Genomic DNA, 72089 nt, shown 5'->3' on the forward strand with positions numbered 1-72089 from the left:
AATAGCTTAATCAGAGGTTTAGTAATTTCAGCATAGTTGTCAATAAATTTCCTAGAGTAATTTGTTATACCTAGGAAGGATCTTAGTTCTTTAATACTTGTTGGACGCTTTGTTTTCAAACCATTGAGCTTTTTGAATTGAGAGTTTTACACCTGCCCTTTTCAATTGATTAAGTACATGCCTGACTTCTTCCAAGTGTTCATCAAAAGTAGAACTTTTGATTAATACATCATCCACATAGCATAATGTCCCCCTCTCAGCAGCATCAGACATAGCCTTATGCATAAAAATACCAAACTCCTGTCCCAAATTAATATATCCAAAAGGCATCCTGACCCAGGTAAACTGTTCTCCACCAAATGAAAATGCAAGTTTAGGTTGGTCATCCACACACACCTTGACAGTCCAGTAACCTTGCGCACAGTCTAAGGTTGTAAAAATGTTAGAACCTTGGGCGCGATCCGATATCGATCGCAGTTTGCGGCGCAAGCGAGGGAACCGGCGTCGCCCGCAGTTTCAGCTCGCAACTCGAGCCATCCCATATAAGTCGCCGTCAGATGCTAACGTGCCGTAAGTCTCACAAACAGCGATGTCCAGAAATCTGCGTAAGTACAAATTTCTGGCGTCGCCAGTGACTTGCGGCACGTTAGAAACTGCCGGCGCCTATAAAACCTGACTAAAGTTTAAAACACCCGCACTGTCTAACACGCCTCCCTAACATAGCCCGACAAGTCTAACACGCCTCCCTAACATAGCCCGCACTGTCTAACCCTCTATCCGCTATCCCCCCTCACTAGCCTAACAATAAAAAGGTTATTAACCCCTAAACCGCCGCTCCTTTACCCCGCCGCAACCTAATAAAGTTATTAACCCCTAAACCGCCGCTCCCGTACCCCGCCGCCAGCTATATTATATCTATAACCCCCTAAAGTGAGCCCCTAACACCGCCGCCATCTATATTAAAATTATTAACCCCTAATGTAAGCCCCTTACACCGCCGCCATCTCTATTAAAATGATTAACCCCTAATTTAATCTACCTACCCCCGCCGCCAGCTATATTATCTATATTAACCCTAAGTATATTATAGTTAATATAGGTATTACATTATATATATTAACTATATTAACTCTAATTATATTAGGGTTAATATAGTTAATATAGTTACTATAGTATTTATATTAACTATATTAACTCTATCTAACCCTAACTAAATTTATATTAAATTAATCTAATTCATTTATAAACTAAAATATTCCTATTTAAATCTAAATACTTACCTATAAAATAAACCCTAAGATAGCTACAATATAATTAATAATTACATTGTAGCTATGTTAGGGTTAATATTTATTTTACAGGTAAATTGTTAATTATTTTAACTAGGTATAATAGCTATTAAATAGTTATTAACTATTTAGTATCTACCTAGTTAAAATAATTACCCAATTACCTGTAAAATAAATCCTAACCTAAGTTACAAATACACCTACACTATCAATAAATTAAAGAAACTACAAACATCTATCTAAAAATACAATTAAATTAACTAAACTAAATTACAAAAAAAAAACAAACACTAAATTACAAAAAATAAAAAAGATTACAAGATTTTTAAGCTAATTACACCTATTCTAAGCCCCCTAATAAAATAATAAACCCCCAAAATAAAAAAAATTCCCTGCCCTATTCTAAATTCAACAAATTTCAAAGCTCTTTACCTTACCAGCCCTTAAAAGGGCCTTTTGTGGGGCATGCCCCAAATAATTCAGCTCTTTTGCATACAACAAATACAATACCCCCCCCCCATTACAACCCACCACCCACATACCCCTATTCTAAACCCACCCAAACCCCCCTTAAAAAAGCCTAACACTACCCCCCTGAAGATCTCCCTACCTTGTCTTCACTACACCGGGCCGAACTCCTGATCCGATCCGGGCGATGTCTTCCTCCAAGCGGCAAAGAAGAATTCTTCCTCCGGCGATGTCATCCTCCAAGCGGCAAAGAAGAATTCTTCCTCCGGCGACGTCTTCCTCCAAGCGGCAGCAAAGTCTTCATTCTTCCGGCGGCATCTTCAATCTTCTTTCTTCGCTCCGCCGCTGCGGAGCATCCATCCCGGCCGACTGCTGAACTTGGAATGAGGTACCTTTAAATGACGTCATCCAAGATGGCGTCCGCCGAATTCCGATTGGCTGATAGGATTCTATCAGCCAATCGGAATTAAGTTAAAAAAATCTGATTGGCTGATTGAATCAGCCAATCAGATTCAAGTTCAATCCGATTGGCTGATCCAATCAGCCAATCAGATTGAGCTCGCATTCTATTGGCTGTTCCGATCAGCCAATAGAATGCGAGCTCAATCTGATTGGCTGATTCAATCAGCCAATCAGATTTTTTTAACTTAATTCCGATTGGCTGATAGAATCCTATCAGCCAATCGGAATTCGGCGGACGCCATCTTGGATGACGTCATTTAAAGGTACCTCATTCCAAGTTCAGCAGTCGGCCGGGATGGATGCTCCGCGGCGGCGGAGCGAAGAAAGAAGATTGAAGATGCCGTCGGAAGAATGAAGACTTTGCTGCCGCTTGGAGGAAGACGTCGCCGGAGGAAGAATTCTTCTTTGCCGCTTGGAGGAAGACATCGCCCGGATCGGATCAGGAGTTCGGCCCGGTGTGGTGAAGACAAGGTAGGGAGATCTTCAGGGGGGTAGTGTTAGGCTTTTTTAAGGGGGGTTTGGGTGGGTTTAGAATAGGGGTATGTGGGTGGTGGGTTGTAATGGGGGGGGGGGGGGGTATTGTATTTGTTGTATGCAAAGAGCTGAATTATTTGGGGCATGCCCCACAAAAGGCCCTTTTAAGGGCTGGTAAGGTAAAGAGCTTTGAAATTTGTTGAATTTAGAATAGGGCAGGGAATTTTTTTTATTTTGGGGGTTAATTATTTTATTAGGGGGCTTAGAATAGGTGTAATTAGCTTAAATATCTTGTAATCTTTTTTTTTATTTTTTGTAATTTAGTGTTTGTTTTTTTTTGTAATTTAGTTTAGTTAATTTAATTGTATTTTTAGATAGATGTTTGTAGTTTATTAAATTTATTGATAGTGTAGGTGTATTTGTAACTTAGGTTAGGATTTATTTTACAGGTAATTGGGTAATTATTTTAACTAGGTAGATATTAAATAGTTAATAACTATTTAATATCTATTATACCTAGTTAAAATAATTAACAATTTACCTGTAAAATAAATATTAACCCTAACATAGCTACAATGTAATTATTAATTATATTGTAGCTATCTTAGGGTTTGTTTTATAGGTAAGTATTTAGATTTAAATAGGAATATTTTAGTTTATAAATGAATTAGATTAATTTAATATAAATTTAGTTAGGGGTGTTAGGGTTAGATAGAGTTAATATAGTTAATATAAATACTATAGTAACTATATTAACTATATTAACCCTAATATAATTAGGGTTAATATAGTTAATATATATAATGTAATAACTATATTAACTATAATATACTTAGGGTTAATATAGATAATATAGCTGGCGGCGGGGTAGGTAGATTAAATTAGGGGTTAATCATTTTAATAGAGATGGCGGCGGTGTAAGGGGCTTACATTAGGGGTTAATAATTTTTATATAGGTGGCGGCGGTGTAAGGGGTCAGATTAGGGAATAGATAAGGTAGATGGCGGCGGTTTTAGAGGCTCACAGTAGGGGGTTAGTTTATGTAGATGGCGGCGGGGTCCGGGAGCGGCGGTTTAGGGGGTAATAACTTTATTAGGGATTTCGGGGGGGGGGGATCGCGGTTGACAGCGAGATAGACATTGCGCATGCGTTAGGTGTTAGGTTTATTTTAGCAGATCGCGGTTGACAGGGAGATAGACATTGCGCATGCGTTAGGTGTTAGGTTTATTTTCTAGTTAGTTTAGGGAGTTACGGGGCTCCAATAGTCAGCGTAAGGCTTCTTACGGCTGCTTTTTGTGGCGAGGTGAAAATGGAGTAAGTTTTCTCCATTTTCGCCATGTAAGTCCTTACGCTGCATATTGGATACCAAACTGCGCGGGTTTGGTATACCTGCCTATGGCCCAAAAAACTGCGGGCGACGGCAGAAATATACGGGCGTAACTTCTAGGTTACGCCGTATATGTGATACCAAACCCGCGCAAATATTGGCGTCGCCGGCTTTTGCGGGCGACGATTTATATCGGATCGACCCCCTGGTATCTGCGCAAGATATTGATCTATGTATGGGACTGGCCATCCTGATATAGGCATACGCTTATTAAGCTGTCTCAAGTCAGCACACAACCTCCATTGCCCTTTTAGTTTCAATACTCCCAGAATAGGAGTATTAAAGGGACTATGTATTGGTTTAATAATACCTCTTGATTCCAAGTTCTTAATAATATCTGCTAAAGATTCATAGGAGGCCAATGACAGACAATACTGTCTCACATATACTGGAGGTGCTTTAGGATCAGTTGGAATTCTAAGAATATGTAGATCTGTTGAACCACAGTCATAAGAATCTTTGGCAAATATCTCCTGAAATTTAATTAAGATTTCTCTTAATTGTTGGCATTCCCTTTCATTAGAACACCCATCTGCCAAAGAAATCTGTTCCTCCACCATTTCATTAAATTAAAAAAATTTCAGGTTTACCTATCTCATATGTCTCTTCAAGCTGTACAGATAGGTCCTTTGTAATCATATTTACCCTCTTCCTTTGCATATCCTTCTGATTAATCATCAGAGAGTTTTTGATCAAAGATAATCTCAGATTCTGTAATCTTACATATGCCTTCCTTTTCCTTGAAAGGGTATACAGATTGCACTGTGAACAATCCATCAGGTTGGGAATGGAAACATTGCTCCACTATCTGCTCTTCTGTTAAATATCCCTCAAGGATAAGACCTATAACAGAATTAGTGGGATCAGAGGTGAAATACTCAGAATCTATTGAAAACCCCACTATAGTACTCCTCTCCAAGCATATACTATTGGGCATCACATTATTTACCAAAATGGTAAATGGCATCTGGTGAATATTGACCAATGGCATATGAGTAACAGTTATGCCCAATTGTTGGATCTTCTGACATATATTTATCAGAGCATCAGAGCCTTGAATTTCTTGCCCCCTTTTAACCTCTAGAGAAAGAGAAAATTGATTTCCACTCCCTGGAATAGTTACATTATTTTGAACTTGTACAATCATTGCATATGGCAATTGTTGAGCAGATCTCAAAACCTTTATGTCATCCATATAGTTTAGAGGGTTACTCTTTAATCTTGACCATAAAATATGATTGGTAAAATCAATTTGAACAGCAAAGCGATGTAACAAATCATTTTCAATATACATTTGATATTTTGGCTCATCCAAAACCAAAAATAAATGTCTGGCAGTCTTATTTCCAAGAGAGACAGACAACAAGCATTTATCTATAACAGCTAAGTCTGTAACATCACCATAAATATCATGCACCCACTGATCATAAGGTGGAAGATTCCTTATTATCATTGGATTCTCTAATTGTCTTAATAAGCAACTACTAATGTAACTATGCTCTCTATTAAGGGCAAGTTTTGCATGTTTTATCCTTCCAATATCATTCATTTGAAGAGGAATACACAATTCATGATCTATTTCTTTTAAATCAGTTAAAACCTGAGTATGATTCTTTAAATCAGATGACTTACCATTCTTCTGAAGAAAAGAAATAGTTAGTACACTACCTTCCACCAAAGTACCTGCAATTTCTTTTGGATTAACTTGAATTACATTGTCACACATATATAACTGCATGCCAACATACTTATTTTGTAGGATTGTCATCTCAGGTACTTGACTGTTCCGAAAATGAATTTCAACAGTATCCTGTCTATGCTCAATTATATGACAACACTTTGGGTTAGTATAATATTTAACCCGTTGATAATTGATTGGCGTATTCACCTGTGACCATACAACACCATTTATGCAATCAATTATAGGATTAAGATGTCTAAGCAAATCATTCCCAATAAGAAATTGTTCTTCAGCTGCTTTAACCACAACAACTGGATGTTGCAGGGACATTTTCCCAATTTTGATTTTAAGCCATACATAACCTATAACTTCAATAGGTTTTGCATCAAAATTTTGCAAAATACCAGTGTAAGTTTTTAACTTTAACTCCTCTGGAGCTATGTCCATGATTTGCCTAAAAATATTTTCTGACATGACAGTAATTTGAGAACCAGTATCAATCAGGCTCATGACCTGTCCCATAATGTTCTGGATGTTGAGGGGTATATAATACCTCTGATTTCTTTCTTGCATTTCACAGAGAAAATGAGAATGCTCCAACATGTTAGCATTCTTCCATTGTTTACATTTGGTAATATTGTCCCCCTCTAAGTCTGAATAACCTAACCATTGTATTATGAAAATTTTAGGTGAATTATTAATGGTATGGGTATCCAATATCAACCCATTACCACCACCTTCAGGTAAAGCTTGCAGGACTGCCGTAGTCTCATGGGATTTAATAACATCCTGCATATGACTACAGTTTTCAAGTAACATGTTATCTCTTAACCCCATATGAACAGGATCAGGAGTGATACATGACACACTCTCAGTCTGTCCTGTTAAAGGGAGAGAAGCATTTTTGCATTCATTAGAGCTTACATGCTCACTTAAAATAATATTTTGATTAGATTGAAGCTTTACCACATTTTCACCTGAGGAAACATTAGTACCATGAGCAATAACATTCTCTAAATTACTATTTACATCAGATAACACATGTACATTAGATTCATTGATCACATCAAATCTTGGAGTTTGCTTTGGAGTATCAATTAATCAATTTACTTGACTAGTACTAGGCTGGCAGGCAGAAAAAGGGTTCTTTCCTGATTTTACGTTTTGCTGGGACAACATTGACATCAACTGGCTCATCTGCAAGCTTAACTCCTTAACCTGTTTTTCCAGCCTACCATAGTCTTCAGACTTTTGAGGAGCTTTCATAAAAGTTCCCCCCTTTGGACTGGAAGGGGCAGGTTGTGTTACAGCTGTTGCTGTAGGATTAGTATTTGCAGATCCTCTGCTAGGAAACCTATTATTATAATAGCTCCTGTTAAACCAGTTTCTTTTCCCTCGACCAAAGCCCTTAGTATTTGCCAATTCTAACAATTTTTCCATATAACCATCAGGGTTATCACACAAAATATATTTTGGGTCACGGATCATTGACTTTAAACCCATATACCAATTATCAAAAGAATCCTTTGATTTAACTTTATGAAAGAGTTGATGTAAAACTAAATTTCGCACAACTTCTGCTGTATCGGCATCAGATATAGAATGAGAATTACCGAAAAGGGACCTACTATCATGACCAGAAACATCCCCAAACACAGACATTTTAATCAAATACTCAAATAAACCGCTGTAGCTTTAACTGCATAATACAACTTTTCCTATCCGGGACAACAGCCAAAATGTTATCTCTTCTCAAAACAACACAAGGACAGCAAAAACAACTCAAGTCTGCTTTTCACTTAAAGGAGAAATACAATTGCAAGACAATATGTAACAAATATTAATTATTTCCACAAGAAAACAACAAAATCGGCAATCAATAAACTATTTCAACTCTCAGCTAGTGCCTCCAACATGTTATGAATATTACCTTTATCTTTAAAAGTATATTATGTGAAATGGTGCAATTTTTAATGACACATTTTTTTATAACTTGTTAAAGATAATAAACAAAATCTGAATCCTTTTAGTTGCTATCAGTCTATTAATGATACCGACATCAGATGAATAACAAAAATTACCTTTATTAAATGATTTTGATTGGAAAAATAATTAGCATTTAATAGTAACTTAAGCAATCTAGATATTACAGAGATATAAACTACAGTTCTGTAATAATCAACTAAAGCGATAACATAACTCCAACTAGCAAGGAAAACAGAATAATGCCGAGATAAAACTATAAAGATAATTAAATCATATTTTCAAAATAACACAAACATTGGCATGATGATAGGAACTAAATATTTGGTTATAAACCCTCTAAGGTAATTGCAGAGAATAAGGTAAATTAATAATTATGACAAACCGTCAGATAATAATTTTATCATAATTCCTGATTCACCCAGTGTTATTGTTGACAAATAAGACCAGGTGGTAGGAATTTTAAAAAGGAAAACACAAAGCTATAAAACAATTAATTAATTTACCTGATCAAATAGACAAAAGTATTTTACATAAAGGTAAAGTGTAAATCTTAATGATATTAACATTTAAGGTGACTTAATTTCATACATCACCAAAGTAAATAAATTCCCCCTTTGCAGACAGGAATCAAACTGTCAGGTCGTAGGTCTGTCCGAGTAGGCTAAACTAGCCTCAGCAGTTATAATCCAATAATCTAGGACCACTGTTGTTGATTAGCAAATTACCAACTCCATATATTATGTGACCAGTTCCAAAACACAGGAAAATGACCACCCCCCCATAGGGCCAGACCCTATATATTCCCATTCTCTCATTTAGGAGGAGTCATTAATTATAATATTTTAATCACTAATTAACATAAAATTAATTAGATGAAATATTACCGTTCTACCAGTAGATGGCTCCTGCATATAGGGTAAAAATTCAAGGAAAATACTTATTTTATTTTAGTCTACCCCAACATTCCTAAACTACAGTCAAGGTTATAAATTGCACTTATTTACAGAAATAAGCGACTAGCTGGGGCCTAAGCAAGTAAACTACCTTGAATCACGGAAAACATATTGATATAAAACTTCTCAGTCAGCAAGACTGAGGAAAACAAAGTTCAATGTTATAATAGATGAGCCCTGGTTAGGCTTAAATAAAAAAAAAAGAAACAACATGGAGTCTGTTGTGTCATGAAAAATTCATGACAGGAGCTAAGTCACTGATCCCTAAAGGATTGAAGACAGAAAAGGTCCCCACCCTTCTGGACTGGGAAAACCAGGTCTCCACACAACTACAACTTGAGAGGTACCACTACTTTAAAATAGGGAAACTTGAACTTCATGAACTCATGACACTTGCATGGAAAGACACCCCTCTTTAACTATACATCCTAGCATCCAGCCCACCCAGTGCACTCCATCTCCTACCCCTTCCGAGACCACAGACCTATTGGTCTATACCCCCCCCCCTTACACGTTTTGGGTCTCATCATCCTCTCCAATTTTCCCCCTTTCTTCCCCTCCTCCCTCCCCATTCCCCTTCATCAGTAATGGAACATTTCCCCTCTCCCCCCTCCCTCCTTTTCCCCTTCCTCCTCCTTTCCCTCCCCCCCCCCATCTAATAAAACCAGACTGTGAAAAATACAAGTTTATCTTCTATTGTATTGTTAAAAAATTATCAGTTCAGAAACATTTGTTAAATACCAAAAAGAAAGAAATGTTCAAAACCACTGCAAAACAGATGCAAAATACATTTGCCTTGATTAAGGGGTGAGAGACTACTCTTGTTACCGATTATATGAGACAATACTATGCCCCGGATGGCTTCTGCAGCAATAGGGACTTTGGAAGCCTTATTTAATATTAGATACTCAGTGGGGTTATTCTCTTTAAGACTTACACTGTACTTGTCCACATATCTAATTGACTCATGGCATTTGTAACCTTTATTTTTACATTTCAATAAAGATTTGCATTATAAAAAAAAGGGGCAGTCTTTACTATACTATACTAACATATATGGTTTCTATAAAAACAACAGATGTCTGTATAAATAGAACGGACCGTTTAATACATACATCAAAGTGTAACCATCATATTGTTAGAGTACAATCAAGTTGATGTTCTTCTGTACCTGCAAATCTTGTTAATATATTTTGAATGTGTATTTGAAATATGATGCTATGAATTTATAATACATATGAATTTGCGATATTTATGAAGTTGATAAGCTTATAAATATCTGATGAATTTTGATACCATTATGGACTTATTATATATCTGCATGACAGTACAGTTAAGAGGTGCACCTCAATATATAGTTTTTAATTTATGACGGTTGTTTTTTCATTGTTTTAAAAATATATATACATATATATTTATGAGAAATATTTAGCAAGAGTATTGCCATTACTAAACCTAAGAGGAATATTAATTATGTGGCCGTAAAAAATGATTCATAGTACACACCATAGTGGCTTTATATAATTTGTAGTTGGCTTTGTAGCGCACTCTTTCTTTGTATAGTTAATTCTGACTTGCAAGTGTATTTTTAACCACTTAAAGACATAGACGTACCCTGGGGTTTTGGGCCCTGTAATAGCAGTGAGAGGCACTATTACACCTCGCCTCACTCCAAGATACATTAGCACAGTCTTGGCGAGTACTGTGCTATTTAATCCCTTCAAGTAAAAATAACACCTGACATACAGGGACCCACTTAGCAATAGCGCTCTTTCTAGTTCTCGGCAATTAAAGGGATATGAAACCCAAAATTTTTCTTTTATGCTTCAGATAGAGCATGCGATTTTCAACAACTTTTGAATTTACTTCTATTATCAATGTTCTTCATTCTCTTGGCATCTTTTGTTGAAAAGCAAATATGTATGCTTAGTTGCCAGCCCATTTCTGGAGAACTAAATGGATGCAGTTTTGCAAGCATGTTATACATTTCCAAGAGCACTAGATGTCAGCACTATTTCCTGCCATGTAAAGCTCCAGATGCCTAGCATCTCTTCAACACAGAATACCATGGGAGGAAAGCAAATTTAATAATAGAAGTAAAATTGAAACTTTTTTTAAAATGATATTCTCTGTTTGAATCACAAAATAATTTTTTTGGGTTTCATATCCCTTTAAGAGAGGTTAAGCTGGCATTTATATAGGAGCAAAAGCTTCTCTTTGTCTGTGAGTCATCCTTCCGCCTTGGCTAGTCTGCACCAAAGCAGCCTCTTGTACAAATAAGGGACCAGGATTTTCTGTCCAACAACAATGTGACGGCCATCTTTGAAACACTGCCTTTACATTTAAAGCTGTAAATCCATAAACTATTAGCCCTGTTTTACAGAAGGGGAGGAGCACGGGGGACGGGCTAAACAATGCAGGTGGGGCCTAAGCCCCCCCTCAAATAGCAACACCACTACTGACTGCAGGGCCTCTAGAAGTATGGGCCCAGTCTAAAATGAGATCTCTGAGACCCTGTAGCTACAATCCTGCTAAACAAATAAATAATAGAGCTAAAATATAACAAATTTCATACACCCAGCATTTCTTTCTGTTATGGTGATGTTATAGAGCTTCTGGGCACTGGCCCACTGGCATTTTGAAGGCTTGTAGAGGATGGGGTTACAGACGAGCAGGACCAGGACTGTGGCAAGGCTGTAGGTATGCCTAGGTGGTTTGGGTGTGGCTAAGGCAGTGCCTTCAATACAGGATGCACAAGGCTGTGACCAGGAAGCTGACCAGACCTTCCATCATGTAACAATCTCATAAGATGGTTCAGAGGTATGAAATTAGTTAAGACATCTATTATATAAACATTATAAATGAATGCTAATAATATTCATAATAATGAGCCAACATTTTACACAGTGCTAACTGCAAAGTACAAAGGTTTTCTTATACTCTGGAAAACACATGAAAACTAAAGAACAACCCGACTACTGAACTGTTGCTGCTACTTGGGTCAGGTCCAACAGTTCTCTGTGGCTCCAAATTGGTACTTTAATTTTGTGTTTAACTCCTTTACTGGTGTTACACACAAAGGGTCTGATGATCTTAAAGGGCCACTAAACTCAAAATCTTTCTTTCATGATTCAGATAGAGAATATAAATTTAAAAAACATTACAATTTACTTCCATTATTTATTTTGCTTCATTTTCTAGCTATCCTTAGTTGAAGAAAAAGCAATGCACAGGACGAGCCAATCACACAAGGCTTCTATGTGCAGCAACCAATAAGCAGCTATTGAGTATATCTAGATATGCTTTTATCAAAGAATATCAAGAGAATAAAACAAATTAGATAATATAAGTAAATTAGAAAGATGTTTAAAATTGCATTCTCTTTCAAAATCATAAAAGAAAAATGTGGGTGGCATGTCCCTTTAAGTTCTCCACTCTGACCATATGATTTCATCGGTACTGTGAGGTCCCTCAAAATTTTTAAAAAGGCAAATTTTACCTTGAGAGCTATTTAGCTATGAAGGGTACTGAATTTGAAAGAGAGACACCTACTTTACAATCTAATATATATATTTTATTATTTAATCTATGGAGAGAGGCAGTGAGCGGGCCTGCCTCTCTCCATTGTGTCACATGACCAGTATGCACAAAGGAGCTGCGACCACCAGCGCCATCCACTGACCTTTTGAAAAACAGCATGGCCAATAAGCCCCATTGAGGCAGCTCTCATAGCTGCCTCTTGGTGGGGGGGCAATCAGCCAGTCCCTTTCCTGGTTCACAACAGTGATTGACAGCACTAGGAAAGTGACCGGAGTGGTCACTGAGAAGAAGAAGAGGCAGTGCAGCTGAGATTAAATGCTCAGAGTGGCGGAAAAAAGAACTGACCAGCAGGAGGAAAGAGTAGTAGTCACATGACAACAGTGCACTCGATCGGATCCATCCAAAATTGATTTGAATAAATCAAGTAAAGTTCAACTGGACTGTCAGTGGGAAACAGCCGTGCAGTGCGTGCACACACACCCCACACAGGCAGCCACAGGGCAGGAGCTGCTCAGCCGAGGGAAGAGGACAGGCACAGACTTTTCTTCACTTCAGGTTTAATGCAGGGCAGCAGGCAACCTCAGGCAGGCTTCACTTGTGATTTCTGAATCTAAAGTTAGTAAAAAGAAACATATTTTATTATTATATCTGAGAATGAATGAGTGAGTGATGATGAGCCTGCTGCCTTTATGAATGTCACACAGGCAGCAAGCTCATCATCACTCAAACTGAGTCTCAGATATAATAATAAAAGATTTTTCTTTTTAATAACTAATGATAAATTATCCTCTCCTCTTTTTTAATGGCTGTTATGTCAATATCTTCAGCTTTCTGTTGGGTGTGTGTCAAATATTGGTTATTAGTGTTTGCCAGGCACTTACTGCAACAAGTTTCAGCTTAACCCACAAAAGTGCCAGTTGCCCTCACAGATTAATCTCTAGCCATGCAATGATATCGCCCATCCAGACCAGTCTACAGTATAGCTAGTGTTTGTGTATTCAGCCTGTGCCATGCAACTACTGCTATTAGCCCCAACACAAGCTAGTTTAGTTTGCACTCAAGCAAACGCGTTTACTTTCAACTTGTAATACTTGGACAATTTAGCATGAACGCGATATTGATTATTGCTACTCACTTGTAATCTAGCTCTATATTTTTTCTATTTTGTCATTTTCTGCCATCTTGAATTATTTGTAAGAATAAATTTAACTAAGGGGCAAATTCCAAACTTTTTACAATTTGTTATTCATATTTGTCAAGTGGATTTATTTTTGGCGGTCTTACCAGCTGTAAGTATTTGCATTTAAATATGTTATGCTGTATAAGATATATATGGGCTCCATTCACAAAGCTGCAGATGCAGCTATGGATCTCTTGAGGTGCAGGCTCACATGAACAGTAGATAAAGGGACAATGTACTATAAAATGTGTTTCCTCTTAAAGTGTTCCAAATTATTTTTTACAACTTTACATTATTAAATGTATGGGAAATTATTTCTTTGTATTTAGTTTCATATTTCAAATAGCTGTTTTTCCTCATGAAAACCATCACTTGTTCTTCTCAAGGATATGCCCATAAAAATGGACTGAGCCTGCAGGTAAAGCAGACCGCTAATGTTCTCTGTGTCTAAACATAGTTAAGTTTTGAAATGCTAATTATAGCTGGGGACAGCCAGCTATTTCACATTCAAAAATCTCTCACTCCTGCCCCCCTGCTCTGAGATTAATTAATGCTATAGGGGCCGATTTATCAAGTGTCTGGCAGACATGATCTGTTGTATGGAATCATGTCCGCCAGACATTGATAAATGCCGACAGCATATGCTGTCGGCATTTATCATTGCACAAGCAGTTCTGGTGAACTGCTTGTGCAATGCTGCCCCCTACAGATTGGCCGCTAGCAGGGGGTGTCAATCAACCTGATCATATGAGATCGGGCGGATTGATGTCCGCCACCTTAGAGGAGGTGTACGAGTTAAGGACCAGCGGTCCTAAAGGCTCGCGCGTAAAGAGGGGTATACAGCCCCATTCGGCCCGTGATAAATCAGCCCCATAGTCTCCCATTTACATAGATTTTGTACACAGAATACATTTAACCCTTTGAGTGCTAATGACGGCTCTGAGCCATCACAGAGTTTCCCACTCTGGTGCTACTGAGCCGTCACTAGCACTCTCCCACCTTGAGGGATATCTGGGGGTTCCCACCCGCTCCTACCCCAGCGATCATGCCTGTAGAGTGACAGGCATCACCGGGGCTTCCCATTTTGTGTGGTGACATCACGCGCAATAACGTGATGAACGTCACCGCGCAACTTATTTATACTTAACAATGTTAAGTATAGGAGCAGGGGGCATGCTGCTTAGAAGCCTGTATCTCAGGCATCTAAGCAGCTACAGACCCCCAAGACCAACCATTGGAAAGGTAATCGTCTAACCTTTCCAACAGTGTAAGTCTTTGGGGTCTGGGAAAAAAATAAAAAACGTTTTAAAAAAATTGTTAAAAAAAAAATAAAAAATAAAAATAACATTAAAAAATTTTTAGCACCCAGGTGGGAAAGTGCTTAGCACTCAAAGGGTTTAATATTCATATTTTCACTGTAGGGAGTGGTTTCTAACAGGCTTAAGCAGCTATTTCAATAAACCAAATAAAGGTAAAATGAACTGTTTGCACACAAATACGCTCCAGCAGGTATAATGGAATTGGGAACACACATTAAACTGGAGACAATTTTAGATTCCCTATAAGATGCAGCAATCTTAAAACTTCACTGCCAGCCCCTGCTGAGTGATTGACAGTTAATAGGGTTGACACTAAGCGCCTAATGCTAAAGGGACCCTTAGCTTTAATAAATTGACCCCTAGCGGTCAGATAAGTGGATAATCAGAAAGAGGGTTATTAAAGCGCCAAGGACAAAGGCCGGGTCTAGGTTAAGAGTAATATATCATTTATTCAATACATTAAAAATATATAAAAATATACTTTAAACACAATAAAATATAATCGAGGATCCAAGATTTTACAATAAGTTAAAACCAAATATAAAAATGAATATATAATGCTTGACTTGAACAGTCTTGTGGACTGTCTAGCAGTGTGGTACGTAGTATTCCAATAAAGAGTAATTAGGTACAATCAATGTGTCTGCTGATGGGTATTAAAGTTTAATTTGGCTAGGGTGGCTGTCTTCAATTTAAATATAAGTGACGGTGCCAAGAGGAGAATAAATTGTCTAAAGTGTGTCTGCAAACTGAGTGTTCAAATCAAATGTGGAAAGAAATACATCCAAACAAATGATGGTGAAAGAACAGTGTAAACAAACGTTGAAAAAAGAACAGTGTAAAACTCACAATTTTTTACACAATATGCAATCTTTAAAAGATGTGTGATGTTAATCAAACATAAAGGTGAAATCAGGTGTTATAACATGATGGCAAACTCCAAGAAAAACAGCAAAAAATAAAAATAAAAATAAAAATAATTGAATTAAAAAATGGAATAAGTATCCTGAAAAAATGTGAACAGTCATACAGCCATGGAAAGTGTCAGAATGAAAAAATTGTACTTGTATGTCCCAAATGAGATGCAGTGGTTTTTCTCCCAATGTTATTTCTCCCAATGTGAGGTGCAATAGGACTCTTAAGTGATGACCCAATCGGTCAGTTCAGTTTTCTGCAATATTGATCCTTTCTGTTAAAAAACAAGAACAATAATAGTGCAGACGTTTTTCACAATAGATCCCTATCAGAGTATCACTTACCAGTCGACGCGTTTCGGTCATGCATTGACCTTTATCAAGACTCAGTCTTGATAAAGGTCAATGCATGACCGAAACGCGTCGACTGGTAAGTGATACTCTGATAGGGATCTATTGTGAAAAACGTCTGCACTATTATTGTTCTTGTTTTTTAACAGAAAGGATCAAAAAAAAGAATGTACAATACAATACAATAACCCTTTCACACCTCTTAAGGTGTAACATTCTTTTGAATTAACCCCTTAGCTCCCTGTGCAATCCGAATCCATCTTCATCCCTGTAAAACCATCTGAATGGCAATTGTATGTAGGAATGCTGGGCATGTTTGCTCAATGACTACATTGTCACTTTTAATATGTTAAAAGTTTTTTGTTTTTTTTTAGAATATTCACATTTATTGATTGTAAAAGCACCGTTGGGCATGATCTACATCTGAAAACAAGAAAAAAGACTAAGAGGCCGATTTATCAAGCCCCATATTGGCCCCAATGCAGCTATTTCCACGCAAGGCTTCAGGCTCGCCGGAAACAGGAGTTAAGAAGCAACGGTCTTAAGACTGCTGCTCCTTAACTCGTCCGCCACCTCTGAGGCAGCGGACAGCAATCAGCCCAATCGGATACAATCGGGTTGATTGACACCCCCTGCTAGTGGCCAATTGACCGCAAATCTGCAGGGGGCAGCATTGTATAAGCATTTCACTAGAAATGCTTGTGCAATGATAAAATACCGAGAGCGTATGCTACCGACATTTATCGATGTGCGGCGGACATGATCCGTCTGCATATTAATAAATCGGCCCCTATAGGTTTCATTTAGAAGGAATTATGATAAAGCGTGAAACCGCTCCATTGCAATATCTGACGATGTTTATACAAGATTGTACCTTTGTGGGCGTGAACTTGTCTGGACTTTGTACTCACAAAGGAAGGATCTTGTTTGAACATCTTCTTTGCAGATACAATACTGCAATGTAGCGGTGTCACACTTTACAGTCTAGTTTCTTAACCTGTGGTACGTGTACCCCGGGGGTACTTGGGGCATTTGCAAGGGGTACTCCAGGGATTGGCCTTCATTATTTTTTTTCCTGATATAGCAATTATAAACATGAGATATCAAAGAAAGCTTTGTTTGTCATTTCTACCCTTGAGCACTCATAACAGGGTAGAATGTGAATATTTCCCTGCCTAGGTTTGCTCAATCACTGATTTACCTAAAAATTGATAAAACCTTAGATTCTGGCTTGTTAGTGGCATTTGAGGGCTGGAGTTGAGCTTCAATGATACGATCAGGGAAAGTACCATGTAAAGTGTATTACTGTGAGCAAGTGTCACAGAGACAAGTGCCAGATAAGTGTGCCACTGTGAAATAGGTAAAGTGCATCATACAGTAGTGTGCTTCAGTAAAACAAGACAGATAAACTGTGTATGAAATGGTTATTAAAAATAAAAGATGGTACCATAAATATTACTTCCATCATGAAGCTAAAAACAGTTTATTTTCCTCTTTTTTTATTTAAAGAAGCACATTAATTGCATTTAATTATTTATATCAATATATACCTGTGTTTTATGTGTTTATTATTCTCTGTTGTAATATTCAATTCTGGAAAACATAAAACAAATATCTGATTCCTATTTATTTACTTAAATCTGATATAAGCATGTGAAATGAAGTGATACACATGATTTCCTTTTTTTTGTCATGTAAAAGATCAATAATATGTGTGCTACAATTGGGGTACATAGTAAATTACAAGAAGTTTGAGAAACACTGCTTTACAGGATATCATATGCTCATCTCATATGAACCTATACAATAGCGTTTAAAGGGACAGAGTCAAAATTAAACATTTATGCTTCAGATAGGGCATGCTATTTTAAACAACTTTCCAATTGACTTTTATCATTAATTTTGCTTTGTTCCCTTGGTGGTATTTTTGAAAAGCTAAACCTAGGTGGGCTCAAACTGATTTCTAAAACCGTTGAAAACCGCCTCTTAGCTCAGAGCATTTTGAAAGTTTTTTACAGTTAGACAGTAATAGTTCATGTGTGTCATATAGATAACATTGTGCTCACTCCTATGGAGTTATTTAGGAGTCTGCACTGATTGGTTAAACTGTATGTCTGTCAAAAACACTGGGATAAGGGGGCAGTCTGCAGAGGCTTAGATACAAGGTAATCACAGAGGTTAAAAGTGTATTAATATAACTGTGTTGGTTATGCAAAACTAGGGAACGGGTAATAAAGGGATTAGCTATCTTTTTAAACAATAAACATTCTGGTGTAGACTGTCCCTTTAATGAAATAAAAATGTCTCCTGTGTCCATTTCAGAGAGTTGCACACATGTGCAGAATAGAAGAATTTTCTCAATAGTCTTGGAATGTACAGAGATGTCCAAACTTCCATTTTGCGGCTTTATCAAGTGCCGTTGTTTTGTTGAATTTAAAAAGGTAAAACTGGTCTTGAAAAGGTGTTGAAAATACCTTGTGATTGCTGAGAACGTTTTGGCCCTATATTAAAAAGGGAGCTGAAAAATTGGGTGCAGAAAATCTTTGCAAACGTGCTATTGTGATAATGTTGATCACCATAAAAAATAGACAAAAAGGCCCCTGTCCATCAATTGTTATCAACCGCATAATTTGCAATAAATATAGATATGATGACATTATAATTAGTTGTCAGTTTAAAACAATGTAAAATGTCAGTTTAAAAACAATGTTAAATATAAAATGTCAGTTTAAAAACAATGTAAAAAGTAAAATGCCAGTTTAAAAACAATGTAAAATATAAAATGTCAGTTTTAAAACAATGTAAAAAGTAAAATGTCCCTTTAAAACAATGTAAAAAGTAAAATGCCAGTTTGAAAACAATGTTAAATATAAAATGTCAGTTTTAAAACAATGTAAAATATAAAATGTCAGTTTTAAAACAATGTAAAAAGTAAAATGCCAGTTTAAAAACAATGTTAAATATAAAATGTCAGTTTTAAAACAATGTAAAATATAAAATGTCAGATTAAAAACAATGTAAAATATAAAATGTCAGTTTAAAACAATGTAAAATGAACACAGAAACGTTATGAAAAAAATATTTATTTTTTTATTTTCACACAGTGTTTTTTACTAAAGGAAAATGTAGAGTCATTTTATAATATATAGACTATGTAATTCTACAGACAGTATATTCAGGGTAATAGCAGCTGACTTAGTCACCACCAATAGTTTCTTGTATCCACTTCAGATAGTTTTTGGTTAGTCTTGTATAAACACCTGGTATTTTGTTGCATTTATTTCCAAAGGAGACAATTCCTTTATACATTCCGCCGCAAATCAATGGACCACCAGAATCACCCTGTAAGCAAATTAATAATTTCATTTTATATTATTATTTATGCACAGTATAAATCATTGTACATTGCAAAATCTACATATACTAAATATTTTAAAAGCAATTAAAACTGTACATACCCTTTGAATATCATTATGTATTGTTTATCTCCTTTTCTGCAGTTAAATAATAGGGCAGATATAAGTTCCTGTACTAATCAAGCAATCACTGTGTAGAATGTATAATTAATGAAGCACTTCAACCTGCATGAACTAAAAAACTAGCCTGTTACAGGCAAAGGAGGCAAAATATTTTTTCTACTCATAATTGAAAGTTTTGAAGGGGAACTCAATTTAAAGGGATATGAAACCCAAATTTTTTCTTTTATGATTCAGCTAGGACATGTAATTTTAAGCAACTTTCTAATTTACTTTTATTATAAATTTTTCTTCATTCTCTTGGTATCTTTTTTTTAAAAGCAGGAATGTAAGCTTAGGAGCGCTTGCTAATTGGTGGCCCTTAAGGACCACTTAATACAGTAGAATTAACTAGCTAGCTCCCAGTATTGCATGCTACACTGAGGCATACCTACGTATGCTTGTTGGCAAAGGATACTAGAAGAACAAAGTCAATTTGAAACAAGAAGTAAAATAAATAGGTCTCTAAAATCTGGATCATTAAAGATTAGTTTTGACTTGTACTCAAGCTCCGTTTGAACATATTTTGACTACTGAAATGTTATATTTTTAAAACCAAAAATAAATAATTGTATAAAATGAATAATATATGTGCAGTAACATATGCCTTAATATGGCTGGTGTTTTCGATGCAATCTATTTGGAAATGCATGATGATGTTAAATCAGTATTAATCTTTCTAGATCTCAGATGATTTTAGTTTCTATTACAAAACTGATTATGTCATTTCTCTTCACCATATTGTCTCCCTACTTTGACACAATTTTTCAAGTTGGAAGTTACTTACATTCAGGGTTGCACACAAAAAGAAAAATTGCAGAGAATGGGAGATTTGTAGGTGTGAACAACTTCTAAAATGTAACTTGAATACAATTTAACTCAAATAACCGAATACATCTCCTTTGTGTGCAAAAAAGGATATATATTATATATATATATATATATATATATATTATATATATATATAGTAATACTTTTTGAGTGAAAGGTTTTTTTAAAGTCACAAAGAGTAACTTATTTTGCATGTGCGTTAAGCCACGTAATGCAAACAGCCAAATTGTGTGCATGTTCACGTATTCCCCATAGAAATCAATGGAGCAGACAAATAGAAAAAAAAATCACAAAAACCCTAATATGTTAAAAACTGTACATGAAAATGCGAATACTTCATATTGTGAAAATGTTTTCGCAACGGAATATGTTCTATTTATTTCTAAATAAATATTTCTCTATATATGTGATGACTTTTTTGACTGATATATCTATGTATAACAAGATATATATATTAATATATATACTAGTCCTAAAGCCCGTGTACACGGGCCAATTTTTAGGTACCGCGGTTCCAACCCTTGCTCCCTCTCTCTCCCCCCTCTCTTTTACGCTCTCTCTCTCTCCCCCCTCTCTTTGAGTTCTCTCTCTCCCCCTTATTTTGCACTCTCCCCCCTCTTTTGCTCCCTCTCTCTCCCCTTTTTTGCTCTCTCTCTCCCCTCTTGTGCTCTCTCTCTCCCTCTTTTGCGCTCTCTCTCCCACCTCTCTTTTAAGCTCTCTCTCCCCCCTCTCTTTTGAGCTCGCTCTCTCCCCCCTCTCTTTTGAGCTCTCTCTCCCCCTCTTTCTCTCCCACTCTCTTGCGCTCTCTCTCCCTCTTTTGCTCTTCCCCCCTCTTCTGCTCGCTTTCTTTCCTTCCAAATTGTGTGCATGTTCACGTATTCCCCATAGAAATCAATGGAGCAGACAAATAGAAAAAAAATCACAAAAACCCTAATATGTTAAAAAACTGTACATGAAAATGCGAATACTTCATATTGTGAAAATGTTTTTCGCAACGGAATATGTTCTATTTATTTCTAAATAAATATTTCTCTATATATGTGATGACTTTTTGACTGATATATCTATGTATAACAAGATATATATATTAATATATATACTAGTCCTAAAGCCCGTGTACACGGGCCAATTTTTAGGTACCGCGGTTCCAACCCTTGCTCCCTCTCTCTCCCCCCTCTCTTTTACGCTCTCTCTCTCTCCCCCCTCTCTTTTGAGTTCTCTCTCTCCCCCTTATTTTGCACTCTCCCCCCTCTTTTGCTCTCTCTCTCTCCCCTTTTTTGCTCTCTCTCTCCCCTCTTGTGCTCTCTCTCCCCCCTCTTTTGCTCTCTCTCTCCCACCTCTTTTGCTCTCTCTCCCCTCTTTTGCTCGCTCTCTCTCTTCCCCCCCTCATCTGCTCTCTCCCCCCTCTTGCTCTCTTTCACCCTCTTTTGCTCTCTCTCCCCCCTCTTTTGCTCTCTCTCTCCCCCCTCTTTTGCTTTCTCTCTCCCCCCTCTTTTGTGCTCTCTCTCTCACCCCCCCCCTCTCTTTTGCTCTCTCTCCCGCTCTCTTTTGCTCTCTCTCCCCCTCTCTTTTGCTCTCTCTTCCCCTCTCTTTTGCTCTCTCTCTCCCCCCTCTCTTTTGCGCTCTCTTCCCCTCTTTTGCACTCTCTCTTCCCCTCTTTTGCGCTCTCTCCCCCTTCTCTTTTGCGCTCTCTCCCCCCCTCTTTTGCACTCTCTCTCCCCCTCTTTTGTGCACTCTCTCTCCCCCACTCTTTTAAACTCTCTCTCCCCCCTCTCTTTTGAGCTCTCTCTCCCCCCCTCACTTTTGAGCGCTCTCTCTCCCCCTCTCTTTTGCGTGCTCTCTCTCCCCCTCTTTTGTGCGCTCTCTCCCACTCTCTTGCGCTCTCTCCCCCTCTCTTTTGCGCTCTCTCTCCCTCTTTTGCGCTCTCTCTCCCACCTCTCTTTTAAGCTCTCTCTCCCCCCTCTCTTTTGAACTCGCTCTCTCCCCCCTCTCTTTTGAGCTCTCTCTCCCCCTCTTTCTCTCCACTCTCTTGCGCTCTCTCTCCCTCTTTTGCTCTTCCCCCCCTCTTCTGCTCGCTTTCTTTCCTTCCAAATTGTGTGCATGTTCACGTATTCCCCATAGAAATCAATGGAGCAGACAAATAGAAAAAAAATCACAAAAACCCTAATATGTTAAAAACTGTACATGAAAATGCGAATACTTCATATTGTGAAAATGTTTTCGCAACGGAATATGTTCTATTTATTTCTAAATAAATATTTCTCTATATATGTGATGACTTTTTGACTGATATATCTATGTATAACAAGATATATATATTAATATATATACTAGTCCTAAAGCCCGTGTACACGGGCCAATTTTAGGTACCCGCGGTTCCAACCCTTGCTCCCTCTCTCTCCCCCCTCTCTTTTAAGCTCTCTCTCTCTCCCCCCTCTCTTTTGAGGTCTCTCTCTCCCCCTTATTTTGCACTCTCCCCCCTCTTTTGCTCTCTCTCTCTCCCCTTTTTTGCTCTCTCTCTCCCCTCTTGTGCTCTCTCTCCCCACTCTTTTGCTCTCTCTCTCCCACCTCTTTTGCTCTCTCTCCCCTCTTTTGCTCGCACTCTCTCTTCCCCACCTCATCTGCTCTCTCCCCCCTCTTGCTCTCTTTCACCCTCTTTTGCTCTCTCTCCCCCCTCTTTTGCTCTCTCTCTCCCCCCTCTTTTGCGCTCTCTCTCTCTCCCCCCTCTCTTTTGCTCTCTCTCCCCCTCTCTTTTGCTCTCTCTCCCCCTCTCTTTTGCTCTCTCTTCCCCTCTCTTTTGCTCTCTCTCTCCCCCTCTCTTTTGCTCTCTCTTCCCCTCTTTTGCACTCTCTCTTCCCCTCTTTTGCGCTCTCTCCCCCTTCTCTTTTGCGTCCCCTGTAATGTATTTGTATAAGCCAGTGTTAGTATGAGTGTAACTGTACTTATTTTGCTGTAATGTATTTTTATAAGCCGGTGTTAGTATGAGTGTAACTGTACTTATGTTACTATAATGTATTTTTATAAGACAGCGTTAGTATGAGTGTAACTGTACTTATGTTACTGTAATGTATTTTTATGACAGTGTTAGTATGAGTGTAACTGTACTTATGTTACTGTAATGTATTTTTATGACAGTGTTAGTATGAGTGTAACTGTACTTATGTTACTGTAATGTATCTGTATAAGCCAGTGTTAGTATGAGTGTAACTATACTTATGTTACTGTAATGTATTTGTATAAGACAGTGTTAGTATGAGTGTAACTGTACTTATGTTACTGTAATGTATTTTTATGACAGTGTTAGTATGAGTGTAACTGTACTTATGTTACTGAAATGTATTTGTATAAGCCAGTGTTAATATGAGTGTAACTGTCCTTATGTTACTGTAATGTATTTTTATAAGCCAGTGTTAGTATGAGTGTAACTGTACTTATATTACTGTAATGTATTTTTATCAGACAGTGTTAGTATGAGTGTAACTGTATTTAAGTTACTGTAATGTATTTTCATAAGCCAGTGTTAGTATGAGTGTAACTGTAATTATGTTATTGTAATGTATTTGTATAAGACAGCGTTAGTATGAGTGTAACTGTACTTATATTCCTGTAATGTATTTTTATAAGCCAGTGTTAGTATGAGTGTAACTGTACTTATGTTGCTGTAATCTATTTGTATAACCCAGTGTTAATATGAGTGTAACTGTACATATGTTACTGTAATGTATTTGTATAAGCCAGTGTTAGTATGAGTGTAACTGTACTTATGTTACTGTAATGTATTTGTATAAGCCAGTGTTAGTATGAGTGTAACTGTACTTATGTTACTGTAATGTATTTGTATAAGCCAGTGTTAGTATGAGTGTAACTGTACTTATTTTGCTGTAATGTATTTGTATAAGACAGTGTTAGTATGAGTGTAACTGTACTTATGTTACTGTAATGTATTTCAGTGACGTGCAGTAATAGGAGGCAGAGGAGGCTCTGCCTCTCCTGTCAAATCAGAAGAAAAAAAGTTTTAATGATTAATTTAAAAAAAAAAATAGTTGAGGATTTTTTTGTCTTTACTTTTTTGACCACGCCCCCCTAGGTACAGTCCCCCCCCGCCTCTTTCCCTCTGCCAGCGCCACCAGATGCGATCCCAATATCATCAACCATGTTGCGCAATTAAGAGGCGGTGAGCGGTTCAGCTGCCCACCATTAATTGAGCAACATGGATGTGAAATATTTTCATTATCTGCATTGTTAAACATCTCTGTATACATATAAATCCATGTTTCTCTATGTATGTGTATGTATGTCAATGTAAAATCCCTTCATCTGCTTTTTTTTTTTTTCTAACACCCAAGAGATCATATATTTGAGCCCTTATAACTTTTGTGTGCAATATTTTTTTTAATAATTTTTATTAGATGGTGTTAGTATGAGAGTAACTGTAATTATGTTACTGTAATGTATTTTTATAAGACAGTGTTAGTATGAGTGTAACTGTACTTAAGTTACCGTAATGTATTTGTATAAGACAGTGTTAGTATGAGTGTAACTGTACTAATGTTACTGTAATGTATTTGTAAAAGCCAGTGTTAGTATGAGTGTAACTGTACTTATGTTACTGTAATGTATTTTTATAAGACAGCGTTAGTATGTGTGTAACTGTACTTATGTTACTGTAATGTATTTTTATGACAGTGTTAGTATGAGTGTAACTGTACTTATGTTACTGTAATGTATTTGTATAAGCCAGTGTTAGTATGAGTGTAACTGTCCTTATGTTAATGTAATGTATTTTTATAAGCCAGTGTTAGTATGAGTGTAACTGTACTTATGCTACTGTAATGTATTTTTATAAGACAGTGTTAGCATGAGTGTAACTGTACTTATGTTACTGTAATGTATTTGTATAAGCCAGTGTTAGTATGAGTGTAACTGTACTTATGTTACTGTAATGTATTTGTATAAGACAGTGTTAGTATGATTGTAACTGTACTTATGTTACTGTAATGTATTTTTATCAGACAGTGTTAGTATGAGTGTAACTGTACTTATGTTACTGTAATGTATTTTCATAAGCTAGTGTTAGTATGAGTGTAACTGTACTTATGTTACTGTAATGTATTTGTATAAGACAGCGTTAGTATGAGTGTAACTGTACTTATGTTCCTGTAATGTATTTTTATAAACCAGTGTTAGTATGAGTGTAACTGTACTTATGTTACTGTAATGTATTTTTATAAGCCAGTGTTAGTATGAGTGTAACTGTACTTATGTTACTGTAATGTATTTGTATAAGCCAGTGTTAGTATGAGTGTAACTGTACTTATGTTACTGTAATGTATTTTTATAAGCCAGTGTTAGTATGAGTGTAACTGTACATATGTTACTGTAATGTATTTGTATAAGCCAGTGTTAGTATGAGTGTAACTGTACTTATGTTACTGTAATGTATTTTTATAAGCCAGTGTTAGTATGAGTGTAACTGCACTTATGTTGCTGTAATGTATTTGTATAAGCCAGTGTTAGTATGAGTGTAACTGTAGATATGTTACTGTAATGTATTTGTATAAGCCAGTGTTAGTATGAGTGTAACTGTACTTATGTTCTTGTAATGTATTTGTATAAGACAGTGTTAGTATGAGTGTAACTGTACTTATGTTGCTGCAATGTATTTGTATAAGACAGTTTTAGTATGTGTGTAACTGTACTTATGTTACTGTAATGTATTTGTATAAGCCAGTGTTAGTATGAGTGTAACTGTACTTATGTTACTGTAATGTATTTGTATAAGCCAGTGTTAGTATGAGTGTAACTGTACTTATTTTGCTGTAATGTATTTGTATAAGACAGTGTTAGTATGAGTGTAACTGTACTTATGTTACTGTAATGTATTTCAGTGACATGCAGTAATAGGAGGCAGAGGAGGCTCCGCCTCCCCTGTCAAATCAGAAGAAAAAGTTTTAATGATTAATTAAAAAAAAATAAATAGTTGAGGATTTTTTTGTCTTTACTTTTTTGACCACGCCCCCCTAGGTACAACCCCCACCTCTTTCCCTCTGCCAGCGCCACTAGATGCAATCCCAATATCATCATCCATGTTGCGCAATTAAGAGGCAGTGAGCGGTTCAGCTGTCCACCATTGATTGAGCAACATGGATGCTTGATAATGTTCTTAGCTCATTATGAGCTAGAACCACCCAGTGGTGTCTTGCAGTGGCCCATACCATGCTCCAATAGAGGTGGTTCTTAAAACCGCCTCCATGATGGAGCTAATCCGGACAGCCAATCAGCTATCAGAGCTGCCAGGGAGGCATGCCGGGCTAGGACGCGGGAAAGTGAAGCGGATGGAGCTGATTGCCGTGTCGAGTCCTCAGTCATATCAGCTCAGTGAGTGGACTGTGTCCTGTTTTGCCGGTCAGACTCCTTCCCTGTATCTCTCACAATGGTGATTCTGTGATCTCAGGTGGTGTTTGAGTAGCCTTATGTGCACTGTTTTTTGCTGATAGATATCACTTGTTGCGTGAGCGGACATATAGTGACACTGCACAATAGATTCAATAGAATCTATTGTGTCGCTATATGTCCGTCTCACGCAACAAGTGATATCTATCAGCAAAAAACAGTGCACATAACGCTACTCAAACACCATCTGAGATGTTTTTATAAGCCAGTGTTAGTATGAGTGTAACTGTACTTATGTTACTGTAATGTATTTTTATAAGACAGTGTTAGTATGAGTGTAACTGTACTTATGTTACTGTAATGTATTTTTATGACAGTGTTAGTATGAGTGTAACTGTACTTATGTTACTGTAATGTATTTTTATGACAGTGTTAGTATGAGTGTAACTGTTCTTATGTTACTGTAATGTATTTGTATAAGACAGTGTTAGTATGAGTGTAACTGTCCTTATGTTACTGTAATGTATTTTTATAAGCCAGTTACTGTAATGTATTTGTATAAGCCAGTGTTAGTATGAGTGTAACTGTCCTTATGTTACTGTAATGTATTTTTATAAGCCAGTGTTAGTATGAGTGTAACTGTACTTATGTTACTGTAATGTATTTTTATCAGACAGTGTTAGTATGAGTGTAACTGTACTTATGTTACTGTAATGTATTTGTATAAGACAGTGTTAGTATGAGTGTAACTGTACTTATGTTGCTGTAATGTATTTGTATAAGACAGTGTTAGTATGAGTGTAACTGTACTTATGTTACTGTAATGTATTTGTATAAGCCAGTGTTAGTATGAGTGTAACTGTACTTATGTTACTGTAATGTATTTTTATAAGCCAGTGTTAGTATGAGTGTAACTGTACTTATGTTACTGTAATATATTTGTGTAAGCCAGTGTTAGTATGAGTGTAACTGTACTTATGTTACTGTAATGTATTTGTATAAGCCAGTGTTAGTATGAGTGTAACTGTACTTATGTTACTGTAATGTATTTGTATAAGCCAGTGTTAGTATGAGTGTAACTGTACTTATGTTACTGTAATGTATTTGTATAAGACAGTGTTAGTATGATTGTAACTGTACTTATGTTACTGTAATGTATTTTTATCAGACAGTGTTAGTATGAGTGTAACTGTACTTATGTTACTGTAATGTATTTTCATAAGCTAGTGTTAGTATGAGTGTAACTGTACTTATGTTACTGTAATGTATTTGTATAAGACAGCGTTAGTATGAGTGTAACTGTACTTATGTTCCTGTAATGTATTTTTATAAACCAGTGTTAGTATGAGTGTAACTGTACTTATGTTACTGTAATGTATTTTTATAAGCCAGTGTTAGTATGAGTGTAACTGTACTTATGTTACTGTAATGTATTTGTATAAGCCAGTGTTAGTATGAGTGTAACTGTACTTATGTTACTGTAATGTATTTTTATAAGCCAGTGTTAGTATGAGTGTAACTGTACATATGTTACTGTAATGTATTTGTATAAGCCAGTGTTAGTATGAGTGTAACTGTACTTATGTTACTGTAATGTATTTTTATAAGCCAGTGTTAGTATGAGTGTAACTGCACTTATGTTGCTGTAATGTATTTGTATAAGCCAGTGTTAGTATGAGTGTAACTGTAGATATGTTACTGTAATGTATTTGTATAAGCCAGTGTTAGTATGAGTGTAACTGTACTTATGTTCTTGTAATGTATTTGTATAAGACAGTGTTAGTATGAGTGTAACTGTACTTATGTTGCTGCAATGTATTTGTATAAGACAGTTTTAGTATGTGTGTAACTGTACTTATGTTACTGTAATGTATTTGTATAAGCCAGTGTTAGTATGAGTGTAACTGTACTTATGTTACTGTAATGTATTTGTATAAGCCAGTGTTAGTATGAGTGTAACTGTACTTATTTTGCTGTAATGTATTTGTATAAGACAGTGTTAGTATGAGTGTAACTGTACTTATGTTACTGTAATGTATTTCAGTGACATGCAGTAATAGGAGGCAGAGGAGGCTCCGCCTCCCCTGTCAAATCAGAAGAAAAAGTTTTAATGATTAATTAAAAAAAATAAATAGTTGAGGATTTTTTTGTCTTTACTTTTTTGACCACGCCCCCCTAGGTACAACCCCCACCTCTTTCCCTCTGCCAGCGCCACTAGATGCAATCCCAATATCATCATCCATGTTGCGCAATTAAGAGGCAGTGAGCGGTTCAGCTGTCCACCATTGATTGAGCAACATGGATGCTTGATAATGTTCTTAGCTCATTATGAGCTAGAACCACCCAGTGGTGTCTTGCAGTGGCCCATACCATGCTCCAATAGAGGTGGTTCTTAAAACCGCCTCCATGATGGAGCTAATCCGGACAGCCAATCAGCTATCAGAGCTGCCAGGGAGGCATGCCGGGCTAGGACGCGGGAAAGTGAAGCGGATGGAGCTGATGCCGTGTCGAGTCCTCAGTCATATCAGCTCAGTGAGTGGACTGTGTCCTGTTTTTGCCGGTCAGACTCCTTCCCTGTATCTCTCACAATGGTGATTCTGTGATCTCAGGTGGTGTTTGAGTAGCCTTATGTGCACTGTTTTTTGCTGATAGATATCACTTGTTGCGTGAGCGGACATATAGTGACACTGCACAATAGATTCAATAGAATCTATTGTGTCGCTATATGTCCGTCTCACGCAACAAGTGATATCTATCAGCAAAAAACAGTGCACATAACGCTACTCAAACACCATCTGAGATGTTTTTATAAGCCAGTGTTAGTATGAGTGTAACTGTACTTATGTTACTGTAATGTATTTTTATAAGACAGTGTTAGTATGAGTGTAACTGTACTTATGTTACTGTAATGTATTTTTATGACAGTGTTAGTATGAGTGTAACTGTACTTATGTTACTGTAATGTATTTTTATGACAGTGTTAGTATGAGTGTAACTGTACTTATGTTACTGTAATGTATTTGTATAAGACAGTGTTAGTATGAGTGTAACTGTCCTTATGTTACTGTAATGTATTTTTATAAGCCAGTTACTGTAATGTATTTGTATAAGCCAGTGTTAGTATGAGTGTAACTGTCCTTATGTTACTGTAATGTATTTTTATAAGCCAGTGTTAGTATGAGTGTAACTGTACTTATGTTACTGTAATGTATTTTTATCAGACAGTGTTAGTATGAGTGTAACTGTACTTATGTTACTGTAATGTATTTGTATAAGACAGTGTTAGTATGAGTGTAACTGTACTTATGTTGCTGTAATGTATTTGTATAAGACAGTGTTAGTATGAGTGTAACTGTACTTATGTTACTGTAATGTATTTGTATAAGCCAGTGTTAGTATGAGTGTAACTGTACTTATGTTACTGTAATGTATTTTTATAAGCCAGTGTTAGTATGAGTGTAACTGTACTTATGTTACTGTAATATATTTGTGTAAGCCAGTGTTAGTATGAGTGTAACTGTACTTATGTTACTGTAATGTATTTGTATAAGCCAGTGTTAGTATGAGTGTAACTGTACTTATTTTGCTGTAATGTATTTGTATAAGACAGTGTTAGTATGAGTGTAACTGTACTTATGTTACTGTAATGTATTTCAGTGACATGCAGTAATAGGAGGCAGAGGAGGCTCCGTCTCCCCTGTCAAATCAGAAGAAAAAGTTTTAATGATTAATTAAAAAAAAAAAATAGTTGAGGATTTTTTTGTCTTTACTTTTTTGACCACACCCCCCTAGGTACAGCCCCCCCCTCTTTCCCTCTGCCAGCACCACTAGATGCAATCCCAATATCATCATCCATGTTGCGCAATTAAGAGGCAGTGAGCGGTTCAGCTGCCCACCATTGATTGAGCAACATGGATGCTTGATAATGTTCTTAGCTCACTATGAGCTAGAACCACCCAGTGGTGTCTTGCAGTGGACCATACCATGCTCCAATAGAGGTGGTTCTTAAAACCGCCTCCATGATGGAGCTAATCCGGACAGCCAATCAGCTATCAGAGCTGCCAGGGAGCCATGCTGGGCTTGGACGCGGCAAAGTGAAGCGGATGGAGCTGCTGCCAAGTGTCGAGTCCTCAGTCATGTCAGCTCAGTGAGTGGACTGTGTCCTGTTTTTGCCGGTCAGACTCCTTCCCTGTATCTCTCACAATGGTGATTCTGTGATCTCAGGTGGTGTTTGATTAGCCTTATGTGCACTGTTTTTTGCTGATAGATATCACTTGTTGCGTGAGCGGACTTATAGTGACACTGCACAATAGATTCAATAGAATCTATTGTGTCGCTATATGTCCGTCTCAAGCAACAAGTGATATCTATCAGCCAAAAACAGTGCACATAAGGCTACTCAAACACCATCTGAGATGTTTTTATAAGCCAGTGTTAGTATGAGTGTAACTGTACTTATGTTACTGTAATGTTTTTTTTATAAGACAGCGTTAGTATGAGTGTAACTGTACTTATGTTACTGTAATGTATTTTATAAGACAGTGTTAGTATGAGTGTAACTGTCCTTATGTTACTGTAATGTATTTTTATAAGCCAGTGTTAGTATGAGTGTAACTGTACTTATGTTACTGTAATGTATTTTTATAAGACAGCGTTAGTATGAGTGTAACTGTACTTATGTTACTGTAATGTATTTTTATGACAGTGTTAGTATGAGTTTAACTGTACTTATGTTACTGTAATGTATTTTTTATTCCAAGCGGCAGAAGTCTTCATCCAAGCGGCATCTTCTATCTTCATCCATCCAGAGCGGGTCCACCTTCAATCCAGTCGACGCGGAGCCATCCTCTTCAAACGACGTCCTAACACTGAATGAAGGTTCCTTTAAATGGCGTTATCCAAGATGGCGTCCCTTGAATTCCGATTGGCTGATAGGATTCTATCAGTCAATCGGAATTAAGGTAGGAAAAATCCCAATTGGCTGATTGGATCAGCCAATAGGATTGAGCTTGCATTCTATTAGTTGATTGGAACAGCCAATAGAATGCAAGCTCAATCCTATTGGCTGATCCAATCAGCCAATAGGATTGAACTTCAATCCTATTGGCTGATCCAATCAGAATTCAAGGGTCGCCATCTTGGATGACGTCATTTAAAGGAACCTTCATTCAGTGTTAGGACGTCATTTGAAGAGGATGGCTCTGCGTCGGCTGGATTGAAGATGGACACGCTCCGCTCCAGATGGATGAAGATAGAAGATGCCGCTTGGATGAAGACTTCTGCCACTTGGAGGACCTCTTCTGCCCGGATCGGATGAAGACTTCTGCCCCTCTGGAGGTCCACTTGTGCCCGGCTGGGTGAAAACGGCTCAAGGTAGGGAGATCTTCAGGGGGTAGTGTTAGGATTTTTTAAGGGGGGATTGGGTGGGTTTTAGAGTAGGGTTGGGTGTGTGGGTGGTGGGTTTTTATGTTGGGGGGTATTGTATTTCTTTTATAGGTGAAAGAGCTGATTACTTTGGGGCAATGCACTGCAAAAGGCCCTTTTAAGGGCTATTTGTAATTTAGTATAGGGTAGGGAATTTTATTATTTTGGTGGGCTTTTTTATTTTATTAGGGGGATTAGATTAGGTGTAATTAGTTTAAAATTCTTGTATTTTTTTTTTCCGTAATTTAGTGTGTTTTTTTTTCCCCGTAATTTAATTTATTTAATTTAATTGTAATTAATTGTAGGTAGTTTAGGTAAATTATTTAATGATAGTGTAGTGTTAGGTGTAATTGTAACTTAGGTTAGGAATTATTTTACAGGTACTTTTTGTACTTATTTTAATAACTATTTAATAACTATTGTACCTAGTTAAAATAAATACAAAGTTGCCTGTAAAATAAATATAAATCCTAAGCTAGCTACAATGTAACTATTAGTTATATTGTAGCTAGCTTAGGGTTTATTTTATATGTAAGTATTTAGTTTTAAATAGGAATAATTTATTTAATTAGGTTAAATTTATTTAATTTAAATTATATTTAAGTTAGGAGGGGTTAGGGTTAGACTTAGGTTTAGGGGTTAATACCTTTAATATAGTAGCGGCGACGTTGGGGTGGCAGATTAGGGGTTAATAAATCGAAGTAGGTGTCGGCGATGCTAGGGACAGCAGATTAGGGGTTAATAAAATTTAACTAGTGTTTGCGAGGCGGGAGTGCGGCGGTTTAGGGGTTAATATATTTATTAAAGTGGCGACGATGTCCGATCGGCAGATTAGGGGTTAATATATTTAATAAAGTGTTGCTGATGGGGGGGGCTCGGTTTAGGGGTTAATAGGTAGTTTATGGGTGTTAGTGTACTTTGTAGCACTTTAGTTAAGAGTTTTATGTTACAACATTAGCCCATAAAACACTTAACTACTGACTTTTAAATGTGGTAGGAGTCTTGCCAGGAGAGGGTCTACCGCTCACTTCTTCCAAGACTTGTAATACCAGCGTTAGGCAAATCCCATTAAAAAGATAGAATATGCAATTGATGTAAGGGGATTTGCGGTAGCCTCGAGTCACGGAAGAAAAGTTAGCAGTAGACCCTTTCCTGCCTGACTCGTAATACCAGCGGGCGTTAAAAAGCAGCGTTGGGACCTCTCAACGTTGCTTTTTAAGGCTAATGCCAAACTCGTAATCTAAGCGAAAGTGAGCACACATATCAGTCATAGTCATTTGCTCAAAGTCTACTTAAAGGGCCATGATACCCAAATGTTGAAACACTTCAAAGTGCTGCAGCATAGCTGTAAAAAGCTGACTAGAAAATATCACCTGTACATCTCTATGTAAAAAGGAAGATATTTTACCTCAAAATGTCCTAAGTATTCAAACCCCATTGCAAAGGACTTTAAGCAGCAAATCAGTATGTTCTTACCAGGGACAGGCAAGGGAGTGAGCCTCGTGTTATTTCCCTTCCAGTTTAGGGAAGTTTACTATGAAATCTCATGAGAGTTAAAGGGACATAATATTCATATGCTAAATCACTTGAAACTGATGCAGTATAATGTAAAAAGCTGACAGGAAAATATCACCTGAGCATCTCTATATAAAAAAGGAAGATATTTTACCTCACAATTTCCTCAGCTCAGCAGAGTAAGTTCTGTCTAAAAAGTTATACTCAGCTGCAGGTAAAAAAAAATGAAGAAATGAACAGCAGCCAATCAGCATCAACAGTGCTGAGGTCATGAACTCTTTTACTGTGATCTCATGAGATTTGACTAAACTCTCATGAGATTTCATTGTAAACTTCCTTAAGCTGAATAGGGAAATAAGATGAGAGTGCACGAAAGCTCGCTCCTTCCTCTGTCCCGGGACAGACATACTGATTTGCTGCTTAGAAGTCCTTTACAACGGGATGTGGCTACTGAGAAACGTTTGAGGTAAAGTATTTTTCTTTTTTACATAGAGATGTTCAGGTGATATTTTCTAGTCAGCTTTTTACAGCTATGCTGCATCACTTTCAAGTGTTTAAACATTTGGATATTATGGCTCTTTAAGTGAAATCTCATGAGATCACAGTAAAAGAGTTCATGACCTTAGTACTGTTAATGCTGATTGGCTGCTGTTCATTTCTTCTTTTTTTTTTTTTTTTTTTTTACCTGCAGCTGGGCCGCAGCTGAAGTATAACGTTTTACACAGCACTTACTCTGGTGAGTTGAGGAAGTTGTGAGGTAAAACATCTTCCTTTTTTATGAGTATTATGTCCCTTTAACCACACTGTATAATAAATGGAAAACGATCTATAAAAATATAGATAAAAAAGGGGCGCTCATGTAGTTATTAGCAAGGGTACATGTATCATAAAATAAAAACAATAGAGGAAAAGAGTTCCTAATAGAAAACAATCAATGTGTGGGTGCAAACAATGATGATAAAAGGGATAGAAAAAAATGAAAATGTACAAAAGTGGAATCAATGTCCCAAAAATTGGACACGGCTGCACTCCTGTAGATGGTCCTGTTTCATCAAGGCTGGATAGGAAACAAAAGAGATAGACTCTAAACGTACTTACTCTATGAGTCGCCTCCTTTCTCTTTTGTTTCCTGTACAATAAATACACAATTTACAACATGCGGTTAGCTAGAAGATTAAACAAAAACTCGTACCTGGCATGCATCACCTTTCCTCTTTTTGTCTGGTCCAGCACAGAGCATACTAATGGTGATTGGTGTCCTCTCCTTTAACTTCATATATATTTTTTCACATTTATTCCTGTCTGTAACAATGATATTTGCTTCACGGAGAACCTGCGATGGCTTTAAATCTTTAGAATTAGTGACTCCCCAACCTGCAACGCTACAAACAGTTCCAGGTTTTACATCTTCATCAGTTTTTGGAAGTGGAAGAAGTGACACATTTTTGTATAACTTTGCCGGACGATTTAGCTATTAAAAATAAATAGATAAAAATGACCAAATATATAATTAAAGAGACATCACAACACGTCTGACATGAGCATGGAAGAACACCATTTATATCAAAATATATTTCTGCATAAACAAAGATTGAAATAAAGTAATTTAAATTGATTTTAAAAGCAACAGGAAGTGCACCACGAAGTTCATATCTGGTAAGGAACATAGTATTGACAGTAATGTTACATAAGCACACAAACAACATCCGTTCTTAAAAAGGAAAAAAACTAAAATAATACATTCTTAAAAGCTGTCTTTAGCTGCAACTAAAATATATATCTATATCTACAATCACAATCCAATATTATGAAATATGAAAACACAATCGCAATATTGTGAAACATGGAAATGCAACATTGCAACCACAATATTGTGAAATTTGAATTTTGCAATTGTGAAAGCACGTACTCAATATAATGTAAATATGAATATTGAGAGCGCGGAACAGCAATCTTAAAATTAGTAAAAATACCCAATAGTAGATTAGTACACTCATGCTTGCAGTTTACATACATATTCTAACATTATACTATAAATACATATACATTAAACAATGTAAATTCATCTACCATATACCCACAATCGCCCAGCAAATATAGGTTTATTATTGATATGTTTACTATACGAACAGGGGTTGAGTTTCTGTTGAGACACGTAAATGGTATTGTCATACAGTAATGTTTTAAGGGATTGTTAACATTATACCTTCAATGTAAGTGGCGATGCTGCTTTTAATATATCGCCACTATCAGAGCAGCATTGCCACCCACTAAAAAGTATGCTGCCTTTAATCAGCAATGTCAGCCATTTTGAATATTTTGCAGACTTTCAACATTGCAATGGATACTTTTTAAATAGCTTGCCGCCTCCTGGCACATTTGATCATCAGGGCGTTTTTGTGTACCTGGTATGTGTGTCTCCCAAGCACATCTGAATAATGGCACACAGTGAAGCTAAACTTCTTTGAAGTTGCTGTGATACAAAGAGTGCTGAGTGACATTCAGTGCACATATGTGATATATTTTGAGAGTAAGAAGTAGTAGCAGAACCACAAACATTTCCAATAACTCAACATCCAAATGATCTGTAATTCTCAACTAAGAATGGTAAGTGTGAGGTCTAAGTCCTGCCATAACTACCTACATACTTCTCAGTCAGAAATTCAGACTACTGTAGCAATCTGCTCACCAGCATCACACTTTATTATCATTTGTAGAGCACCAACAGATTCTGCAGTGCAATGAACATAGGTGGTATACAAAATAACATTTAGAGGGGTCAAGTGGGTACAGGGCCCTGCCGAGAGTTGTACTGTTGTAGTCGGCTCATATGAATGTTAACTACAAATAGCTGGGCTCATATTCTTACATGCTATGGGGTTTAAGGGGATAGGAGTGGAGATAGGAAGGTTAGTGTAGGTTGTATGCATCCCTGAATAGTAGAGTCTTCAGGGAGCACTTGAAGCTTTTAAAACTAGGGGAGAGTCTTGTGGAGCGAGGCAGAGAGTTCCATAACATGGGAGCCAGTCTGAAAAAATCTTGTAAACATGAATGTGAGGAGGTAACAAGAGAGGAGGAGAGTAGGAGATCATGAGCAGAGTGAAGGGGACGGGAGGTAGAGTATCTGGAGACAAGGTTTGAGATGTAGGGGGGAGCAGTGCAGTTGAGGGCTTTGTGTGTCAGAGTGAGAATTTTGTGTTTAATCCTGGAGGCAAGAGGAAGCCAGTGAAGGGATTGGCAGAGAGGTGCAGCAGATGAAGGCCTAGATTTAGAGTTGGGCGGTAGCCGTAAAAACCAGCGTTAGAGGCTCCTAACGCTGGTTTTAGGCTACCGCCGGTATTTGGAGTCAGTCAGGAAAGGGTCTAACGCTCACTTTGCAGGCGCGACTTTTCCATACCGCAGATCCCCTTACGTCAATTGCGTATCCTATCTTTTCAATGAGATCTTTCTAACGCCGGTATTTAGAGTCGTGGCTGAAGTGAGCGTTAGAATTCTAACGACAAAACTCCAGCCGCAGAAAAAAGTCAGTAGTTAACGCCGGTTTATAAAGCTCTTAACTACTGTGCTCTAAAGTACACTAACACCCATAAACTACCTATGTACCCCTAAACCGAGGCCCCCCACATCGCCGCCACTCTATAAAAATTTTTTAACCCCTAATCTTCCGCTCCGTACACTGCCGCCAACTACGTTATCCCTATGTACCCCTAATTTGCTGCACCTAACACCGCCGACCCCTATATTATATTTATTAACCCCTAATCTGCCCCCCACAACGTCGCCTCCACCTGCCTACACTTATTAACCCCTAATCTGCCGTCCGCATGCCGCCGCCAGCTACATTATAGCTATGTACCCCTAATCTGCTGCCCCTAACACCGCCGACCCCTATATTATATTTATTAACCCCTAATCTGCCCCCCACAACGTCGCCTCCACCTGCCTACACTTATTAACCCCTAATCTGCCGAGCGGACCGCACCGCTATTATAATAAAGTTATTAACCCCTAATCCGCCTCACTCCCGCCTCAATAACCCTATAATAAATAGTATTAACCCCTAATCTGCCCTCCCTAACATCGCCGACACCTAACTTCAAGTATTAACTCCTAATCTGCCAATCGGAGCTCACCGCTACTCTAATAAATTTTTTAACCCCTAAAGCTAATTTTAACCCTAACCCTAACACCCCCTAAGTTAAATATAATTTTATTCTAACGAAATAAATTAACTCTTATTAAATAAATTATTCCTATTTAAATCTAAATACTTACCTATAAAATAAACCTTAATATAGCTACAATATAAATTATAAATATATTATAGCTATTTTAGGATTAATATTTTTTTTACAGGCAACTTTGTATTTATTTTAACCAGGTACAATAGCTATTAAATAGTTAAGAACTATTTAATAGCTAAAATACTTAAAATAATTACAAAATTACCTGTAAAATAAATCCTAACCTAAGTTACAATTAAACCTAACACTACACTATCAATTAATTAATTAAATACAATACCTACAATTATCTACAATTAAATCTAACACTACACTATCAATAAATTAATTAAATACAATATCTACAATTATCTACAATTAAACCTAACACTACACTATCAATAAATTATTTAAATAAAATATCCACAAATAAATACAATGAAATAAACTAACTAAAGTACGAAAAATAAAAAAGAACTAAGTTACAAAAAATAAAAAAATATTTACAAACATTAGAAAAATATTACAACAATTTTAAACTAATTACACCTACTCTAAGCCCCCTAATAAAATAACAAAGCCCCCCAAAATAAAAAATGCCCTACCCTATTCTAAATTTAAAAAGTTCAAAGCTCTTTTACCTTACCAGCCCTGAACAGGGCCCTTTGCGGGGCATGCCCCAAAGAATTCAGCTCTTTTGCCTGTAAAAAAAACACATACAATACCCCCCCAACATTACAACCCACCAACCACATACCCCTAATCTAACCCAAACCCCCCTAAAATAAACCTAACACTAAGCCCCTGAAGATCTCCCTACCTTGTCTTCACCTCACCGGGTCCCGATCTGTCCAGAAGAGCCTCCGATGTCTTGATCCAAGCCCAAGCAGGGGGCTGAAGAGTGACGTCCATCCTTGGGCTGAAGTCTGGATCCAAGCGGCGGCTGAAGAAATCCATCATCGGCTGAAGTCGGAAGTCCATCATCGGGATGAAGTCTTCTATCAAGCCGCATCTTCAATCTTCTTTCTTCTGGAGCGGAGCGGAGCCAGAATATTCCTACCTTAATTCCGATTGGCTGATAGAATCCTATCAGCCAATCGGAATTCGAGGGACGCCATCTTGGATGACGTCATTTAAAGGAACCGTCATTCGGCGAGTAGGCGTCGGTTGAAGAGGTTGGATCCGCATCGGTTGGAAAGAAGATGGCTCCGCTCCAAAAAAAGAAGATTGAAGATGCGGCTTGATAGAAGACTTCATCCCGATGATGGACTTCTGACTTCAGCCGATGATGGATTTCTTCAGCCGCCGCTTGGATCCAGACTTCAGCCCAAAGAAGGACGTCACTCTTCAGCCCCCCGCTTGGGCTTGGATCAAGACATCGGAGGCTCTTCTGGACAGATCGGGACCCGGTGAGGTGAAGACAAGGTAGGGAGATCTTCAGGGGCTTAGTGTTAGGTTTATTTAAGGGGGGATTTGGGTTAGATTAGGGGTATGTGGGTGGTGGGTTGTAATGTTGGGGGGGGTATTGTATGTGGGTTTTTTTACAGGCAAAAGAGCTGAATTCTTTGGGGCATGCCCCGCAAAGGGCCCTGTTCAGGGCTGGTAAGGTAAAAGAGCTTTGAACTTTTTTAATTTAGAATAGGGTAGGGCATTTTTTTATTTTGGGGGGCTTTGTTATTTTATTAGGGGGCTTAGAGTAGGTGTAATTAGTTTAAAATTGTTGTAATATTTTTCTAATGTTTTTAAATATTTTTTTATTTTTTTTGTAACTTAGTTCTTTTTTATTTTTCGTACTTTAGTTAGTTTATTTCATTGTATTTATTTGTAGATATTTTATTTAAATAATTTATTGATAGTGTAGTGTTAGGTTTAATTGTAGATAATTGTAGATATTGTATTTAATTAATTTATTGATAGTGTAGTGTTAGGTTTAATTGTAGATAATTGTAGGTATTGTATTTAATTAATTTATTGATAGTGTAGTGTTAGGTTTAATTGTAACTTAGGTTAGGATTTATTTTACAGGTAATTTTGTAATTATTTTAACTAGGTAACTATTAAATAGTTCTTAACTATTTAATAGCTATTGTACCTGGTTAATATAATTACAAAGTTGCCTGTAAAATAAATATTAATCCTAAAATAGCTACAATATAATTATAATTTATATTGTAGCTATATTAGGGTTTATTTTACAGGTAAGTATTTAGCTTTAAATAGGAATAAGTTATTTAATAAGAGTTAATTTATTTCGTTAGATAAAAATTATATTTAACTTAGGGGGGTGTTAGGGTTATTGTTAGAATTAGCTTTAGGGGTTAATACATTTATTAGAATTGCGGTGAGCTCCAGTCGGCAGATTAGGGGTTAATGTTTGAAGTTAGGTGTCGGCGATGTTAGGGAGGGCAGATTAGGGGTTAATACTATTTATTATAGGGTTATTGAGGCGGGAGTGAGGCGGATTAGGGGTTAATAACTTTATTATAATAGCGGCGCGGTCCGGTCGACAGATTAGGGGTTAATAAGTGTAGGCAGGTGGAGGCGACGTTGTGGGGGGCAGATTAGGGGTTAATTAATATAATATAGGGGTCGGCGGTGTTAGGGGCAGCAGATTAGGGGTACATAGGGATAATGTAAGTAGCGGCGGTTTATGGAGCGGCAGATTAAGGGTTAAAAAAATTATGCAGGTGTCAGCGATAGCGGGGGCGGCAGAATAGGGGTTAATAAGTGTAAGGTTAGGGGTGTTTAGACTCGGGGTACATGTTAGAGTGTTAGGTGCAGACGTAGGAAGTGTTTCCCCATAGAAAACAATGGGGCTGCGTTAGGAGCTGAACGCGGCTTTTTTGCAGGTGTTTTTTTCAGCTCAAATGGCCCCATTGTTTTCTATGGGGGAATCGTACACAAGCACGTTTTTTAAGCTGGCCGCTTCCGTAAGCACCGCTGGTATCTAGAGTTGCAGTGGCGTTAAATTATGCTCTACGCTCCCTTTTTGGAGCCTAACACACTGAAAACCCAGCCATTCTGTGAACTCTAAATACCAGCGGTATTTTAAAGGTGCGTGGGAAAAAAAGCACGCGTAGCTAACGAACCCCTTTGGGCGCAGAACTCTAAATCTAGGCGGAAGTGAGGTGTGTAAGGAAGATGAGCCTGGCAGATGCATTCATTATGGATTGTAAAGGAGCTAGGCGGCAGCTAGGGAGACCAGAGAGGATGGAGTCGCAGTAGTAAGGGAAAGGATGAAAGAGTGGATTAAAATCTTAGTTGTGTCTTGTGTAAGGAAATGTCTAATTTTAGAGATGTTTTTAAGGTGGAAGCGGCAGGCTTTAGCCAAGGACTGAATGTGAGGAGTGAAAGATAGATCTGAGTCAAAGGTGACCCCAAGACATCGGGCATGTGGGGTTGGGGTAATGATGGAGTTATAGAGAAATGGGGGGTGGAGATTTTGGAAGAAGGGGGAAAATAAGGAGCTCAGTTTTAAGAGATTTAACTTGATGTAGTGAGAGGACATCCAAGATGAGATATGAGAAAGACAGTTAGTGACACTGGTTAGCAAGGAATGAGATAGTTCTGATGCAGAGAGGTATATTTGGGTGTCATCTGCATACAAATGATAATGAAACTGTGGGACTTTATTAAGGAACCTAATGAGGACGTGTAGGAGGAGAGGACTGGGGACAGAGCCTTGCAGTGCCCCAACAGAAAAAGGTAACGGGGCAGAGGATGCCCCAGAGAAGGCTACACTAAAGGTACGGTTAGACAGATAGGAAGAGAAACACGAGAGAGCTGTGTCGCAGATGCCGAAGGAATGGAGGGTTTGGAGCAAAAGAGGGTGGTCGACAGTATCAAAGGCTGCAGACAGATCAAGGAGGATAAGTAGAGAGAAGTGGCCTTTGGATTTTGCTGTAAGTAGGTCATTGGTAACCTTAACAATTGCTGTCTCTGTGGAGTGTAGGGGGTGAAATCCAGATTGCAGTGGGTCTAGAAGGGAGTTTAATGTAAGGAAATGGGATAGACATGCATGTATTAGCTTTTCAAGAAGCTTTGAGGCAAGAGGGAGCAGGGAAATAGGGTAGTAGTTGGATGGGGAGGTTGGATCCAGAGAAGGTTCTGTTGAGGATAGGTGTGACCAGTGCATGTTTAAGGGATGAGGGAAATATACCAGTGCTGAGGGAGAGATTGAAGATGTGTGTGAGTATAGGGGTAAGGGTAGAAGAGAGGAAGGGGAGTAGCTTTGAGGGTATAGGGTCGAGCTCATGAGAGAAACTGCTATTTTTCCTGTGTTTTGTCTTCCAGAAATTAGTGCTCTCTGAAACCACTATAGTTAAGCAATAAAGCATTATTACTCAAGAGAAGAAATGTTTTTTCTATAGCTATTCTACACAAGTTTAAATACTGTTCTTTCATTTCCATTCAAATGCATTAAAGGCTAGATTATTAGTGGAGCGCTATTTTGCGCTCCCTCTCATGTGTTAACTTTGCTAGATGGAGGCTTTTTGCACGCAAAAAGATAGTTCGCAAAGTCATGATCGCGTTAACATCTTCCCCTATAGACTTCAATGAAGTGCGCAAACTGATAAAAACCCAACACCCACGCTCATGCTCTAACCCAATCTCATTTATTCAAGTGCACTAAACTCAACATTAATTATGAGTATTTCACATTCCAATGTTTTTTTACATACAGAACAATGTACTTTTTATTGTAAATACATATATCTACAGTATATAGACCTGATTATATCTATATCTGTATACCGATTCCAAGATATATAGGTATAGATATAATCTGCAATTCAACTCTGGAAATTGATAGATTAGAATGGATCGTGCAAGATTCTGAACACTGACCCTAAAGCCCGTGACACACTGCAAGCGATGCGGCGCGAGGCGAAGCAGCTGCTTCGCTCTGCGTCGCATCGCTTCTGAAGTTCAAATATTTCATCTCTGAGCGCTCAGCTACGCGTCCTGACGCAGCAGAGTGCTCAGAGATGAAAAGGCAGGACACACTGAGCGCACACAGCTGCATGTACACGCTGCGCGTCACTCTGCTTGCAGTGTGTCACAGCCTTAAACATTTTACACAATGATTCCTTGATTAAAGTATGAGATCATTTATATCTGTCCATAATTGGCCACAGTACACAAGGTAGTAAACAACACTAAAGAATCTCAGTTATTCTGAATAGCTTAATGCTATTGCCTTCTGGACATCAAAGACACTCTGGCCTCACACTAGCATGCAGGGATAATACCTGCAATAAGATAATTCATCTGATGACCTTCCAACACAACAAGGAATAGCCCAAACTATGCACAGATGATATTAAACATAGCCAATAGTGTATCAGAGCAACGGCACGTGGAACCTTTATTCCACATTGGAGAATTCATGGCTAGGTTACCTACTCTAAAAGCCCTCTCTGTTGATTTTTATTGTGCCATATACATCTACCATGATCACCTCACTTTTGTCATAATTTTCATTTAATCTAAAATGTATTATGGATTAGCGCTTGTAGCATTCCATATTGTATACTATATTTTGGGCCCCCCATCCATTGCAAGGCTTTTCCAGCCATCTGTATGATAAGTCCTTGTGCTGGAGTAAATTTCGTAGATCTTTAAGAGAAAGCGGAAGTTAACTGAGGAATTGTCAATAGAGAACAGAGAGAAATTAGAGAGAGAAACAATGTGTAGAATAGATGGTCATGGGGGGTATAGGAGAAGTTGTAGAAGAGGGTGTATAACAGAGAAAGACTTGCAAGGGAAAGGGGGGACACATGTAATATTGCATTTTCCTCCATGTTCAGGAGGAAGCCAGTAGGGTAGCAGGGAGGGTGAGAACAAGCTTTAGGGTGGTGCTCACCTGGAAAGAAGCAACATTTATGCCCTCAATGCAAAAATAAAATAGTGTAGCTAACTACATCAGTATTGATGATACTTGTCTTATCTCTTTTGCTGTGGCCAAATATGGATGGATATACTGATTTATTGCACACATAAAGCAATCACTGAAAATTATGTAGGAGGCCAAGGGTTCTCGATAGAATAAACTACAAACTCAAAGTGTCAACTACTTTTTTTAAAGTACAGGAAAATTAAGCAAAATAAATCAATCAAAGTGCATTGCAAAAATGATTTCAAAATGCGTAATGAAACGTTTTATGGATGTATTCTGAGTTTAACATTAATTTAACTATTAATATCAATTTAGGATATGAGTAAATAACAATTTGTGTAATCTTATAATTAACATTCTATAAAGTTTTAGTAAAACATAATTGAACATTCTGGTGATTGTATTTTAGCCATGTAAAAGTTTCATAGTTAAAAATGTGTAATTTTATATACTGTATATTTTAAAAATGTTATTAAACCAGGAAACAATTGTGTTTATTAATATGTGAATGGAGTGTGTGTAAATAAAATTAAAGGATCCCGTAAAAGTCTCTGCAAACATTGACTTTTACATACTGGAATACCATTTTTATAGCATAAAATGTCAAAGTAAAATAAATAAATAAATAAATAAATAGAAAACCTAGGTTTTCCTGTGTATAAGAATGACTGACTGAATATGAAAACCCAGCAACACACAGTGCAAAACTCTCAGATTAGAATAAATCTACAAATCAGTATAAGTGGTCACTAGATTAAATAATTGTCATTCCATATCATGGATGGATGTATTGCTGGCTGATCAAGTATTACCTTTTGTATGATGTATCATTTGCCCTTACGACAACATTGTGCCTACATCAGGAGCCTTATAGAGAATTCTAAGGGACAGATTACATGCAAGCGATATTAGTGCTCCATTCTGTAATACCAGCGCACGATAATGTCCGCTGGTATTACAAGTTAATCGCAATGCGAACGCGAGCTATAGGCAGAATTTTTAAATATATATGTATATGAATATATACCTATATATTTATGTGTTAATATGTGTTTATACACATATTAACGCATAAATATATACAGGTGTGTATATAATCATATACATGTACATTGACATTGCGATCTATGACAACACACTGTTCCCATAGACTGCAATGTAAAGGCACTTTTCAGTCCCGTTTTTTTTTTTTTCTAACACCTCACTCCCACCAACTTTAGAGCCCCAAAATTGCCTAGTGCAGTTTTTTTATTTTAAAAAAAGCTAGATTTTTTTTAATAAAAAACTACAATGCCCTCTATTTTGAGGTAATTTGGGGCAATTTTAGAAAATTAACCAGAGATCTAATCTCTGCTTAATTTTCGAAGCGCTAATTGCTACTGCTGGCTGGTTAATTATTGGGTTCCTGCAAATGCGCAAATTTGCCTGTTTGCGGGAGCGCAATAAATTAGCGCTCCACTTGTAATCTATCCCTAAATAGGCTGTTTGGCTACTCCCAGATACCATACAGGAGGACAGTGATGTGAGACCATATGAAAGTTTGCATAATGTATTTATTTAATTTTATGTAATACTGGACTTGTTTAAAGGGACAGTCTACACCAGAATTAGTATTGTTTTAAAAGATAGATAATCCCTTGATTACCCATTCCCCAGTTTTGCATAACCAACACAGTTATAGAAAAATATGTTTTACCTCTGTGATTACCTTGTATCTAAGCGTCTGCAAACTGCCCCCTTATTTCAGTTCTTTTGACAGACTTACACTTTAGCCAATCAGTGCTGGCTACTAGGTAATTCCATGTGCGTGAGCACAGTGTTATCTCTATGACACACATGAACTAACACCCTCTAGTGGTGAAAAACTGTCAAAATGCATTCACATAAGAGGCGGCCTTCAAAGTCTAAGAAATTTGCATATGAACCACCTAAGTTTAGCTTTCAACTAAGAATACCAAGAGAATAAAGAAAAATTGGTGATGAAAGTAGATTGGAAAGTTGTTTAATCTTGAAAGTTTATTTTGGACTAGACTGTTTCTTTAAGCATATATATTAAGATGAGGTTTTAGGTAAGAGGGTATTGGATACAGTCATATTGGCCTGGCTACTGCTGGTTTGATATCAAGAAGATGGACAGGTAGCATATTATAGCTTATGTGTATAACTTTTTTAACGTTTTTGAAGACAAAATAATTAGATGTGATCATCATGGGAGTAGGGTACAGGTAGAGATCTTCTAGAATAATTATATTATTAAATATTATTTATTTTTTTAAATAGTTTATGTTTCATTAAATGACAAAAAGACACCACACTACTACTGGTGTACACCTATACCCCTTTCCCAAAGTTGGTTTAGTGTTTAAAAATGGGTATAGGTATGGGAATGAAGGCTTTGCAAAATATGTTCACAGTTGGTTCCCCCAGAATATTGTAGTGAAATGGTGAGTGTACTGTAAAATAAATTTCTTATTAATGTTTACAATGACTTATAAAAACTGCGGATTTTAAAATGAGATATTGCACCTATTGGTTCATTTTTGTATATGAAACAGCTGTTTAAGCTAATCAAAACTGTACCCCAATCAAATTGGTTGAGCTTGCAGGGAGAGCAGACCTCAATAGTCTCTCTCTCTCGCACTCTCTCTCGCACTCGCACTCTCTATCTATCTATCTCTATCCATCTATCTCTATCTATCTCTATCTATCTCTATCTATCTCTATCTATCTCTATCTCTATCTATCTCTATCTATCTCTATCTATCTCTCTATCTCTCTATAGAGATAGATAGATATACACACAACATCAACCTTATCTTATCTTTCCCTGTATACACAATGAGACCAATATTTATAGAAAATAATGGACATTTAGTATATCTTTGACTCACCCCCACTGGGAGTGCAATTTTTTCTAAACCTTCTTAATTACATACCATTTCTCCAACAAGTACTTAAAAGGACATGAAACCCAAACATTTTCTTTCATGATTCAGATAGAGAATACAATTTTAAACAACTTTCCAATGTACTTCTATTATTTAATTTGCTTCCTTCTCTTGTTATTATTTGCTGAAAGGTTTATCTAGGAAAGCTCAGGAGCGGCAGAGAAACTAGATTCTAACTGTTGGTTGCTGCATTTATTTAACAATTGTGATTGGCTCACACATGTGTTCAGTTAGAAACCAGTAGTGCATTGCTGCTTCTTCAGCAAATGATACCAAGAGAATGAAATAGATTAGATAATAGAAGTAAATTATAAAGTTGTTTAAAATTGTATTATTTATCTGAATCATGAAAGAAAAGTTTTGGGTTTCATGTACCTTTAAGTATTCAAATTTTCAGTATAGGTGGGGATAAAACAGGCAAAAATAATTATTTCAAATGACAAAATAAAGGTAAAGTTGTTATTTGTAAACACTTTAATGCACTCCAGCAGGTAAAATGAGCCATTGGGAAAACATAAAAGGGGAAAAAACACATGGTACAGAATACCTTTAAAACAGAAAATTAATTATTTTGGTTGAGACTGTCTTTGCTTAGAATTTACAACACTTATAGGGAAAACTATTTTAGCCAGTCAGTAATCCTCACCTTTTTAACATTATTTTATTTTACACTCTGAAATTCACACAAGAACCTCCCAAAATACTTTTCTTCTGCTCAGCTGCTACCACTCTTTTATCAGCATTCACCTCCATCATGTGCTAAGCACATATAAGTGTCTATATGGTGCTAAAATATAAACTAAACCTAAAATATTAAGCCCAGTCTTACCTGTATGAGACTAATATCATGGATTTTCAACTTATAATCAAAGCACGGATATGGAATTACTTTGGCAACTTTCAATTTCTGCTGCTGATTGTCTGGTTTAATCAATGAATGTGCTCCAAGGATCACATCCGAATTTACGTCACTAAAAAGAGATTAACTTTTAGTGTTAGAGTGGAACATGCAATATATATGCTGTGTGTATAAATATATATATATATATATATATATATATATATATATATATATATATATATATATATATATATATATATGTATATATTTATTAATTAACTAATCCATGGGTAATGATCTGTGTTTCTTATTGTGGGGTAGTCATAGTAGTTTTAAAGCCTTAGAAGTGGCATAACCTCTTGCAAAAGCAAATATCTTAAAAATAGTATGGTAACCGTCACTAAACAGATAATTTTGTTGATAATGCATTAATGCAGCCATATGAGGGGAACGTGGGTTGCTCACCAATCAGGTTGTACCTGGACAGTCCTGGAATACAGAGTCCTAAATAATGTTCTAGTAGACAGAGAGGGAGAGAGTCTGTGTGCTTGCAGTTTGATTTCTTTATTGTGGTATTTCAGAGGGTCTTGTTTTTGGAGGGCTTTTTAGATGGATTTGATTTTATTTTGCCTATATTTTTTTTATAATAGTCGTTTTGTAACAACTTTATATTCAGTAACATTTTCCATTAACTTTTATCAGTAAGTCTTTTTTTAATAACTGAAGGGGTCTTATTTTAGGTTGGAGAGTTTTACTGTGGGTGCCATGTTAGCATGGAGCCTTGTAGCGAAGAGTCTGCAGTGTGGGTGAAGATAAGCAGTTTGTGGGTTAATAGTGGATAGGGTTTAGCATACAAGGGTTCATACAATGAAGGTTGCAGCAGTAAGGTGGTTAATAGAATATTTTTTTCTTCTCATGTTTGTTTCTCTTTTTTTTTTTACTGTTTCTTTTTTTAAAGCTAGGAGGTTTAGGGGTGTTATAAGTTAAAGCTTAGTTAAAGGGACATTAAACCCAAAACATGTCTTTCATGAATCAGGTAGAGAATACAATTTTAAACAACATTCCTATTTACTTCTATTATCTAATTTGCTTCATTCTTTAGATATCTTCTGTTAAAGAAATGGCAATACACATGGGTGAGCCAATCACATGAGGCATCTATGTGCAGCCACCAATCAGAAGCTACTGAGCCTATCTAGATATGCTTTTCAGGAAAGAATATCAAGATAATGAAGCAAATTAGATAATAGAAGTAAATTAGAAAGTTGTTTAAAATGGTATTCTCCATCTGAATCATGAAAGAAAAAAATGTGTGTTTAATGTCCCTTTAAGTTTGAGTGGTCTTGCGGTGGTGAGGCTATGGTTTCTAGGGTCTTGGGGTTGGAGTCATGTTAGCTTGAGGGGTTCTTGCATTTTGGCGCTCTAGGTTAATCTATTTACCCCCTATCTGCTACAACCACTAACACTAAACGTCCCTCTGCTGTTAACCCTCTATTCACCACAAATCCATTGTTAAAATCCATTCTACTATTAACCCCTAACAACTACAAATCCTAACAGTAACCGCTTCTGCCTCTAACTATCACAATCTCCCACACTAAAACAAAAACATCCACTGTTAACTCCTAATCACTACAACCCCAACACAAAACAAATCTGCTATTTTTCTTAAAGTGATTTCTATCCTAAAAGCCCACACGCCACAGAGCACTTCATTTTTGAACAACAATGCAGTTTACAGGACCATCAAGTGCATAATACAAAGACTATGCAATAAAACTGAATTTCAAATAAGCAGTTTTCTGACAAAAATAATGTCTTTACATTGCCGTCCCCCAGTATACATGTGACAGTCATCAGCCAATCACAGACTAGTATACGTATACAGTGAGAACGGTTTCAGTAAATGTGCATAGAAAAAAGTGCAAAGTTTTATAATGGAAGTCAATTGGAAAATCTCTTAAAACTACGAGCTCTGTCTGAATCATGACAGTTTAAAGGGACAGTAAAGTTATAACTAGACATTCATGATTCAGACAGCGCATGTAGTTTTAAACAACTTTACGTTTTACTTATTATTTCATTTACTTGCTTCTTTTGTTTTCTTTTGTTGAAAAGTTTATCTAGGTAAGTTGAGGAACAGCAAAGCACCTGGGTGCTAGCTGCTGATTGGTGGCTGCATATATATATATATATAATGATTGTCACAGGCTCACCCCATGTGTTTAGTTAGCAACCAGTAGTGCATTACTGCTCCTTCAACAAGAATTAAGCAAATTTGATAATAGAAGTAAACTGGAAAGTTGTTTAAAATGGTATTCTCCATCTGAATCATGAAAGAAAAAAATGTGTGTTTAATGTCCCTTTAAGTTTGAGTGGTCTTGCGGTGGTGAGGCTATGGTTTCTAGGGTCTTGGGGTTGGAGTCATGTTAGCTTGAGGGGTTCTTGCATTTTGGCGCTCTAGGTTAATCTATTTACCCCCTATCTGCTACAACCACTAACACTAAACGTCCCTCTGCTGTTAACCCTCTATTCACCACAAATCCATTGTTAAAATCCATTCTACTATTAACCCCTAACAACTACAAATCCTAACAGTAACCGCTTCTGCCTCTAACTATCACAATCTCCCACACTAAAACAAAAACATCCACTGTTAGATAATAGAAGTAAATTAGAAAGTTGTTTAAAATGGTATTCTCTATCTAAATCATGAAACAAAAATGTTGGGTTTCATGTCCCTTTAATTTCGACTTAGTGTCCCTTTTGTGATCTTTTATTTTCTGGGAACTGACAACCTTGTATACTTCATCGGTCACTAAAAATATCTACATAGATTTTCCCAAACTCAGAACAGTTAGAACAACATCAAAATATTATTTTGAACATAATTTATCAAATCTAATTTAATCCCAATTAAAAGAAAAATTAAAACCTTTCCACTTGGTTTTAATGAGTAGTTAAAATGTTACCTTAACACACACCCTGATTTACTCCTAAATATACATCAGATTTTTTTTAAAACTAATTTTACATACTGTATTTGATGTCATCACTGAAAATGTTGTTATAGAAAAAAATGTATTGTAATGTAAAAGTTATTACTACTTTTAAATTTAAATTCAAATTGAAAATCAGCTATAACAGTAAGATTTTTTACACAAAATAATCTGCTGCACAACTTTTTCACAGTGGATCTATCTATCTATCTATCTATCAATCATCTCTCTCTCTCTCTCTCTCTCTCTCTCTCTCTCTCTCTCTCTCTATCTATCTATCTATCTTCTATCTATCTTCTATCTATCTATCTATCTATCATCTCTCTATCTATCTATCTATCTATCTATCTATCTGTCTATCTATCTTCTATCTATCTATCTATCTATCTATCTATCTATCATCTCTCTATCTATCTATCTATCTATCTATCTATCTATCTATCTATCTATCTATCATCTATCTATCTATCTATCTTCTATCTATCTATCTATCTATCTATCTATCATCTCTCTATCTATCTATCTATCTATCTATCTATCTATCTATCTATACTATCTATCTTCTATCTATCTATCTTACTAGTGTGCCTGTGTCTATATGTGGGTATATGGGAACATGTGTATGTGTGTGCACAATTGAAAAGAAAAAAAAAGGTCAGAGAACCTTTATCTGATTTCTTTTTTAAAGAGCAATGGGAAAAAGCATTTGTATAGCCAAATACACTTGTATGGTAGATCTATAAAACATTGCATATTAGGAAAGACAATTGTACTTACATTTTACAATGAGCTGCAGTTAACACCCAGTTTGACTTTATCAATGCACCACCACACAGTTCCGTACTTTTTATTAATGCCATGTATGGTCTGGAATGGGCAACAACTTCATTTCCTCCAATAATTTCCATGGCAACATCTGTAAAAATGAAAAAGATATATATATAAAAATGACCAAACTATAAAATATTATCATTATAGATCTAACATAAAATGATCTGAGATTTAGTAATAAATGAAAAAACAAATTACTTTCTTGAATATGCAAAAACATAAAAACCACAGCAGTACAAGTATTTAAGATGTGATCCATTCTTGGTGATTTATTCAAAGTGCATTATTGTTTCTTTAACAACTAAGTAGTATTTGTTTATATACTCTTGTAGATGATAACTCATAACGCATTCTGAGAAATAACCCTGTCTTCAGTAACTGTGTTAATCTTTGCAGTTTTGTGGTTTGTAGTTTCTTTGTTGTGGGTATACAACACATGTTAATGTCATTTCAAAGGAAAATATGTTTCATGATAGGTAAATGACTTTTTTTTTATTCCTAGGATTACAAATCAGGTTTTCCTTTCAGTAGATTTACATGAAATGTATAAATCTTAAAAGAATATAACATTTATTAAATGTATTAAAATTTCAAAAGTAGAGGAACGTAGTAAAGAAGTATAGAAACAAAAATATTGAAACAAATAGGTAGTGGGAAGGAGGAAGAGGAAAAATGATTTTCCCAGCCAGGATAAAATGTCTGATAGGTCCTTATTAAAGGGACATCCATTGTTAAAAAATAAAGGGCAAGATTACAAGTGGTGCGCAATTGATAGCGCAGGGTGCATTATCCTTACTGGGACCATGCACAAAGAATAGAGCACAATCTGATATTACAAGTCAGTGGTAAAAAACAGTTACCAGAGAACTACAATTAGTGCAGTGGGACCAGGGCCCAAGTGTTGCGGTGGCCCATAGCAGCCTGTCTATACATAGGCGTGTGCCTATGTGGTCATTATCTGTGTATAGATACTCATCATCATTATACCATGCAGCATACTCATAAGAGTATACATACTCACATCATGATACAGTGAAGTGTGTTTAGAGTACAGAGAGACATGCTTATAACTGTTACTTGTTGGGGTGCCCAAAAAAGTTTCCCCCCAGGGCCCTGTGAGTAGGTCCACTATTGCTCATATTACAAGCGGTGAGTTGTGTTGCGCTTGTGCTCAACAAAAAAGAACGCTGGGAAATGTAGTGCTTTTGTAGACCTGAAATAAACTGTTAATGCTTGAGAATATGCACAACAAACACATGTAAAATATATTCAAATAACATTTTTCACTCAGATTCATACATATTCAATGCATAATCCCTTTCAGTATCTTCCCCACTACTGATGTCAGGCTTACTGGTCCATAGCTTCCTGAATCAGCCATGTTTTCCTTTTTAAAAAGTGGCACCACATCAGCTTTACACCAGTCCTGGGGTACTATGCCTGAGGATAATGAGTTTTGAAAAAAAGTTTGAAACAGTGCTAAATTCCCTTAGAACCCTTGTATGCACTCCATCTGAACCTTGAGTTTTATTTAATTTGAAATCATCCAATTTGTCTTCATATCATGTTGAGATAACCTAGTTATTGGCATGTACTTGTATGTTCTAGTTTGTTTCAATGTCTCTCCCACTGGTCCCTCCCTCGTGTATACTGAAGAAAAGAAACGGTTTGGCACCTCAGCCTTCCCTGGTCACTGTTAATCATGCTAACCCATCTCACATTTGACAGTACCTATATTTTCCATCTTAGATTTTTTGCCATTTATATACTTAAAAATAAAGTGTTTAGGGGTTGTCTCAAAGTCGTTTGCAATTAATCTTTACTTTTGCATGTTTTGTTACACATAGTATATATTTGCTGAGTCTCTTCTATTTTCTTTGAATAACTTAAAGGGACAGTCAAATCAGAATTAAACTTTCATAATTCAGATAGTGCATGCAATTTTAAACAACTTTCCAATTTACTTTTATCATCAAATTTGCTTTGTTCTCTTGGTGTTCTTTGTTGAAAGCTAAACCTAGGTAGCCTCAAACTGAATTCTAAGCCATTGATGGCTGTATCTTATCTCAGGGAATTTTGACAGTTTTTCACAACTAGACAGCGCTAGTTCATATGTGCCATTTAAATAACATTATGCTTACACCAGTGGAGTAATTTATGAGCCAGCATTAATTGGCTAAAGTGCAAGTCTGTCAAAAGAACTGACATAAGGGGCAGTCTGCAGAGGCTTAGATACAAGGTAATAACAGAGGTAAAAAGTGTATTTTAGAAGTATTAATATAACAGTGTTATTATGCAAAACTGGGAAATGGGATTAAAGGGATTATCTATCTTTTTTAACAATACAGTTTTCAAGTAAACTGTCCCTTTAAATGCCCTATGTTTTTCTTAACTTCTCTAAACACATTTTTATTTAACCATGCTGTCTTCGAGTAATTTATTTTACTTTTCATAACCATGTGGTATGTGTTGATGTGTATATTAATTTAACAAAGGATATATGTTCTGTATTTATTCTTTGTGCTTTTATTTGAGAATAATTTCCAGAATTTATTATTGATAGTTGAATGATATCCTTGAACCATTGAATTTTGCTTTTTTTAAAAATTAAGTGATGTTATGATCACTGAAACTCAAGCTTATATTACAATTTGAAAGTTATAGGTTGTGCTCGAACCATAGCGAAAACTGCTCTAGAAAATGTATTTGAAGTAAAGTGTAAGTTGCACAAAACACATCAAAACATATTAAAATAAACAATTTCACTCATATATACACTTTTTAATAAAAAATTATATAATTTAAATATTGATAAAAGGGTTTCAAAAGGGTTAAAAAGGAATAAGATACATGGCAAAGTGTTTGACTGGAAAGGGTTCCAATGTATGTGTATGTGTGTGTGCATATATATATATATATATATATATATATATATATATATAGGCCTGAATGCACCTGTTTCCGCGCGAGCCTTCAGGTTCGCCGGAAACAGGATTTAAGACCACTGCTCCTTAACTCGTCCGCCACTTCTGAGGCGGAGGACAGCAATCCGCCTGATCGGATACGATCGGGTTGATTGACACCCCCTGCTAGTGGCCAATTGCCCGTGAATGTGCAGGGGGCGGCATTGCACAAGCATTTCACTAGAAATGCTTGTGCAATGATAACTGCAATAATAAATGCATCACACCTGGTTTGGATGTGCAATCTATGATGGAAAAAAAAACAATAAAATTGCATAAATTCCAAAGGAATTGAATCTCAGCTACAGAGTAAATAAAACATCAAATAGATATCTTATGTATAATGCGAGTGGGGAGTTGAATCAGTTACTAAACAATGTATCCTGTGCCACTGACAGGTTTAACTTATAAAGAAAATAGAATGTAACAACTCAGGGAGAACATCAAATATCCCACTCATTAATTTATGCAGGTAGGTTACACAGACAATGTATGTGATAGGGCTTACCGGAGATTGCCTATAACAATGATGTGTAAACTGTTTGCGGCAGTGTGACAAGCTTGTCGAACTTACTTTGTATACTGTTCAGCGGTCCGGGTAAGTTTGGCTGGTTTCAATGGAAGCAGAGACCACAAACCAATGCTGCTGATGGAATGTAGAGAGCAGAAGTGATGTAACGGCTGCAGACTCCAAGTGCTCCGGTATGAGTAGCGAACACAGCTATGATGTCCTAGGCAGAAATGCTCAGGTAGGAGCACACGCAATAATATAAAGTCACAAGGCAGATCAGGCTCCTAGAAGCTAAGAACTAAGTCGGTCAAATATAATTTGAAATATAGTAAGAGAATACTCAGCTTGATAGCAGAATTCAACACTGAGAGTTCAGTGTGATGAAACACCAAAATATTACCAAGCATCTAAGAGAAGTTGAAGTTGGGTTATATAGGGGTAGGTGAAATAGAGAACAACCCCCATCCTTAAAGAAACAGATCATTACATGACACCCTCCCCAAGGAATCACTCCATGGTTCAGGAAAACGTCTTTGGAAGATAGAGACCAACCATGGGGAAGAAACGTTAGAGGCCGGTTCCCAAGAATCATCATCAGGACCGAAACAAGCCCACCTAATTAAATATTGAAGTTCACCTCTTGCATAACGAGAATCAAGAATCCTCTCAACTTCATATTTCTCTTCATCTGCAATAATGGTAGTAGGGTCAGTTGAAGAGCCCAGAGGATTTCTAAGAGGTAGAGCCACATGAAAAGTAGGATGTATCCTGTATCTGGAGGATAATTGTAAGGTGACTGCATTTGCATTTACAACTGTAATTATCTTGAAGGGTCCAATGAATAATTTATTTCATTTTTTGCAGGGAGTATGAAGCTTCAGATTTCTCATGGATAACCATACCATGTTTACAATGGAATATGATGGTGAAGTTCGCCTACTAAGGTCATAAGAATATTTTTGTTATTATCCTGTAATAACTTGATATTTTCTGAGAGGGTGTTGATAGTATCATTTACCAAGGGGCAGACACTGTCATGATTATGTAAGAAACGAAAATTAGTATGATACCTATAGTAAGAATAAAATGGTGACCGTTTAGTTGTTGAATGAGAAGTGTTGTTGTATGCAAATTCAGCATAAGCAAGATATTGTGACCATTGGTCTTGTTGATGCCTGCAGTAACATCGTAGATACTGTTCCAACCATTGGTTGGTTCGCTCAGTCTGTCCGTTGGTCTGCGGATGAAATGCTGTTGAAAGATGTTGTTGTACTTGTAGGACCGAACAAAGCTCTCTCCAGAATCTGGAAGTAAATTGAGAGCCTCTATTAGAGGTGATAGCAGAAGGTAGTCCGTGAAGCTTGACAATATGAGTGATGAACAGTTGGGCGGTCTCCGAGGCTGTCGGAATCTTTTGACATGGAATGAAATGCGCCATTTTGGTTAGCAGATCAACTACTACCAAAACTACAGACTAATTATTTGAAGTTGGAAGTTCCACAATAAAATCTAAAGATATATCTTCCCAAGGTCTTTTAGGTATTGGTAGGGGCATAAGTAATCCAGTCATTATCTTTAGCTATAGTTTTAAACTGGGAAATATAATCTTCTATGGGAGCTTTATTTTGTTTTAGTGTCCTCATAGTATTTTCAGGACTAGATTGTTTGTAAGGATTATCAAATAAAGTTGACATTGCTATAAAAAATTGGTCTAAGGAATTGAGGATAGGATCCTGTCTCTCAAAATAAGAGTCAGCCCATGCTCAGGGCTCCCCTCTAAGGAAGGATATCACAGTGTGTACTTTTATGCGCTCTATAGCATACGTGAGAGGGTTTTAAACAAAATAATAGCATACAGGAATTTTTAAATTGCCTAAACTGGCTCCTATCACCAGAGAATCTTTCAGGAAGTGATATCTGGGGTTCAGCCAAAATCTCAGGTACAGGTACTTTTACATATTCCTTTATGAATGCCTTTAGGTTTTTTATTTTCTATCTAAGTAAGTAAATAATTCTCTGATATTTTGGGCTAGAATCTCAACCCTCTGTAAATAAGTCTCTGACATTTTGGGCTAGAATCTCAACCCTCTGTGTGAGATTAGAGATATGGGAGGTTAGCTCTGCTGGCTTGGTAATATGTCACACCTGGTTTGGATGTGCAATCTATGATGGAAAAAAATAGCAATGAAAGTTGAATCTCAGCTGCAGAGTAAATAAAACATCAAATAAATATCTTATGTATAATGTGAGTGGGGAGTTGAATCAATCCCTAAACAATGTATCCTGTGCCACTGACATCTTTAACATATAAAGAAAATAGAATGTAACAACTCTGGGAGAACGTCAAATATCCCACTCATTAATTTATACAGGTAGGTTATACAGACAATGTATGTGATAGGGCTTACCGGATATTGCCTATAACAATGATGTGTAAGCTGTTTGAGGCAGTGTGACAAGCTTGTCAAACTTACTTTGAATACTGTACAGAAAGAGAAGTAGTGGAGATTAGGACACAGGAGGTTCAGTGGTCCGGGTAAATTCGGATGGTTTCAATGGAAGCAGAGACCACAAACCGATGCTGCTAATGGAATCTAGAGACCGGAAGTAATGTAACGGCTGCAGACTCCAAGGAAGAAATCTTTGTTATGAGTAGCGAACACAGCTACGATGTTCTAGGCAGAAATGCTCAGGTAGGAGCATACACAATAATATAAATATAATTCAAATTTAAGAGAATACTCATCTTGATAGCAGAACTCAACACAGAGAGTTAAGTGTGACGAAACACAAAAAATTACCAAGCATCTAAGTGAGGTTGAAGGTGGTAGGGGAAATAGAGAACAACCCCCATCCTTAAAGAAACAGATCTTTACAAAATGCCCGCAAATCGGTCCCATTATATACACTTTTGAGCCCTTCCAAGTCAAATTGTTCTAATAAAGGGATCTGGTTGACAAATTACCCTATCTAGCTTCTTTAAAACCAATATCTCTCTTGGGCCCCCAACATCTGTTTTTGGACTCCTGAAATTGAGCAGTGGCTTGCATGGCACAAATCTTCACAGACACACAACACATCACTACCAGCTCTCTCTGAGCTTGAATACTGGTGCATGGGTCCTCAAAGCATTTGCAAATATCTCACTGAAAAACAGTAATACCTTTTACGAGAAGCATTTTTGCTAATGGAAAATGCAAAATTGCTTCTATTTAAAATTGAAATCTACCCATGCACATTTAAATTTTAACCTTTCTATTCCTTTAATATGTAGCAAAAATACTTAAAATGTGTATTTGCCCCCCTTTTTCCTGTATTCATACCCCTGAATTCAAATGCATGACACTGCTATTTTTTATACAGTGATTGGTTCATTAGTGCAGGAGTTCATATATATCTGTCTGTAGCTGGCCACATCAATTGAGATAAAATAAATGATACTCACAAGGCTTGTCACTGGGTATGTCCCTAAACGGAAAAACATGACATAGACTATAAAATGGCAGTTTCAATGGTACTTTTGTCTGTATATCTTTTGCACTGTACTGCTTTAAAGGGACATTAAACACTAAACACTGATACATTCAAAGAAAAGATTAGTCCATGAGTAACATGTAGATGTATTTTTTAAAGTTTCATTAGTTGTTTAAAAAGTGACAAAATAAGTGTAAAGTTTTAGTGTCTATAAAACACTGGGAGCTGCCATGTTGTAACTTGTGTTACCTTCTCTGCTGTGGCCAATTAGAGACAGTTATAAATAGGTCACTAGAGTGTGCAGCCAATGGTTGTGCTGGATTTAACAGTGTTCTGCACTTCCATTTCTAACAGGAACTGAAAAGCTCATAATTTCAGAATGGAATTACAGGCAAAGAGGACAAAATAAATAATGAAAGTATATTGCAGAGCTGTTTTATATATACAATTTATCATTTTATATTACCATCTCAAAGTTTTTAATGTCCCTTTAATTGCTGACATGTCTGTGCATATATAGAAACAATAGCTCAATGTCTTCCTCTTTCATGAGGAACATTACACAGTTTAACGGCAGTCTCAGAATATACCATTGGTGTTTGTTTCAAGCGGAATATGTGATAAAACTTCATGAGAATGAGAAACACCTGAGCATTATTTGATCTGGTCTCTAACAAGAAAGGTAATAAATGGAACAAATTAGCTAGAGGACATATAAACGGTAAGTCGTGAAATGACTGGGACATAACACTTACCACAGTTATCAGTTAAATGAGACCCTTTGTACCAAGTCTGTGTTTTACAATGTGTCACATGGAGTACTTGTAAATTTTGCAAGATTTTAGTGCTACATTTTGCTCGCTATTTGACAAACAGAATAAAGATAATGAAGAAAGATATGATTGTTTTTTCAAGCATGACTATAAAATTATACAGAAGCGGAACAAACCTAGGTTTGGTGGTCTTATTTCAAAAGGTGTTGGTTTTAACACAAAGTAACCACATATGTATCCTGTGCATGTGAGAAAATGTGAAACAATCTTCTAGCATTAAAGATACTAATAATAATTATATTCCAGGAAACATTAAAATGCAATAAATGGTTATAAAAATGATCAGGGACATTAGTAAGAACTGTTGGATAATATAATCCAAATATGAACACTTTAGATCACATATTTTTAACTTATGTGACAACCCTGACTATTTTATGTGCCATCTGACACAATTGGAACTCTATTTAATATAATAGAATGATATAAATATGGAAATAGTAAGGCAGCACAAAAACGTATAGGATAATGCTGAAATATAAATGAATATATAGGTCACCTGAGAATACAAGAAAGAGATCAGTAACTGAAAGAGCTGAAAACTGGGGTAAAATAAATGTTTATATTGATAGTGTTAAAATGTTTCACTCAACAATACCCTTTAAAATTGTTGGCAAAAAATGATTACAATATTCAGTTCACAAATGTGTTTTTTAATTTTAATTTTGCACCAGCTTTGCTTTTCTTTACCATTAACAACTTTTGACTAGCAGAATTGTCATGTTAATGTGCAAAACTTTACATCAACCACTTCAAGGTGAAAAGGGAAGGAATGACCTTTACAACTAGTATTAGAAAATGTGAATTACTTTTGATTAGTATAAAATCCATACATATTCAATAAAATCATATGAATATTTAAGAATTAATCTGACTTTAATATTTTATATATATCTTTTTGATATATCTTTTGATATACATTAAAGTAACAACAAATTAATAACTATTTATTTTATTGTTTAAAACTATGTTGAAGCATGTTAACTAAATAAAGAAGTCCGCTATAGATGTAAATTAATTAGGTTATTATTTGTATTATAATTTATTTATATTGCGCCGCCAAATTCCGAAGCACTGGATACAATGATAGGAGTATACAATGACAAGGAATTGTGATAAAATACAAAACATAAAAAAACTAAACAAACCTAGTACAGGAGGAAGAGGGCCCTGCTCCGGAGAGCTCAGGGACATGAAACCCCACATTTTTCTTTCATTACAATACAATTTAAAAAAAGTTTAGATTAGGTGTAATTAATTTAAAATTCTTGTAATTCTTTTTTTTTTCCTGTAATTTAGTGGGGTTTTTTCCGTAATTTAGTTTATTTAATTTAATTGTAATTAATTGTAGGTAGTTTAGGTAATTTATTTAATGATAGTGTAGTGTTAGGTGTAATTGTAACTTAGGTTAGGATTTATTTTACAGGTATATTTGTATTTATTTTAACTAGGTAGTTATTAAATAGTTAATAACTATTTAATAACTATTGTACCTGGTTAAAATAAATACAAAGTTGCCTGTAAAATAAATATAAACCCTAAGCTAGCTACAATGTAACTATTAGTTAAATAGGATTAATTTATTTAATTGTAGTAATTTTATTTAGATTATTTAAAATCATATTTAAGTTAGGGGGTTTAGGGTTAGGTTTAGACTTAGGTTTAGGGGTTAATACCTTTAATATAGTAGCAGCGACGTTGGGGGTGACAGATTAGGGGTTAATAAATGTAGATAGGTGTCGACGATGTTAGGGACGGCAGATTAGGGGTTAATAAAATTTAACTAGTGTTTGCGAGGCAGGAGTGCGGCAGTTCAGGGGTTAATATATGTATTAACCCCTTAATGAATGGACCATTTTTCAATTTTCTTACCCATAATGACAATGGCAATTTTTACATTTCTGCAGTGTTTGTGTTTAGCTGTAATTTTCCTCTTACTCATTTACTGTACCCACACATATTATATACCTTTTTTCTCGCCATTAAATGGACTTTCTAAAGATAACATTATTTTCATCATATCTTATAATATACTATAACAAAAAATATAAAATATGAGGAAAAAAATTGAAAAAAATTCTCTAACTTTGACCCCCAAAATCTGTTACACATCTACAACCACCAAAAAACACCCATTCTAAATAGTTTCTAAATGTTGTCCCGAGTTTTGAAATACCCAATGTTTACATGTTCTTTGCTTTTTTTGCAAGTTATAGGGCAACAAATACAAGTTGCACTTTGCTATTTCCAAACCACTTTTTTTCAAAATTAGTTACATTGGAACACTGATATCTTTCAGGAATCCCTGAATATCCCTTGACATGTAAATATTTTTATTTAGAAGACATCCCAAAGTATTGATCTAGGCCCATTTTGGTATATTTCAAGCCACTATTTCACCGCCAAATGCGATCAAATAAAAAAAATTCACTTTTTCACAATTTTTTTTCACAAACTTTAGGTTTCTCACTGAATTTATTTACAAACAACTTGTGCAATTATGGCATAAATGGTTGTAAATACTTCTCTGGGATCCCCTTTGTTCAGAAATAGCAGACATATATGGCTTTGGCGTTGATTTTTGGTAATTAGAAGGCCACTAAATGCCGCTGCGCACTACACGTGTATTATGCCCAGCAGTGAAGGGGTTAATAAGGGAGCTTGTAGGGAGCTTTTAGGTTTAATTTTAGCTTTAGTGTAGTGTATTAGACAACTCAAAGTATTGATCTAGGCCCATTTTGGTATATTTCATGCCACCATTTTGCCGCCATATTCGATCAAATAAAAAAAACTGTTAAATTTTTCCCAATTTTAGGTTTCTCACTGAAATTATTTACAAACAGCTTGTGCAATTATGACACAAATGGTTGTTAATGCTTCTCTAGGATCCCCTTTGTTCAGAAATAGCAGACATATATGGCTTTGGTGTTGCTTTTCTGGTAATAATAAGGCCGTTAAATGCTGCTGCGCACCACACTTGTAATATGCCCAGCAGTTAAGGGTTTAATTAGGTAGCTTGTAGGGTTAATTTTTAGCTTTAGTGTAGAGATCAGTCTCCCACCTTACACATCCCACCCCCTGATACCCCCCTGACCCCCCTCAAACAACTCTCTTCCCTCCCCCACCTCACAATTGTCACCACCATCTTAAGTACTGGCAGAAAGTCTGCCAGTACTGAAATAAAAAGCATTTATTTTTTTTTTTTATTTTTTTTTCATACAGTCTGCAGTGATGGATCCCCCCTTACCCCACAACCTCCCTGATCCCCCCCATACATCTCTCTAACCCTCTCCCTCTACCTATTTGCCGCCATCTTGGGTACTGGCAGCTGTCTGCCAGTACCCAATTTGCCCCCAAAAATTGTTTTTTTTTTTACTTTTTTATATGAAACATTTGTTTTCTGTAGTGTAGCTGACCCTCCTCAATAATCTACATCCCTCCCCCTCCCAGATCCCTTATTAAACAACGGAGATCCCCCTTCATCTGCATCAGTCTTTTTTTTTCTTTTCACTTGAGTGCATATTTTGCGTGAGCACGCCACCCCCGCCCCCCCCACCTGCATCGGTGGGTAAAATAGGGGATTGCAGTGAAGCCTCAATATTGAGGCATCACTACAATCCCTTGTAAGCAGTTGGAAGCGATCATGATCGCTTCCAGCACTTCAAACAACAGGGGACGTGCCAGGTACGTCAATTGTCGTTAAGGGGAGTTTTTTCTATGACGTATCTGGTATGTCCTCTGTCATTAAGTGGTTAAAAGGAAGCAATGTCCGGTCGGTAGATTAGGGGTTAAGTAGGTGTTAGTGTACTTTTTAGTACTTTAGTTAAGAGTTTTATGTTACTGTGTTAGTCCATAAAACTCTTAACTACTGACTTTTAAATGCGGTAGGAGTCTTGACAGGAGAGGGTCTACCGCTAACTTCTTCCAAGACTCGTAATACCAGCGTTAGGCAAATCCCATTGAAAAGATAGGATACGCAATTGACGTAAGGGGATTTGCGGTATGCTTGAGTCGCGGAAGAAAAGCAACGCTGCTTTTTAAGGCTAACGCCAAACTCATAATCTAGCCGTTTGTAAATTAAAGTTCCTTTATATTTTTGTCTTGTAAGAAATTCTTACAGTCTATACATCAACCACATTTATAAAATACTATTTATATATTTATTTAGCCTTTATCTAAAAGTTCCTTTAAACTCATCTCTTAAATAACTTCTTGTTAGTTATTTTTTTTGTTTTTAGATTAGGAACCTTCCTTTATAATATTTTTGGTTCATCTTGTATAAATTCCTTTCAGAGCACCATCTTTTTTCCCCCTTCTTTTTTTTTTTTTTTTTTTTTTTTACATATCTTTTTTATTTATTTTCAAAATGCAATAGTCTGCTATTTTAGTTTGTACATACAATATTAAACAGAAAAAGAACATATAAAATAAAAGCAGAAATATGTCAAAATATCCTTATACATTTAAGAATCTAGATGTTACATCATTACATAAAGTTCCTTCTAACATAATTCTTCTATACATGATTAACATATATTTAATTCATAAACTTCAGCCTTGTAATGAAGTCTTCTAAATTATAACAGAAACTGACATATCTAAATATTCTCTTATTTTCAAAAATACAACATAACAAATACAATAAAAGACAAATAAAACAAAAAACAGATGTCAAGTTATCCTCATACATATTATATAATAGAATATTATTCCTTCTAACATAATTATTCTTTCATAATTAACCTAATATAATACCATAAACGTCTGTATTACAATATAATTTTTATTAGTTTCATAGAAGTGCAAAAAATATTTGACCAATCACTAAAATAAAAAAAAAATAAAAAAAATAAAAACAAAACACACAAAACAAAACAAAGAAAAAAAAAAAAGGAAAAAGAAATTTAAAAAAGATGGTGTATCCAATACACGGGGTAATCATCAGATAATATCAGTTGAAGAAAGAAGGGGGAAGTACGAAAATAATCTATCAGCTGTAGGTGAGCTTCCCTAGGTTGATCTAGGATTACGCTATCCAATTTTGCCATGAACATTTTTAATTTATTATCTTGGAAACTTAGAGGATCATGCTGGTCCACAACCATTTGATACATTATATTATGTACAAATGAAACTATACTAGGAGCCTTCCTATCTTTCCATGATTGAAGTATCATTTGCCTAGCTTGTAAGATTACAGTATTGATCAATGGCTTATTCTGCACATTCTTTTGTGTAAATAAAAAAAATATATGTAAAATATTAATATTTATTTAACCAGTACTCTATTTGTTTCCAGGGTTTTTGGATTTTTGGGCAGGTATAAAAAACATGGAGTAGATCGGCAGCTGGAAAATTACATCTATAACAGGCATTAACACCTTGACTATTCCATTTTGCCAGTATCTTAGGCGTAAGATATGATCTATTCTAAAGTTTATTTTCCCCCTTCTTTTAAACATCCCAATGTTTATTATAATATTAACTACTTAACTAGTTTTCCTCTAAACCGAGAACACCTTTTTCCAACAGAGGTACAAAAGAAGCTAATAAGTAAGAAAGTGTGTGCACGTGAGCGTGTGGGTGAGATATTGAGGCCCATTTATCAAGCTCTGGATGGAGCTTGAGGGCCCGTGTTTCTGGCGAATCTTCAGACTCGCCAGAAACACAAGTTATGGAGCAGCGGTCTAAAGACCGCTGCTCCAAAACCCTGTCCGTCTGCTCTGATGAGGCGGACAGGAATTGCCACAATTCAACCCGATCGAGTACGATCGGGTTGATTGACAACCCCCTGTTGGTGGCCCATTGGCCGCGAGTCTGCAGGGGGCGGCGTTGCACCAGCAGCTCTTCTGAGCTGCTGATGCAATGCTGAATACGGAGAGCGTATTGCTCTCCGCATTCAGCGATGTCTTTTGGACCTGATCCGCACTGTTGGATCAGGTCCCACAGACATTTGGTAAATCAACCTCATTGTGTGAGAATGTGTGTGAGAAAGAATGTGTGAATGTCTATGTGCAAATAAAAATTAGAAGGTACCAAACAGCTACAAGGATGGCAGGAAACACATTGCATAAAAGTATAAATGGAATCACTGGATTTATAAATATATATATATATATATATATATATATATATATATATATATATATACCGGTGTGTGTGTGTGTGTATGTGTATATATATATATATATATATAACAAATCCGGAGGTAAAAGCACTCTCAATTATAATCCGGGGTGCTCAGCAAACAGTACACAATTCCAAAAAGAAGCAGGCACTCTCCGTTTGAATTTCAAATAATTTTACTAAGTGACGTTTCGGGGTTTCACCCCCGTCCTCAGACTTATTGTAAGTCTGAGGACGGGGGTGAAACCCCGAAACGTCACTTAGTAAAATTATTTGAAATTCAAACGGAGAGTGCCTGCTTCTTTTTGGAATTATATATATATATATATATATATATATATATATATATATATATATATATATATATATATATATATATATATACATAATATATGTGTGTGTGTGTGTATATATATATATATATATAGTCCATATATACAAAGTGTAACAGCACCACAGCACAGTCTTGCTTCTTTAAAGGTGAAAAATTCTTTTATTAAAGTACAACAACCATAAAAAGGCGACGTTTCGGACCTACATGGTCCTTATTCATGCATAGTTAAAAGACAAATGAACAAACATTTAAAAAGGGTATCTGAGCCAATTTGGGTTTGATGCTGTAAGCTAATTGGTTTAACTCATACCTGTCCAGGTATTACAATTTTCCTTACCTAAGAGCCCCCTGGTGGCACCAGAACACATAACATATTAAAAAAGAAAAAATATCTCATAAAAACAAATACAAATCATAATCCCTATTCAGACCATAAGGGTGTAAGGTATTCAGACGTTTAATCCACCATACTTCTTTTTGCTTTAACTTTAATTCCCTATTCCCCCCTCTTCTATGTATGGGGATGTGATCTATTATTTGAAAACGAAGTTGGCTAACCGTATGTCCCATCTGTGTAAAATGTGCAGATACTGGTAATGACAAATCTTTAGATTTAATAGAGGCGTTAGAAAAAAAACCCAAAAAAACAAACTAAAAAACATCCTAAAAATAGCACAGTAAATGGATCTAATAGATTGGTCTTTTCTATGGAATATAGTGATCTGAGTAGTGATGTTTTCAGAATAGTAAGAAAGTATTGGCATTTACTATCAAAATATAATCCAGAAGTAGAATCTTTCAAACTACCCCCAATGCCCTCATATAGAAGGGTTAAAAATCTTAGGGATACTGATGTAGGTACTGCTAAATCATCTAATATTAATTACTTAACTACACCAAATAAGGGATGTTATCCCTGTCTTCATTGTGCTCAATGTAATTCTATAATAAAAGGCAAATACCTGGCACAGAATGATAAGAGGAAACAATATACTATAAATGGATTATATACATGCCAGACCAACTATGTAATTTATTTACTTAAATGCCCATGTGGGCTTTGCTATATTGGCGAGACCACCCAGGCCGCCAGGGATAGGTTTAGCCAACACAAGGCCTCTATTAAATCTAAAGATTTGTCATTACCAGTATCTGCACATTTTACACAGATGGGACATACGGTTAGCCAACTTCGTTTTCAAATCATAGATCACATCCCCATACATAGAAGAGGGGGGAATAGGGAATTAAAGTTAAAGCAAAAAGAATTATGGTGGATTAAACGTCTGAATACCTTACACCCTTATGGTCTGAATAGGGATTATGATTTGTATTTGTTTTTATGAGATATTTTTTCTTTTTTAATATGTTATGTGTTCTGGTGCCACCAGGGGGCTCTTAGGTAAGGAAAATTGTAATATCTGGACAGGTATGAGTTAAACCAATTAGCTTACAGCATCAAACCCTAATTGGCTCAGATACCCTTTTTAAATGTTTGTTCATTTGTCTTTTAACTATGCATGAATAAGGACCATGTAGGTCCGAAACATCGCCTTTTTATGGTTGTTGTACCTTAATAAAAGAATTTTTCACCTTTAAAGAAGCAAGACTGTGCTGTGGTGCTGTTACACTTTGTATATATGGACTGTATCTTTTGGAGTGTGGCTGATACTCCATAGTGACGGGCACACAGGCTGGAAGCTACTATTGAAATTTATGGTGCTGGGCTCTAACTATCTATCTTTTATATATATATATATATATATGTATTTATACATAAATAAAAATGAAAAATCACACAGAAAGTGAAGAGTAAAAATATACATGTTTTTAGTATAAGGATGTTTTTGTTAGATGTAAGGACAAATAGTAGAAAAAGAAATACAAAGGGGGAAAGGGCATGACCCCATACGGCATAAATTGCGCACTAACAATAAAACACATACTACAACATTGGGTGTAAAGGCCGCAGCCCGCATTTATTAAAATATTCATAATTTAACATTTAACTTAGATAAACTTTAATAACTTAAAACTTTAATAACAAACCAAATAACCTAAGGTGCTTGCCCCCAGAGACGTACCTTCCTCAGGCTTACCACCAGGTACATTCCCCCACACAACTCTCCCGCCTCTTTAGGGAGGTACCACTTTATGTTATCCCCCATTCCACAACAAGCACCCCCGCACCCCGCCTCCTCAAAACCCAATAAACAGGGAGGGAGGGAGGGAACTTCACCTTGCGATTGCAGGGATATAAGATGGAGGACCCACACCGCACATCCCCTAAATACCTAGCCCCCCCAGCTCCACCCCCATCCAGACTGCTCCATTGCCTGGATAGGGGTCACCTCCCCCTCCGTCGATTCCTCCTCCAGGGGTCATTGACCCCATACGGCATAAATTGCGCACTAACAATAAAACACATACTACAACATTGGGTGTAAAGGCTGCAGCCCGCATTTATTAAAATATTCATAATTTAACATTTAACTTAGATAAACTTTAATAACTTAAAACTTTAATAACAAACCAAATAACCTAAGGTGCTTGCCCCCAGAGACGTACCTTCCTCAGGCTTACCGCCAGGTACATTCCCCCACACAACTCTCCCGCCTCTTTAGGGAGGTACCACTTTATGTTATCCCCCATTCCACAACAAGCACCCCCGCCACAGCGCGTCACCGACAAGCACGCCCCACCCGGGCCAAGGCCTGCAACACCCCTTCTCTAAGGTTGAAATTGAAGAGGTGGAGCCCCACCTCGTTCAAGTGAACCCCATCTTTTAAGAAAAAACATCGCCCTGTCTCACCCTCAAATTCCACGTGCCGGATACAGAATCCCCCCAACCTGCTAACAAAACCACTGATGGTTCTATTAATCTTCTTCCTAGAAACCTCCAGCTTCCTATGGTCCCATGCTGCCCTCCATACTGACCGAGGCTCAATATCAGACCAAATCAGCGTGATATTCGGGAACAATACCTTCAACCTACCCAAATCTCTCTTGATATTGTCCACTAACTCCTTCTGTGACTGGAAGCCTAAATCGTTCCCCCCAACATGGACCAATAAAATGTCTGGAGGACAAAACAACCTAGCATAATCTACAACTTTTCTGAGAAATTGGACCCATCTCAACCCCCGAACCCCCAGCCATCTCAACCTCACTGTCTCCTCGGGCAGGTTCAACTGCCCACCTAGGTCCTTCACCGCCGCAGCCTTGCGGGCCCAATAAATGTAGGAATGCCCCACAATCCAACAGATGACCGGACCTGAAAAACAAAACACAGTCTAAATCTTTAAATCTGGCCTGACATACAAACGAAAGCATCCAGACTTCCATCCTCCAATCCTCTTTATAACACTCTCACCAAACCCCAAGCTGGCGGCCTCCGTGGCAGCCCCAATCCGAAATGAATGAGTTCCAAAATCCCCAGCAGAATAACCTAACTTCCTTAACCCTTTCCGCCTCACCGCCAAAAACTGAAAACGGGATAACGCCGACCTATCACTATGGACAAACAGTGGGAGGAAACCAGCCGGCCTCCTTTCCACGTACCGAGCTACTAACTTCACCGGGCAGCATGCCCCTCCTGATTCCCCAATCTTCACCCAACGACCCACACCCTCCTGGTCTGTTTTTGACCGCCTCAGCCAAATCCATAAGACCTTTTCTTCCACCAAAATATCCCCCATCTGCAGTCCCCCCAAATCCCATCTATTGGCACCCACCAACTCCGATACCCGAAAGGCCCCAAAAAAGGCCAACACAAAAGCTGCCCGAAACAACACCGTCTCAAAATCTGAGGAGCACACGCCTTGCAACACATCCACTAACTTCTGAAGAATCGCAAAAACTACTGGCCTCCTTCTGTCCCCGCCTGTAAATCTTCTACATATCCCCTTCACCGCCAAACGGACCACAAACCTCTTCGTGAAATCCTCCAGATCCAATAATTTGAAAAGAAAACCCAAAGCAGCTATCCTCTTTTTTTACCACTGACCTAGACAGGCCCTCTCCCTTCCACATACCAATCCATTCCAACAAACCTTCAAACCACCCTTGCTCCGAAGCCCACACCCTTTTACTCTTCAGCACCTGCCACCATTGAATCCATACCTTTACATATGCCTCCCACATACCTCGAGCTAACGCTCCCCTTGCCACCTCCATCATTCCCAGAATTCCACTTCCAACAGATCCGCCGGGCAGCTGATCCCTTCCGCCTCCGCCTCCGGTGCCTCCTTCCGAAAATGATCCCACTGGAATCGAGAAAGAGCGTCAGCAATCACATTTTTGCAACCAGGCACATGAACTGAACGAAAATACACATTCAGCCGCATACACTCCAAGACAAACAGCCTCAACAACCGGACCACTGGCAACGAGCTGGATGATAGCCTGTTAATTGCAAACACCACACCTAGATTATCCGTGTGAAAAACTACCCTCCTGTATCTCAAGTTCTCGGGCCACACTCTCACCGCCACCAGAATCGGGAAAAGCTCCAAAAACACCAGATTCTTCATCAGCCCCTTCTCCCTCCATACCGCCGGCCACGCTCCCACGCACCAACGCCCTTTGCAGTATGCCCCAAAACCCTTTGCCCCAGATGCATCCGTGAATAGATGCATATCACTGTTCGCCACCGCCTTTTCTTGCACCAAAGCCCTCCCATTGAAATTATCCAAAAAAGCCAACCAAATCTTCAAATCCTCCTGCAACTCCGACTCCAACGAAATCCACTGTCTGGGCTCCGTCACTCCCGCTGTCGCAAGCGACAGTCGCCTGCAAAAAACCCTCCCTGCTGGTATAATCCGGCAGGCAAAATTCAACTTGCCCACCAACGATTGCAGTTCCCTCAGCCGCATCCTCTGCCTTCCCAATGCCTCCGCAATAGTCTTTTATAGGTCCACAACTTTATCCAGAGGCAAGCGACATTCCATCGCCATGGAATCGATCTCAATCCCCAAATGTTTTTGGACCTTCCGTTTTTTCATGGGCCACCGGAATCCCAAAGTCCTCTGCCACCTGGAAGAAACAATCCATTAGCAAACGACAGTGTCCATCGTCTGCTGTGCCCACAAAGAAGAAATCGTCCAAATAGTGAACGACAGAAGTTAAACCCGACTCTCGACGAACCACCCACTCAACAAAAGTACTAAACTTTTCGAAGTATGCACATGAGATAGAACAACCCATTGGCAGGCATAGATCGACGTAAAAGGCACCCCGGAAAAAACACCCAAGCAAATGATGGCATATCGGGTGCACCGGCAACAGCTGAAAGGCTACCTCCACATCCACTTTTCCCAACAATGCCCCCTTTCCCGCACGGCTCACCAAAGCCACCGCCTTATCGAACGAAGCGTACCGTACCGCCGCCACCTTCGGGTCAATCCCATCATTTACTGATGAGCCTTTCGGGTATGACAGGTGATGAATCATACGAAACTGACCGGCCGCTTTTTTTTGGGACCACCCCCAATGGTGACACCCTCAAATTCCCCATGGGTGGCCTCTCAAATGGACCTGCCATCCTACCCAGCGCAACTTCCTTGTCTAGTTTTCCTTGAACAACCTCCGGGAACTCCCTAGCCGACTTCAAATTTCCCCTGATTTTTACCTCACCCCCTTCTACAAATGGAATCCGAAAACCTGAACTAAATCCCGTAAGAAGCAACTCCGCGTCCCCCGCCTTACCCTTGACTCTAGCGAATTGCTCTAACCAAGGCACCATCCTTCTTACCTTCACAGGAGTCTTGGCCCTTAGGAGTAGTCTCGCCCCCTTTCCCGGCTCCGTTCCCTTTTTTGAAACATCTGGCCCATGGGTGGCTACCTTCGCATCCCGAACAGGCATGTTTATACTTACATCCACTTCCAAACTTACACTGTCCTTCGTTGTATTGGAAGCACAAGCCCTTTCTAATGGCCACTGCCGCTCCGCCTGCTCGCACTCCCCCCAACTGTTCCACCGGCTTGACTTCCCGTCCCTCCTGAACCACGAAAGGAACCTCTCAACGGCGTCATCAGCTCCAACCAGATTCCCATGTCCCGGTCATCCCACCACATCTCCGGGCGCACCGCCATCCTCTGCCGGAACTGCTCGTCATAACGCCACCATGCGAGGCCTCCATACATCCTATACGCCCCTGAAATTTCATCATAGTAACAGAATAAGGCAGAACACTGTTCCGGCGCCTTTTCCCCGCTGCCAGTATACAAAAAGCCCGTGACCAATTAGATAACGTCTTTGGTAGCTTCCTGTACCTCTTCTTCCTTTCGTCCTCCTCCTTCTTCTCCTTGTCACCTTTCGCATCCTCCTTGATCTCTATAATCTGCTCTAACGGTAAAAGCGAAAATATTTCTAAGAACTCCCTTTTCCATATTTTCTCCTTCACCTCCTGCGACAAATGTATCCC

The 72089-nt window shown here is 37.2% G+C and overlaps 1 protein-coding gene across 1 annotated transcript; it reads right to left on the reverse strand.

Moving 5' to 3' along the window:
• Positions 1-19179: 19179 nt before the first annotated feature.
• On the reverse strand, positions 19180-51500 carry LOC128647696 (granzyme A-like). The gene is made up of 4 exons (XM_053700442.1): positions 51370-51500; positions 47582-47723; positions 34875-35153; positions 19180-19346 (listed from the first exon to the last, which is right to left on the reverse strand). Exons 1-4 carry the CDS (start codon positions 51498-51500, stop codon positions 19200-19202), a joined length of 699 nt encoding a protein of 232 aa, XP_053556417.1. The 3' UTR covers positions 19180-19199.
• Positions 51501-72089: the final 20589 nt, after the last annotated feature.

The sequence above is a fragment of the Bombina bombina genome, chromosome 2, assembly GCF_027579735.1.
Source record: "Bombina bombina isolate aBomBom1 chromosome 2, aBomBom1.pri, whole genome shotgun sequence".
Lineage (NCBI taxonomy): Eukaryota > Metazoa > Chordata > Amphibia > Anura > Bombinatoridae > Bombina > Bombina bombina.

Coding starts and splice junctions, on each gene's coding strand:
- LOC128647696 (XM_053700442.1), bottom strand. CDS start 51,500: ATGGAAATTATTGGAGGAAATGAAGTTGTTGCCCATTCCAGACCATAC. Junction 47,724..51,369: donor ACTGCAGCTCATTGTAAAAT/GTAAGTACAATT, acceptor ATCTCTTTTTAG/TGACGTAAATTCGGATGTGA. Junction 35,154..47,581: donor ATGATATTAGTCTCATACAG/GTAAGACTGGGC, acceptor TATTTTTAATAG/CTAAATCGTCCGGCAAAGTT.